The following is a 71,787-nucleotide window of genomic DNA, read 5'->3' on the forward strand; positions in this document are numbered from 1 at the left end:
TTGCACTTAAAAGTCTTACTGGCACAGCTTCCTAGAGCCTGAGCTCTTGCTGATGGCCTTTGTGAATGCCAAGGTGCTCTGATGTCTACTATATACATGCACAAGAGAAAAAGGAAGGACCCAGAAGTGGTTTTTTAATGATGCAGGTGTCACTGCCCACATAAGTGTTATAGTTCAGCAGTACTTTGGCATAGTTTACTCCTAAGACCGCAGGCAGCTAGCTTTCCCAGGGGCATACAAACAAACAGATGCCTAGGGAAACTCATCCAGAAAACACCCCTATTCTCCTCTGACTGACATTTGCTCTGAAATAAAGACTTGCCTAGCTCTTTTTCTTTTTTCTATCAAGACAACTGACTCTGTAGCTACATTAGAAGGACCAGTTAAGGAATTCCCATCCAGAATGTCAGCTAGACCATGGCTACACATCTCTGCATAGCCATCTCTACTAACTGTAGGTATCTTCAGAGTGGAAGAAAGTAGATGCTCCCTTTAAGATTATAGGCATCAATTTTTATAGACTTCATGCTCCCGAATCTCTATTGCTTTGTCTCTCATAGTATTGTGCTAACATCTAGAGTCTAGGTTTTAAGCTTCACCCAGAAGAGGAAAAATCACTGACACACAGCAGGAATTCAAGAGGGAGGTGTGTATAATAACAATTTAAAATCCAAGTATGGGAATGTGGGGTGAGAGGAAAGATGTTCAATGGAAAGTAGAAAATTACACAAAGTCCTTGGTGACATTTTGTGAGGAACTGAAAAAGTTCTGGTGGATTATTTCATAGAAGGCTTGGTAGGTTCCCATTATACACCCAAGAATGCCCAGGATACTGATAAAGAGATCCTTAATAATGATGAAGGAGCTTAAGCCATCTGAGTAATAGGTACAGATCTCCAGGAGTGGTGGGATGATCAGAGCCAGAACACTACAACTCGCAGAACCCAGCAGCACAGTAATCTGCTCCATTTGGGGGATCAACATGGCAAATACATCTGTAAGAGGAAGATTGCAGAGGTTCAGGATTGTGCCAGTACCAAAGAAAACTGCTTCCTAAAGCCTACAGTCATCAGCGGAGTGCTGGCATTGAAAAGGATGATAAGAATTGGCTGTTGCAGTCTTCCTCGCACATGTTTCTTGCCATTGCAAGGTAACCCCAGCAAGACAGTCAGACTCATTCAACAGAAGGAAAATTGTGCCGTTTTCCAGGAAGAGAGGCTGTAGAGTTCCTTTTCACAAACAAGGCCCACATAACCAGATTAGACCCCTTAGAGGAAAGACTCCTTCAACAATGGAACAGAGATAAATTATAACCATATGGTTCACTGCAGAACTATACCTAGGGCAGAACAATCAGTGCTTTGGTCCAGGGTATCAATTTAGAGGCCATAAAAATGACAATTTTTTTTATTTTTTTAGTGAGGCAGTTGGGGGTAAGTGACTTGCCCAGAGTCACACAGCTAGTGAATGTCTGAGGCTGGATTTGAACTCAGGTCCTACCTGACTCCAGGGCCGGTACTCTATCCACTGTGCCACCTAGCTGCCCCTAGGCCACAGAAATTAAACACATGCACTTACTTGCTCATCAGAAACAATTGAGCTTTAAGAGAAACAGCCAGTTAACAAGAAGAGCTGGTCGATTGATAGCATTGAAAATAACATTGTTCTATGAGCCACTAACAGAACTGATTCTCCTCTTGCTCAACTGAAGTTGTTATGTTCACTTTGTATTATTTTTACATCTTGGTTAAAAGGTTGATTTGACCGTACCTTTTGTGCTACCTGCTGGGGACCAAAATTACGTGGCCCCAAGCTCCATCTGAAGGTGGTAGGACTGTTGTCCTCTTCAACCACCAGAATCTATGTGCTGTCCACTTAGTGCATGGAAATGAGGGGTTAGATAAGATGCTTTCATAGGTCCCTTCTTGTTCTGCTCTTTCAGTCTGTTTTAAGAAGTTCCATCAGCTCTGATGTTTTATGGTTTATGTTCTAAGATCCACTTCCAGTTCTAACGGTCTTCGAACTATGAGCCTCTCTAAAGTTAGTCTCTTCCTTAGTAGGAAGAGAACCTATTTCTGCCGCTTACATTTCATTCCCATTTAATACCTATCAGTCTTTCTTCTAGGAACTACTACTGAGTCTGAAGTGGGTTCATTAACTCTATCTGATTTTTTGAGGAAAAAGGGATCACGTACATCCATTGCACTAATTGTTCTCTACTGATTAAGAACTAGATAGATTGGTCTAATGCCACGCTTTCTACTTGCCCAACTCCAAGGTGAGAGCCAAGTGAAAAGGGAAATAAAGAAAAGACAAGTGCTGGTCCCTGCAACAAACGATGTCTATAATGTGCTGCATGGACCTTCAGATCAATCTGCACAAAGGTCACCACCTCTACTTTCAATCCCTTCCCATCTACTGGTTCCCTTCCTTAGTGTTTATAAACATGCTCAAGTCTTCCTAGCCTTAAAAATAAAAATTTCATTCAACTCTCGTTGACTACTTGTCAAGCTATCATACTTTTTCTCTCCCTTTCACTGCCAAGTTTCTGGAAAGCATCATCTATACTTACTGACTCCATTTCCTTACTCACTTTTCAGCTTCTTGTAATCAACTTGCTGATGTGACCACTCAGCTGAAAAGGATTTCTTTTTATTTTTTTTGGCAAAATTTTTTTTTATTAATTTATTTTAATTTGTCAACAATCACTTCCATAAGCTTTTGAGTGAAACTGATTTCTTAAAGGTTTCTTTGCTGAATTGGATGGCCTTTTTTTAGTCCTCATCTTCTGATCTCTTTGTTGATTTTCACACCAGTGATTGACCCCTCCCGAATACCCTTTTCTTTGTCTCTCATGACAAGACTTTCTATTTTCTCTATACATCTGCGTGTCAGTCTCCTACCCTGGATCTTCATTTGATCTGCCACCATTTAAGTATGATTGCCTGGGCAGCAAGGTAACTGAGTGGATAGTGCCAGGGTCTGGAGTCAGGAGGACTCATCTTCCTGAGTTCAAATCTGGCCTCAGACACTAACTAGGTGACTCTGGGCAAGTCACTTAATCCTGTTTGCCTCAGTTTATTATGTAAAGTGAGCTGGAGAAGGAAATGGCAAACCATTCTCGTACCTTTGGCAAGAAAACCCCAACGGAGTCACAGAGAGTTGAACATGACTGAAAAACAGCTGAACAGCAACAATATGGCCAGGAAGTATGTGTGGCCAAACTTGAACTCAGATCTTCTTGACTCTAAGTTCAGCACTCTATCTATTGTTAACACCTAGCAGCCTGAGTGAGAAAACTCATGTGGGTCTTAAAATATTTTAAAGATTGTTAAAGAAAAAGGGCAGCTAAGTGGCACAGTGGATAGAACACTCACCCTGGATTCAGGAGGACCTGAGTTCAAATCCGGCCTCAGACACATAACACTTACTAGCTGTGTGACCCTGGGCAAGTCACTTAACCCCATTGCCTAACCAAAAAAAAAAATTGTTAAAGAAAAAGGAAAATCCCAAAAGAGGTCATGAAGAGTCAGCCATGACTGAAATGACTGAAGAACCACAAGTATGATTGCCTTCTGAGGCACTGTCCTGAACTCCTTTCTTTTTTCTCTTACTACATTCCTTTATCTTTATGCAGAGACAACTACCAAATCTTTGTGTCCATTCCCACTTTACCTCCTGAATTTCAGCCCTGCCAGACTGACTACTAGATTTCTCTACTTGGACCTCCTATAGACATCTGCAATTCAACAGGTCCTCTTTCTACCTTAAATCCATTTCTTCTCTCCAAGCTATTTCTGTGGAGCTGTCATCCATGGTTCTTCCTTTTCTCTCACCCCCCCCCCCAATTTATTTAACTACCAAATCATGTTGATTTTACCTCTACAAATTTCTTCTGTTTTCTCAAACCTCACCATACCATAGTTCAGGTCCTTGTCCCCCTACTCCCATCGCTCCCAGCCACTTGCACAGATTACTGCAGTAGCTTCCTAAATGGTCACACTACCACTCTCCTCCAATCCAGTCTTCATATGGCTGTCAAAACCATAGAATGTTAGAGCTGAAGGGGACCTTGTCTGGGAGGGACTTTGTAGTGATACTACAATCTAGTCTTCTCATTTTGTAGATGAAGAAATTAATACTCAGCTGATGTGAAATAAGCACCTTAATAAAAAAAAAAGTTCTGCTTTCTACTCACATGTCATACAGACCATGAATGCACAGACAGACAAGTCAACCAACAATTCATTTTGTTCTGGTACCCAGGACATGACAAGGGGGATGATGATCTCTGCAGGAACATAGAACTGCAAGGCGTAGGTGAAAAAAATCCCAATGGAATGGAGAATCTTGACAGACTGATATAACCTGAAGATAGAATCCAGATGGTGAGTTTGTTTCAGAAAATCCTCCCAAGATGTAGTATAAACCCTTTAGCCCTAAAGTGACTGTATAGGCTCATGTGGCAAGGACAGATTGAACTCAGTATTGTGTGGTATCAATGGGATTATTAGTATCATTTATGATCTTGGGAAAATAGAAAGGGCATCTAAGTGGATTAGGAGTCAGGAGACCTGGCTTCTAAGGTTGAATCAATAGAAGTCTAATGTTCCAAGCAAGAGAAAGGCTAGTCCCACTGACCAAACCCTGGTTAGGTCACAGATGGAGCATTGTATCCAGTTCATTTTAAGAAGGACGTCAACTATCTCGAGCGTATTCAGAGGAAGCTATCCATAAAGGGAAGGTGACTAAAAATGAATGTGTCATAAAAAGAGCATATGTAGGAACTAGCATAAGAAGAGAAGACTTAGGCAACAATGATCACACTTATCTAAAAGCTTGTCACGTGTAAGAAGGCGTAGGCTTTTTCTGCTTGGTGGTTTCAGGATGGAGCAGGGCTAGGAAGGAGTCAGATCAACCTCTTTACTCTGCCTCACTTCTAGTTCTAGGTTCTCCCTCTGCCACCATCACTCTATGACTTCTTCCTGGAAGTTAACACAATTAACATTTATCTCTCAATCTAGATCATGGTGGCTATTTTTTCTACTAGCTCCCAGGTCATGTTTCCTCTCTCTTTTTTTTTTTTTAGGAGTTCAGTACCTGAATTACTGTTCTCTTCTCCTCTCCAACTTCTGACATTATTGGAGGACTTCAACATACATGTCAGTAGTCCTTCAAACAGCTTAACTTCTTGATTCATCAATTTCCCATCCTGTAACTTAGCTCCTACTCCACATCATGCACCCTCCACCACGGGTGATCACACCCTAGATCTTGCCACAAGTGTTTCATATTCATGATTTAAAAAACAACAACAACAACAAACCTCTGTCATTTTTCTATCTGGGCATAAGCTCCTGTCATTCCATCTCTTGTGTCTTACCCCTTCTCAAACTGATTTCTTATCCTTATTTTAACTTCCAATCCCTTCATACCTCCATACTTTCTCAGTTTGTGACTCTGCTTTGACTTCACTTTCTTTACCAATCTAAACCCTGCAATTAGCCATTTCAATTACACGTTGTCCTCTCCTTCCCTTACCTCTTTGTCCTATCACTACTCATTCTTGGATTATTTCTACCAATCTCCTTAATTCCTATTCATATGTTATTGAATAGAACTAGAGGAAGTCACACAATTTAGATCACCCTGTTTTATTACAAATTTACATTATTAGATCTCAAGTAGAGCCTCAGTGCTGCAAAGCAATCCTTCTCCCTAATCATTTATCCCACTCCCCACAGGCACTGCTCCAAACCTTTCTTTCCTTCCTCAAACCATCCTATGGTTTGGCAAGAACAGATTGAACTCAATATGGTGTGGTATCAATAGGATTATTAGTATAATTTATGATGCCATGTCAACCGCCTTCCTTGTGCCCATCTCATCACCTCTCAACTAAGGGATTTGCCTCATATTCTACTGAGAAAATAAAACCATTCACAGTGAGTTCCCTCTTCTCTTCTTTTCATCTTAAAAACTCTTGACATCCTTCTCACCCCTCTGTCTCTATCTTTACTTCAGTGTCTTATAATAAGATGGTCCTTTGTCTTTCCAAGGTCAAACCTCTCTACATGCCCTTGATCCCATCCCTTTCTCTCTTCTCTAACAGATTGGCCCCTCAATTATTCCCCCTCTCTCTAATCTTCACTCTCTCCCTATTTATCATTTGTTCCACCTTTTGTCTACGAACATGTTTAAGTCTCCAATATCTTTAAAAAAACTTTTACTAGATCCTGCCATCCCCTTAAAACTATCATTCTATGCCTTTCCTCCATTTCTAGCCAAACTCCTAGAAAAATCTGTCTCCACTGGTTACTTGTGCTCACTTCTTAGGCTTTTGCAATCTGGCTTCCAACCTCATCACTCAACTGAAATTGCTTTCTTCAAAGTTACCAGTGATCTCTTGGTTGCCAAATCTGATCATCTTTACCCCAGTCCTCACCTTTCTTTTTCTTTTCTCTTTCTTTCTTTCTTTTGTGAGGCAATTGGGGTTAAGTGACTTGCCCAGAGTCACACAGCTAGTAAATGTTATGTGTCTGAGGCCACATTTGAACTCAGGTCCTCCTGACTCCATGGCCAGTGCTCTATCCACTGTGCCACCTAGCTGCCCCAGTCCTCACCTTTCTTAATCTCTACAGCGCATGACACTGTTGACCACACTATCCTTCTGGGGACTCACTCTTCCTTGGGTTTTTATGACACTACTCTGTGACCACTCCTCAGTCTTGTTTGCTGGCTCCTCATCAATATCATGTCTCTTATCTTTGGGTTACCTCAAAGTTTCGTCCTAGGCTCTCTTCTTTCTGCATTCACTTAGTAACCTCATCAACTCCCATGGGTTTCATTATCATATGTATTCAGATCATTCCTGGATCTATATATCCAACCCCAGTCTTTTTCCTGAGCTCCACTCCTACATCACCATTTTGACATTTGAAACTTCATGTCCCATACACATATCAAACTCAACTTATTTAAAACAATCTTTCTCTTCAAACTCACCCATACTAAATTTCTCTAATTCTATGGAGGGTACCAACCATCTTTCTAAGCTCTCAGATTGAATTTCATGTTGTCCTTGACTCCTCACTCTCTCTAATCCCACATGTTTATTCAGTTTCCAAATCTTACCATTTCTACCACAACATCCTATACATTCTCTCTCACTACTCACACACCTCTGCCTTAGTTCAGACCCTTACCAGCTCTCACCTGGACTATTATAATGGCCTCTTAATCGGTCTTCCTTTCCTGTCTCTACTGCAATCCATCTTTCACAAGCTGCCAAGTGGAGACCTGTCGAGATCTAGATTGGGATCCCAATTCTTTTGTGCAATTTTTAGCTAATCTTCCCAATTTTGTGCCATCTAAAATTTGACAAGCATTTCATCTCTGTCTTTATCCAAGTATTTATAAAATATTGACTAGAAGTGGGCCCTGTGTACTCTACTATAGATCTCCTTTTAGGCTGACATCAGTCTATTCATAAGGAACCTTAAAGATCATCTGGTCCAACTCTCTCATTTTACAAATGAGGAAACTGAGGCCCAGACAGGTGAAGTGACCTGAACAGAGTTCTGTGTTAATCTCTAGTTGATTAATAGATTGCTCTCTTTTTCAATGAGAAAAACCCAACTGTAACACAGAACGCATTGCTTGGCTCCATTCTCACAGTCTTCCCCCCTTCCTATCTTAGGACATACCAACAGTTGGGCAGGTTGAGGATTATGCTGGCCTGAATGTCTTCTCCAAATTTCATGTAGCCCAGGATTCCCAGGCTGACATAGAGAATAATGATGATGGGCATCACCATGTACAGGATCACAACATAATGATTAGGATACTTCATTTGGTTTTCAAGAGGGAGAATCTGCATAAAAGTAGACAGAAAAGGTAAAAGAAATATAAGGTCACTTGAATCATACAATCAGAGTTTTAGAGCTGGAAAAGACCTTGGAAGAAAGAATGCAGATATATAACCCTTATGATAGAGAGGGCCCAGGTACAATTTGGACATTATCTTACTTTCTTGAGTCATATATAGTCCCCAACCAAGAAACCTGGGAACATATATACACAGACACACATACATGCACATGTAGATACGTAGTATGTATACATATATATGTGTGTATATTTGTGTATATATGTATATATAGTATCTCAGACTCTACTGACATGGATTCCTGGTTTGTGAGCATGCAGTTCCAATATTAGATAATAAAGCTTTATTAAAAGGAAGAAAATTAATTATTGAATGAATAACTAGTTTTAAAGGGATTGGCTAAGGAAGGACTAAACCTATGATTTTACCAGTATAGGGAACTGCCAGGTGAGGAAATTCCCTCTGCCAGTGCAGGTCAGCACATTCTCTTCAATCTAAGAGTCTTAGAGAGTTGCCTAAGGTTAACTCACTAGCTCAAGGTCACATAGCCAGTATATGTCAGAGTTGGGACTTCAACCCAGGTTTTCTTGGCTTCAAGGCCAGCTCTATCCACTATTCCATGCAGCTTTTCACAACCACTCCTAAAAGATGTATAGAAATCACTACTGAAGACTTTTGGCAGAGGCTCCTTCCCCTACAAGTCTTGTCTCTGCATGGTGTTCCTTGCCTCATGCCTGTGGCTGGAAGGGAGTTGAAGAAGTATGTTCTTTTTCTATCTTTCTCTAATTTCCTGCTACTAATTATGACTCTGTAGCCTGGCCACCCAGTCTATTTCAGACTAGACTGGGTTTCTAGAGACTCCAGGTATTTTTGGTGCCATCATCAGAGTAAGAACTGGAAAGACACGGCTAGAGCACTTAATTGTCTCAGCCCTTCAACCCTTTGCTCTCCTTTGCTTTCCCATGACCAGCCTTACCTATCACCAAGCCTAGCTCTTGAGATGAATGTTCTTTATTTCCCCCACTTACCCAAAAAGAAGAGAATAACGGAAATATTCCAGCATTTGATGGAATTTACAGCAGTCAGAAAATTTACATTCCCTATAGATTATTCCAGATACTGTGTGTAACATTTATACAAATATATTCTCATGAGTAGAGAATATAACAGTATATGGTGTAAATTGGAATACAATAAACTTTATTTTTTGCTTAGACCTATGATTGATCAACTCCATTTACCAATAAAGATTGTCCACTTATAACTTTTACTGAGTTGTATATACTATAATTCATTTATGGTCTTCTCCTATATATACTATGGTTCCTGTAGGTACTTACATACTATATGGGTTATATATCATCATTCATTACCCCTGTATGTCATTAGTTAACTTAGCCACTGGCTAGATGGTCTAGAGACACTTCTGTTGTTGAAGTGCTATCTCTCTTTGGGATGGGACTCTTGACTGGAGTTTTGCATAGCAAATCTCAATATTGCAACATCTTTGGTTATTCTTCAGGTCCTATACTGAAGCCATAGTTAGAGGGGTAGGGCTCTTTCAGGCATTATCTCATTTGGGCTTGGATCCAATTAGTATTTTTCTTTGAGACCTTTTTATAGCTGTTTTCACATTGTTGTCTTCTGAGTTTATGTCTTAAGTCTTCCCTGCCACCATAGTAGCTTTGTTTGGTTAAATTACTTTTTTGGAGATCATTCCATAATTGACTCACATTCATGCCCTCTGTCGATGTAAACTCCTTTTAACTGCCCTAATAATGATAGAGTTGCATGTATAATCTTCCCATATAGCAATATAAACAGTTTAACTTTATTTAGTCCCTTGTGATTACTCTTTCTTCACGTTTACCTTTCTATGCTTCTCTTGAGTCTTCTGATTGACTGGTCAGCATCAGGAATGCTTGAAAGTCCTTTATTTCATTAAATATCAATTTTTTTCCCAGAAGGATTATGCTCAGTTTATGTTGTGTAGGTGATTCTTGGTTGTAATCCTAGCCCCTTTGCCTTCTGAAATATCATATTCCAAGTACTCTGCTTCTTTAACGTGGAAGCCATTAAATCTTGTATGATCCTGACTGGGGTTCCATGGTATTTGAGAAAGAGGGAGGCACTGGGAGAAGGGGGAAGGGAGAGGCAGGATGGGAAAAATTTTCTCACATAAAAGAGGCACACACGAAAGAACTTTTACAATGGAGGGGAAAATGGAGGGGGTGTGTGTGGCAGGCAATGCTTGAACCTCATTCTCATTGAATTAGTTCAAAGAAGGAAGAATATATACACACACTCAACTGTGTATAGAAATTTAAGTTACCAAGAGGGAAATAAAAGGGGATGGGGATAAGAGAAAGGGAGGAGGGTGTTAAAAAGGAGGGTGGATTAACAAAGGCAGTGGTTAGAAAAAATAGACTTTTGAAAAGGGACAGGATAAAGGGGAGTTGGGGAAGAACAGAAGAAGACAATGGGATGAAGGGAAATACAGTTAGTAATCATAACTGTGAATAGGAATGGGATGAGCTCACCCATAAAAATGGAAGCAGATAGCAGAAGGGATTAGAAACCAGAATCCAACAATATGTTACTTTTAAGAGACACACTTGAAAGAGAAAAACGCACAGTAAAAATGAAGGGCTGGAGCAGAATAAGCATCAGCTGAAGTAAAAAAGGCAGAGGTGGTAATCATGACCTCAGATAAATCAAAAGCAAAAATAGACCTAACTAAAAGAGGTAATCAGGGAAACTGGTTGTTGTTAAGCCATTTTTCAGTCGAGTCTGACCTTTAGTTAAAAGGTACCATAGGCAATGAAGTAATTTCAAAAATTTTTAGAGAAAGTTTCTCTGATGAAAAACCTCATTTCTGAGATATTATACTGAGTATGGAACTGAGTCAAATTTACAAAAATAAGATCCATTCCCCAATTGACAAATGGTCAAACGATGTGAACAAGTAGTTTTCAGAAGAAGAAATCAAACCTATCTATAGTCATGAAAAAATGCTCTAAATCGCTATTGATTAGACAAATGCAAATTAAAACAACTCTGAGGTACCACCTCACACCTCTCAGAAATGACAAATACTGGAGGGGATGAGGGAAAAATAGGAACACTACTGGATTGTTGGTGGAGTTTTGAATTGTTTCAACCGTTCTGGAAAAGAATCTGGAACTTTGCCCAAAGAGCTATAAAATTGTGCATACTCTTTGAATCACCAATAGTACTGCTAGGTCTGTATCCCAAAGAGATCAAAGAAAAATGAAAAGAATCTACATGTACAAAAATAACAGGTTTTTTTTTGTGATGGTAAAGAATTGGACATTGGGGGCATGCTCATCAGCTGAGGAATGGCTGAACAAATTTTGGTATATGATTGTGGTGGAGTACTATTGTGCTATAAGAAATGATGAGAAGGGTTGTTTTAGGTCAGTGGGCACACCCTAAGCCCCACAAATACATTGAATATTTTGTCTAGACAAAAAACTGCTTCCTCAATGATATTTCCATTTTGGAGGTACCAGATAACCACCCTGAAATGAAACATCTCAGGATCCACAACAACGCAGATAATTCAGGGAACAACCTTGAAATATATGATTATAGAGACTTTATGTTTCTTGCCAGCATTTACTTTCTATTTTTATAAGCTTCAAGACGGATGATTGGGATTTTGAGGTACTCAATTTCTGGGCTTCCCACTTATTATACTCAACAAGCACTTGGAAAAGACTTGAATTTTTTTCCCCAATAAAAGCAGAAACTCTAAAGAATGTCACTTGGGTCTGGGCCCACCAAGGTAGTCGTGTCTACCTATTCATTAGCACCAACAGTCTTCCTTGGGAATTCCATATGTGTCATGACATAGTTCCTTTCTCTAAGTTCACAAAAGCCGAGCTCTCTCAGAAACTATAAAGGTACATGACTTAAGTTTTCCTTACAGGATGACCCAAATACAATGACCACCAAGCACCCAATGTCAAACGCAGCTGAACATTCTACCTCTTCCTGTTCAGTCATTTTCAGTTGCGTTTGATTCTTTGTGACCCCATTTGGAGTTTTCTTGGCAAAGATACTAGTGTGGCTTACCATTTCCTTCTCTAGCTCATTTTACAGATGAGGAAACTGAGGTAAACATGGTTAAGTAACTTGCCCAGGGTCATACGACTAGTAAATGTCTGAGACCAGATTTTAACTCAAGAAGATGAGTCTTTCTGACTTCAGGTCAGGCGCTCTATCTACTTCACCACCTAGCTGCTTTTTCTACCTCTTCAGTCATTAAAAATAAAAGGATTAGGAATAATATTGAATATCAATATAATCAATTAAACTTACTTTGCAATTGTCTAGAGTTAAAAAGTGAAATCCATCCCATGTATTGTCAAAGCATACAATAAGCACTTAATAAATGCTTGTTGATTTACTCCAAGTCTCCATCAGGATTCTTTGTCCATTCATTTTCCTCATATGGTCAAATGTGTAGTCCCTTCTTCTGCTTCTATTTCCCCTACCCCTCCAATTCTACTTATTTCATAAAGGTCTTTCCGTATTTCCTTGTGTAAGTGGTTGTTCAGGGCAGCTGCCTGATCAACTTGGTGATCGTACAGAATAGCGAACTGTATCTTCTTGTGGAGGGTGTAGATATTACTATATCAATCAATAAACATTTGTTAAGCACCTACTGTATGCTGGGGACTATGCTAAGCACTGGGAATACAAAAAGAGGCAAAAGACAACCCCTGCCCTCAAGGAGCTTATAATCTAATGGGGAGACAACATGGAAACAAATATATATCAAGCTATATGCAGAATAAATAGGAAATAAGAAAAAGAGGGGAAACACTGGAGTTAAGAAGGTTTAGGGAAGGCTTCCTATAAAAGATGAGATTTTAGTTGGGACTAAAGGAAGCCAGGGGAGCAAGTAGTAGGCGTGAAGGAGGGATAGCATTATAGGCATGGGGTGCAGACAAAGAGAATACCCAGAGCCTAGAGTTCATGAAACAGCCAGGAGGCCAGGGTCACTGAATCAAAGAGCAGGTGTTGAAGAGGAAGGTATAAGAACACTGGAAAGGCAGGAGGGACTAGTTCATGAAGAGCTTTGAATGCCAAACAGAGGATTCTGTATTTTCTCTTGGAGGCAATAGAAAGCCACTGTAGTCTGGTTGGTGGTTGTCCTTCATTCAGGAAGAGGACCAAAATGGCATCACTGTGCTAGAGTCAAGTTACAGTGTGTCTGACTGTGGCTGCTCAAACCAATACGAGCTTGGAATGCTCTACCATAGGTCAGGCAGAAAGTCTGTGTGAACATTTGGGGTGGATTCTCTAAATGTGCTCATCCTGCATTTCCTTTGAGATGTTTCAATTCTGCTTTGCTCATAGAACACAGCACCTTCTCTGATGAGGGTGCGCCATGGTGAGTGGTCCTGTGCCAGTATATCCCATGTCACATGATAATAAGCTCCAAAGTTCTTAAGAGAGAACTTGAGAGTGTCCTTGTATCGCTTCTTCTGACCACCATGTGAATGCTTGCTCTGTGTGAGTTCTCTGTAAAATAGTGTTTTTGGCAAGCATACGTTTTGCATTTGAGCAATGTGGCTAGCCCATTGGAGTTGTGCTCCCTGAAGCAGAGTTTAAATGCTTGGCAGTTTAGTTCAAGAAAGGAACTCAGTGTCTGGTATCTTATCCTGCCAGGTGATCTTTAGAATCTTTCTAAGACAATTCAAATGGAAGCAGTTCAGTTTCCTGGCGTGGCACTGGCATACCGTCCAGGTTTCACAGTTCTACAACAATGAGATCAGCCCAGCGGCTCTGTAGATCTTCAGTTTGGTAATCAGTCTAATATCTTTTCTCTCCTATACTTTCCTTTGGAGCCTCCCAAACACTGAGCCAGCTCTGGCATTGCATGCATCAACCTCATTATCAATATGTACATCTCTGGAAAGTACACTGCTGAGGGAAGTGAACTTATCCACAGCACTCAAAACTTGTCAATTTGCCGTAACTGATGGTTCCATGTATGGATGGTGTGGTGATGGCTGATGGAACACTTGTGTTTTCTTGGTGTTGATTGTTAGGTGAAAATTAGTACAAGCAGCAGAGAATTGATCCACATTTGTTGCATCTTAGCATCAGAGGCTGCACTGAGTGCACAATCATCAGCAAACAGAAAATCATGCACCAATAATCCTTCCACTTTGGTTTTGGCTTGTAGCCTTTTTTAAGTTGAAGAATTTACCATCAGTGTGGTTGCTGACCTTGATGCCATGTTCATCCTCATTGAAAGCACTTGACAACATGGCTGAAAACATCATGCTAAAAAGCATGGGAAGGGACAGCTAGGTGGTGCAGTGGATAGAACACTGGCCCTGAATTCAGGAGGACCTGAGTTCAGATCTGGCCTCAGACACATGATACTCCACTAGCTGTGTGATCCTGGGCAAGTCACTTAACCCTGATCGCCTCATAAAATAAATAAGTAAATAAATAAAGTGAATTTAAAAAAAAGCATGGGAGCTACTCAGTGACAATGAAACCACATTGATTAGTGTTAAGGATATGATCGTAGAAAGATGGGCTGAATACTTCCATAGTGTTTTCAACAGACCATCATCAGTCAGTGCTGAGGCCATTGACCATTCACCTCAGGTTGAAGTCAATCCCTTCCTACCCAAAGTTCCAAGTGAAGAGGAGGTTTTGAATGCCATTAGGTTCCTTTCATGTGGCAAAGCACCTGGTGCTGTTTCTATTCCACCTGAGATTTACAAGGTAGGGGGTCCATTGCTCATACAGAAGCTGACTGAAATTTTCCAGGTAATATGGCAAGAGGAGATTATCCCCCAGCAGTTCAAGAATGCCTCTATTGTCCACTTCTATAAAGGTAAAGGGAATTGATTGTCCTGTGACAGTCACAGCAGGGGTCTCTCTCTTTGTCATTGCTGGCAAGATTCTTGCCAGAGTCCTCCATAGTAGGCTGATCCTTCACTTGGAAGATGGTCATCTACCTGAGAGCCAGTGTGGCTTCAGAAAGGGCCAAGAAACAGTCAATATGGTGTTTGCTGCCTGACAACTGGAGGGGAAATGCCAAGAGCACAACATTTGTAGATCTGACCAAGGCCTTCGATACCGTCAATTGAGGGTTTATGGAAAATTATGTCAAAATTTGGTTGCCCGGAGAAGTTCATCAACATTGCGCGTCAATTTCATGAGGGCACGCTTGCCCGGGTTCTGGATAATGGACATTACTCTTATGCTTTCGCTGTCACCAATGGAGTGAAACAAGGCCATGTGCTTGCATGGGAGTCTATTGGGTAAAGGGATTGTCATAATCAGACTTGTATTTTAGGAAACTCACTTTAGTGGCTGAATAGAGAATGAATTAAGTGGGGAGAGATTTGAAGTAGGAAGAGCCACCAGCAGGTCATCGTGGTAATCCAAGTATGAAGTGGTGGGGCCTGTACTAGAGTGGTGGCAGTGTCCGAGGATCTTATTGGAGAGATGTTGCAAAGGTGAAGTCTGCAAAGGTAAAATCAACAGGTTTGGGCAACAACTTGGATGGGGGTTGGGGAAAGAGAGTGAAGAGTTCAGGATGACTCCTAGGTTTCAAGCCTGAGTGACTAAGAGAACAGTGTTGTCCTCTACAGTAATAGAGTACATAATGGGGTAGGGTGTGGGGAGGTTAGGAGGAAAGATAACGAATTCTGTTTTGGACATGTTGAATTTAAGGTTTCTACTGGACATCTAGTTTGAGATGTCTGAAAGGTCGTTGGAGATGCAAGATTGGAGTCAGCAGAAAGATTGGGTCAGGAAAGGTAGATTTGAGAATGGTAATTAAATCCATGGGAGCATCACCAAGTGAAATAGTATATATAGAGAAGAGTAGGGCATCTGGAGGAGATTCTAGCAAAGGAGACAGAAGGAGTGGTCAGATAGGAAGGAGGAAAATCAGGAGAGAGTAGCCGTGGAAGATGCGATTGGGAGGATGGGGCCATTTACTGGAGCCTGTCTCTTAGAGAATTAGCATCTCCTGAAGTCATTATTTAGGCATTGATTGATAAGCTGAAGGTTCTGTATGTCAAAGCCACCCCTTTGTACTAGTCCTATTAAAGGAAGTCAGTTGCTGAGTTTCCTATGGTCCCTTTCCCTCTTTCAGAGAGACCTTGAGAGAGTGGAGCACAGACCTGAGACAAAGAGAGCTAAGAGCTGCCTTGGGACCAGGGAGCATGTGCCCAGCCTTTCCTAGGCACTTAAACTACAGAGGATAAAGCCTTGGGCTAGAGTCGGAAAGTGCAGATCAAATGAAGTAGGATGATTACTAGCTATGTAACCCTGAGCAAGTCACTTAACCTCTGGTTGCCTCAGTTTCCTTGCTGTAAAATAGGGATAATTATGGCTGTGTGACCCTGGGCAAGTAATTTTTTAAAAATGAATTTGTTTTGATTTATCAACAAACACTTCCATCTGCTTTTGAGTTTAAAACTTTTCTCCCCCTTCCTCCCCACCACCTTCCCTTAGTGCACAATCTGATATAGGCTATACATATACATTCCTATTAAAAATATTTTCACATTAGTGATGTTGTAAGTAAGAATTAGAACCAATAGGAGAAACCACCAGAAAGATGAAACAAAACTCAACAGAAGAAAAAAAATAGCAAATAGTATGCTTCGATCTGCATTCAAACTCCATAGTTCTTTCTTTGGATGTGTATAGCATTTTCCATCACGAGGCCTTTGGAGATGTCTTAGATCCTTGTATTGTTGGGAAGGGTTAAGTTCATCAATATTAGTCATCACACAATGTGGCTGTTATTGAACGTTCTCCTGGTTCTGCTCACTTCACTCAGCATCAGTCCATATAAGTCTTTCCAGGTTTTACTGAAGTCAGCCTGCTCATCATTTCTTATAGCACAATAGTATTCCATTACATTCATATACCACAACTTGCTCAGCCATTCCCCAATGGATGGGCATCCTCTCAATTTCCAATTCTTTGCCACCACAAAAAAAGCTGCTATGAATATTTTTGTACATGTGGGTCCTTTTCCCATTTGTATGATCTCTTTGGGATATAGCCCTAGAACTGCTATTGCTGGGTCAAAGGGTATGCACATTTTTATAGCCCTTTGGGCATAGTTCCACACTGCTCTCCAAAATGGTTGGATCAGTTCACAACTCCACCAACAATGCATTACTGTTCCAATTATCTCACATCTTCTCCAACATTTATCATTTTCCTGTTTTGTCATGTTGGCCAATCTGATAGGTGTGATGTGGTACCTCAGAGTTGTTTTGATTTGCATTTCTCTAATCAATAACTATTTAGAGCATTTTTTCATATGACTATAGATGGCTTTAACTTCTTCATCTGAGAACTGTGTCGTCTTGACCAATCTGATCCTGGGCAAGTCATTTAACCCACTTTCCAGCCTCAGCTTCCTCAGTTGTAAAATGGGGATAATAACAACACTTATCTCACAGGGAGGATCAAATGAGATAATATTTATAAAGTATTTAACTGAGTGCCTGGCACGTAACTGTTCTTCATATCCAACTGAACTGTTGTTCAGCAATGTCCAACTCTTTGTAACCTCATTTAGGGTTTTCTTGGCAAAGATACTGGTAGGTGCTTAATAAATACTTTCTTCCCTTATCGCCTTCCCTCTGGGACCCACAAAAACTGCATTAGGACAAGGACCCATTACAATCCCACAGGCTCTCATCTCTTTAGTCCAACAGGTGGCAGCATAAGGCAGTGGTAGAACCGTACAACCCCAAGGCAGTTCAGAGAACTTTATTCTATGGCCACAGCCTAGGCGTAACTTCTCAGCCCAAGGGATACAGCAGCCAATGGTGGGAGAGCCATGGGGCTGGGCACTGAGAGCCCCTGAGCCACTCTACCTATCCCTAGATAGAGGAGGGATTTCCTAGACAATACTGATTTCTTAGTGAGCTCCAGGCTCCAGCCTTCTAGAGACACTAAGGGAGATGTTAGACAGTGCCAGACTCTTGCGGGGGGGGGGGGGGGGGGGGGGGGGAAGGGGGGGAAGGATTAAGCACGTGGTGTTGGAGCTGGAATTGCAGTTAGGGCCTAAGCCAAGATGTCCAGGTAGCAAAAGCTCGGACTTTGTCCTTTGCTATTACCCTGAGTTATTTTGACTGGGCAGGTCCCATGGGGAGGGGGTTTTCTCTCTAGTCACAAGTACATTTTCCTTCTCTGGGGAGTCCAGATCTCGGAGCGGGCACTTTGAATTTGTTGCTGTTGCTGCTGTTCAGTTGTTTCAGCCGTGTCTGACTTTGTGACCCTGTTTGGGGTTTTCTTGACAAAGATGCTGGAGTGGTTTGCCATTTCTTTCTCCAGCTCTTTTTTTTTGGCAACTGGGGTTAAGTGACTTGCCCAGGGTCACACAGCTAGTGCGTATCATGTGTCTGAGGCTGGATTTGAACTCAGGTCCACCTGACTCCAGGGCTGGTGCTGTATCCATTGTGCCATCTAGCTGCCCCTCCAGCTCATCATACAGACGAGAAGACTGAGGCAAACAGGGTTAAGTGACTTGCCCAGGGTGTGTATGATGCCAGCTTTGAACTCAGGAAGATGAGTCTTTCTGACTTCAGGCCCTGAACTCTCTATATTATACCGCCTAATTAGTCATACTTTGAATTTAGGGCTTTGTATAGAAAGCCCTTGGGGGAAAGTGGGACTCACTTAAGGAATATTATATCAGTCACCTATTGGCTACTGCAAGCGTTTACCCATTTTCTGTGAGTTGTTGCATGGAACTTGGAAATGGTTCTACCCAAATCTGTGAAGCATTAGACACGATATATGAGGTATATTCTGAGATTTATTTTGATATTTCCCAAGAGAAACTTTGGGAGCAAAACAAGCCAGAAAGATATAATTTAGCGGACCAAGATTGAACCCAATTTATATAAACCCAAAATTTGGGTTGCTGAGCCCTGGGTTGCACTTACATTCCTCATATTTTAAAAAAATTATTAGAGTGTTCTATTTAATTAAAATGCCACAACTTATTGGATGATTCTCTTATTACTGGACATTTGAGTTGCTTTTTTTTTTTGCAATAAAAAATAATTCCCTCAATCTTCTCAATTTCTTTAGCCCGTGGAAAAATGAGTCCAAGGGAGAAGGACTGGCCGAACTAGTTTCTACTCCCAATTCCTTTGTCCTTTACCCATTTCTGATAGCTATAGGAGGGAAACAAGCATTTAAGTGCTTATTATGTGCCAGGCACTGTGCTAAGAACCGGGTTACAACTGATACAAGCAAAAAGAAATGCAGTCCCAGCTCTCGTGAAGCTTCCATTCTAAAGGAGGAAGAGAACAAAAGGAATCGAGTGTGGGGGGTGATGGGGAGGTGAAGAGAAGATAAGGGTACTCACTCAGGGGCATAAGTTTAAAGTCTAGAATGCCAAGAACAGGACTGGGAGGGGAATGAAAACAGGTCATCCTGGGACCCCCCACATAGTGGAGACTCCAGGAGAAAATCACCATTGGAGAAGTGGGGAGGGCTTTGTGGAGGGATTTTCCAGGGTGAGGAGGCCATGGAACATAGTAGGATGTTCCAGGGGCAGGAGGCCCCAGGAACTGAGGCAAGTTCCAGGATAAGATGCATAGTTTTGAAGTCTAGAAAGTCAGAAACAGGGCTGAGAAGCAAATGAAGGCTGGGCTAACTCCAAACAGTGTGATGGAGCTTGCTCTAATCAGCCCTTGAGAACCTATTGTTAAATTTTAAGTGTGAGCATTTATACCTTGGAAAGGTGAATACACAAATTGGGCAGGATTTTTTTTTGTTCATTGTCTAGATTTAATGAAATTATGGATAAAACATTAATAATGCAATTTAAACTTAAAAGTGTATCATGTGCACATCCCCCCCCCCCGGCCCCCAGACAGCTGGTTGTTAAACCAGCAAGGACCCCTCCCATGAGCCTCAACATAGAGGCTCCAGGAAGAGCCATATAGTTTCTGGAAGGTCAACCTTTGGTTTCCTTCTTGAGTGCACTCAAAACTCAGATGTCCATTCTGCTCATGTTGATTATTTTTCCTTTTTAAAAGGGGCTAGCCAAACCCTCCAGGTCAGAGTCCTAGAGTTGATCTCCTTGGCATCTCAGCTTGATCTTCCCCAATTCCAGCAGAAGTGAGAGTTCCTGGAGCATCCTGGACTGCAGCTTTTGTGGCTTGGACATCTCTGATGGATTTGTGCCCACTCATCTCCAGTATCTGAGCTGTTAGCGCGTGGATCCATATGGCTAACTTTTATTTGTTCCAGCAACCCTCTTTACAGGCTGATCTTTCAATATTCCAATGGGTTCTCTCTGTTGTGAGTAACTTAGAAGCTGCTCCTGCCTTTTAGCCTGTTATAGCTGTCACAATCAGAATTCATCATTTAAAGCACCTCCCACCATTCCTTCCTTAAAAAAAATTCTAAACTTAACAAGCATCAAATAAAATGATCATTTCTTTATATACTGCAGAACAGAAGGAAAAAATTCAACACAACTGTGAATCTCTATTATGTATAGCTCTTTTAAAGCCTATAATAAATTCAACATGTAACTTAACATGTAAAGATGTCCTGCTTGTTCATGATTCCTTCTGGCCTTCTTTCTGATCTTTTCACTAAAACAAACAAACAACAAACAAAAACCTAAACCCCTCCTTCCTCCCCTACTGACCTAATCAAAAACAAAAGCAAAACCCTTGTAATAAATATGCATACTCAAGCAAAACAATTCCCACATTGGTCATGTCTAAAAAAATGTTCGTTTCGTTCTTTCTCTTCAATCTATCACTTCTCTGTCAGGAGATGGGCAGTAATACTTCATCACCGATACTCTGGAATGACGGGTGATCATTACATGGATCAAAATTTTTAAGTCTTTCAAAGTTGTTTTTCTTTACATTATTGTTACTGTGTATACTGTTCTGGTTCTGCTCATTCCACTCTGCATCAGCTCATATAAATCTTCTCAGGATTCTCTGAAGCTGTCCCTTTCATCATTTCTTATGGAGACCCCGTTCATTTCAAGCACTTAAGCAAGCAGATTCTGAAGGGGACTTAATGACCATTGACTCTAACCTCCTCATTTTACAAATGAAGAAACTGTGGCACTGAGTAACTAGATCTAAGTAAGCTAGTATCACACAGCTAGAAAGCATGAGGCAGGATTTGAAACTAGGTCTTCAACTCCCAGCAGCCTTGAATCATTCTTTTTACAACTACCATGCCATATAATCACATCACAATTACTCTACCTTCCAGAAGTGCCTTTTCTAATTATTATTAGGAGCTGGAAACTTTTCCATCTTCCTCTTGGGTTAAAGTTTAAAAGTTGAGGTGGAAGTCCTCAGAACACTTTGTACTCCTTCCCCTAATGTGTTTACTCAATGTCTAGTTGGAGTTTTCCATTTTGAACATATATATCACTAAATGCGACTCTCTGAGTCTTTCTCTTCACTTTTCTGTGACTGCTATCTGCCACTCTCAGAGCATCTCAGTAGCATCTGTCACCAAATATGTGCCTTCTGGGGCGGCAGTATCTCCTGAGAATAATGACAAACCCCTAGAAGTGTACCATTTGGGGTACAGTTATAATTTTTGTCTCCAAACCTGGCCAAAGATTCATCTTCTGGTGACATGACTGTGGCTGTAACTGAAGGGGGGACTCTTTCTTCTTTTTGTTCTTTTTTTTTTAAATATAAATTTATTTCTTTTTAGTTTTCAATATTTACTTCCACAAGATTTTGAGTTCCAAATTTTCACCCCATCTCACCCCTCCCCCCACCCCAAGATGGCATGTATTCTGAATATCCCTTCCCCTAGTCTGTCCTCTCTTCTATCTCTTCTCCCCTTCTCTTCTCCCCTTCCCCTTCTATTTTCCTGTAGGGAAGGATAGACTTCTGTACTCCATTTCCTGTATTTCTTATTTTCCAGTAGCATGTGAAAACATTTTTTTAAACATATGTTTTTAAAACTTTAGGTTTCAAATTTTCTCCCTTCCTCCTTCCCCACCCACCCTCATTGAAAAGGCAAGCGACTCAATATAGGTTATACATGTGCAGTTATGCAAAACACTTCCATAGTAGACATATTGTGAAAAACTAACTCTATTTCCCTTAATCCTATCCTGCCCGCCCCATTTATTCTGTTCTTTCTTTTGACCCTGTCCCTCCTCAGAAGTATTTGCTTCTGATTACTCCCTTTCCCAAACTGCCCTCCTCTCTATCATCCCCCTGCTCTCTTGTCCCCTTCTCCCCCTATTTTCCTGTAGACAGATTTCCATACCCAATTGAATGTATAAGTTATTCCCTCCTTAAGCCAAATCCTATGAGAATAAGATTCACTCATTCCCTCTCACCTTCCCCCATTTTCCCTCCACTGTAAGAGCCTTTTCTTTTCTGTTTTTTTTTTTTGTGGGGGAGATAATTTACCCCATTCTACCTTTCCCTTTCTTCTTCTCCTAGTATAATCCTCTCTCATCCCTTAATTTTATTCTCCAGATATGACCCTGAAGGGGGACTCTTTCACTAAAATAGTTTCACCACAGCTGACCTAGTTCTCCCTTCTTTCTCTAGGAAGGAGGTCAGTTTTTCAAGAACTCAAATGTCAGGGCAGCTAGGTGACGCAGTGGATAGAGCACTGGCCCTGAAGTCAGGAGGACCTGAGTTCAAATCCGGCCTCAGACCAAACACTTGTGACCCTGGGCAAGTCACTTAACCCCAATTGCCTAAAAAAAAAAAAAGGAAAAAAAAAGAACTCAAGTGCCTAATGATCACCTTACATGCACCCTCTGCCTGGGTATCTCTCTAGGGAACCTGGAAGCTCTTCTGATGAGGAAATGCAAAGGACAACATAGGCATTGTCCTCCCTCCTGAACATCTTTACCTAGTAAAGATGGCACTTATCCAGAGATGACAAAGAAATCTAGAGAGTATTTTTAACTGGGCCTTAGTCACAGTTCAGGGGTGCTACCAAAACCACTATCACCTTGAGTGGGTCTGACATCATCCCAGTGCACCAGTCCTCTAACATGAGAAGCCATCTCTGTATTTCACTCTCACACCACAGTCATGTGTTAGTTCCTATGTCTCCTCATATTCATCATTTGTTACTTCACAATAACATGCTGTTACATCTGTATACCACAGTTTGTTCCGCCGTTCTCTGATCAATAAGTACCCACTTTGCTTTATGTGTATGTAATCATCTATATTATATGATGTATAATTGTATACAATTATATGTAACAATTATAACAACCCAACAACTGTATTTCACTACCCACCAGGCTCATAGACGACCTTAGTACTTGCAAGGGATTTTATAGAGGCTCAGCTATGGAAAATGCACTTGGATACTCGTAGACACCTCCCTGAAAGGTAACAGCCCTTTATGTCAGAGATCTCCAAGAAGTAACTAGTTTGGGGAGTTTTTGTCACCATCTTATTTCATAGCCCCAGTCAGGAAACCAGGAAACATACGTACATGATCTGCTGGGTTGAAAATCATGTAATATGTTTAAGGGATGGTAAACAGTCCCGTCTGGAAGCTAAAAAAGAGCAAGCAATGTCCTTATCCAGCTAATTAGTAGAGCTGATATTAGAAACCAATTCTTTTGACTCCTTGTCCAATGCTTTCTCTACCACACTATGGGGGTGGGTAATATCTGACAAATATGTTACTTTTATTTTATTTTTAAAAATAAGATTTATAGGAGCAGCTAGGTGGCACAGTAGATAGAGCACTGGCCCTGGATTCAGGAGGACCTGAGTTCAAATCCAGCCTCAGACATATAACACTTACTAGCTGTGTGACCCTGGGCAAGTCACTTAACCCCATTGCCTAGCCAAAAAAACCAAAACAACCAAAACTAAGATTTATAAATGCCTTGGTTTCGTTTTTGTTTGTTTTTATTGCAGTTTTTAATATCAGTCATTTGGGTATACTGCCTTCCCGAGTCTTACTGAAATCAAATTCTTCCCCGTAACAAAGAAAAACAATTAAGCAATTAAAAACAATATGAAAGGGGCAGCTAGGTGGCGAAGTGGATTGAGCTCTGATCTTGGAGTCAGGAGGACTTGAGTTCAAATGCAGCCTCAGACATATAACACTTACTAGCTGGGTGACCCTGGGCAAGTCACTTAACCCTGATTGCCTCACCAAAAAGCAAAAAAAAAAAAAACCCAAAAAACAATACATAGAGTGTGTCCATATCTGATGTTGCTATATAACAACCTTATGCTTCTCTAGTAAATCTTAAGCCTCTGTTGCTGGAAGGAGGGAGGCAGGTTTCATTATCTATTCTTTATGATCAAAACTAGTTATTATAATCACTTTAATTTACATATTAATAGTTCACATATAGGGCTTTAAGGTTTGCAAAGTGCTTTCCATAATATTATCTCATTTGATCTTCACAATAACCTTGTGTGGCAACAATGACAATAACTAACATCTATAGAATGCTTACTCTGTGCCAGGCATGGTGCTGAGCACTTTATAATTATTATCTCATTTGATCCTCACGGCAATTCTGGGAAGTAGATGCTATGATTATCCCCATTTCACAGATGAGGAGACTGAGGCAAACAGAGGATAAGTGACTTGTCCTGGGGTGACGCAGCTACTAAGTGTCTGAGGCCAGATTTGAACTCAGGTCTTCCTGATTCCAGGAAGGTGCTGTTATGATCCCCATTTCATAGATAAGGAAATTGAGCCTCAAAGACGTTAAATAGCTTGCTCTGGTTCCCACAGCAACTTAGCATCTAAGGTAGGACTTGTACCCAGGTCTTTCTGACTGAAGGTATAACACTCTTTACTACCACGTTGCCTCTCAATGTTTTGTTATGGCTCTGCTTACTTCACTGTGCATTAGTTCATTCACATGCTAGTTCCCAAGTCTCTGGAATTCCTTGTTTTCATCACTGTCACTTCTCAATAATATTCTATTACATATATTACATGTGTATATACATATACATACATATATATTATATATGCCTCAGTTTGCTTAGCCATTCCCTAATTAATGGGCACCCATTTTGCTTTCACTTCTTTGCTACCAAATTTATAAAAATATATACATATATGTATATAAAGATATTATATAATATACAATTATACCAACTACATAATTACATCTTTATATTGTATATAAATTTATATCACATGCAGATATATTTATAATATACAGGTATAATTATATATATATATATATATATATATATATATGATATATATTTTACATATATATTTAGCATTTCCTATAATAGACCTAGCTAGGCCTCTGAAACATTGAATTCCTCAAGAGGAGGATATAAATATGCAGTAAATATTCAGTTCCAGTTCCAGTTCAAACCTTACCACGCTAATGCCTTCAAGTGAAAACACGGCTGTACCAAAGAACAGGGCGTATGTCTGCCAATTTGCTGACCAGGGCAGGTTCTTAGGATTCGGTATGTCCTGCAAAAAAAGAACAGTAATGACAAGTTACCCTATTATATCAGAATATAAGCTCAAGGTTTTTTTTTTTTATGACAAGGAAGATATCCCAAAATATAAGTCAAACTTTGACTTAATATCATGTAAGTGTTCAATTGGGCAAGTCATTCATCAATCAATAAGCATATATTAAGTGCCTACTGTGTGCTAGGAACTATGGATACAAAGTCAAAAGTGAGACTGACTCTACCTTTGAGGAGCTTACAATCTAATTGGAATGTCATGTACATATACAGATAGATAGATAGACAGATAGATGAGTGGATATATGGATGGACAGACAGACAGAGACAGACAGACAGACAGATATAGCTATAATAGATACACGATAATTGGGCATTGGGGACCAGCAGCTGGGAGGATTCATGTAAAAGGTGGCTCTTGAGTTGAACCTTGAAGGGGGGGGTAAGGATTCTAAGAGGTAGAAATGAGGAGAACGTACATTCTAGGCATGGAGGACAGCTAGTGCAAAGGCTTGGAGGTGGGAGATGGAGCACTGTCTATGAGAAACAGTAAAAGGGCAAGTTTGGCTGAACTTCAGTGTGTATGATGGGCAATCGTGTAATAAGTCTGGCAAGGATGGATGAAGTCATGTTTAGGACTTTAATGGCCAAGCAGGTGTTTATGTGTGATCTTAAGAGTATAGCGAGCTACTAGAATTTATTGAGTAGAGAGGATTGACAAGGTCAGACATGCACTTTAGGAAAACCACTTTGGAAGTTGTTTGGAGGATAGATTAAAATGGAGAAAGACTTGAGGCAGATAGATGAGGTAAAAGGCTACCAAATGTATTGCAATATTGCTTAACCTCTCTGGGCCTCAGTTTCCACAATTGAAGAGTGAGGGGACTTTTCTATCTTTTCTGTCTCTAGCTCTGTGATCTTAGGACCAAAACATGGAATTTTAGAGCTGAGCATGACTTAGGGAATACCTAATCCAATCTCCTTCCTCTACAATGGAAAGAATTTCTGTGATAGGGGTTCTTGATACGGATAGAGACCATGAGCTTGTTCACAAGATAGTTTGATAATAGCATTTCAATGTAATTGCTTTCCTTTTAATATAAATTGTTTTATTTTAAGCGTTTGGAAAGATTATTCTGGCAAGGGATCTATGGGCTTCATCAGACTACCAAAGAGCTTTAGGACATACAAAAAAGATGAAAGCCCCATTTTATGAAGGCGGCACCAAAATCTGTGTGTTTTCTACATATAAATACATATACATGTATGTAATGTATACATACGCGCATGTATATATTATATATCGCCTCTATTCTAAAGTGACTTGTAGCTGTAAGGTTCTATAATTCTCTGATTTCCCCACACTGCTCATGAGAATGTTGCTACATATCCTAATTCTTTCCAAAAAATCCTTATTAATATTTTCTGTTTTTTTCTACATTTCTACACTTTCTTCCCCTCTTATTCCTCTCCCTTCCCATTCCAAGAGCCATACCATATAAGGGAGAATGCTGATTCGTGACTTTTAACCCACGTGACTTGTTCTTTCCCCAAAGAACCCATTTGTGGCCTTATGAGAGTACCTGTATAATATAACTGAAGATCAAGGCCATACTCCCCAGGATGGCAGTATTGCCTGCAGTGGAGAAGATGGCTAGCATCAGGAGGTCATGGAAAAGCACCAGAAGGATCACAAAAGGTAGGAAGGTGAGCATGTAGAGGTGCAAATGAAGGTAAGGCAGCGTCTCCACTGTCGTCTTATTTTGCTGGCATTTGTTGCTGATGGAAACGGTTTCTGTCACCTAAAGCAGGGGAGAAGGAGGAGTAGGAGAAAAACGCGCCTTATGGGAGAATGTGTGTAAGTGAGAACAAAAAGGTTTAGAGTAGATGAGAAAAGCAAAAATCCTGGCTTTTAGTCTAGAAAAGATGTTACTAAAGAAAAGCATGGAATTTCCTTGAGGGATCATTATGAGAGGCAGGTGGTGGATCTGTGGAAGGTTCCATGCCATCTCATCTAGAGGTAGGGCAATGTTCTGGTAGCCCAAGGGTGCTATCCTCTGGGCATCTTTGTTATGGCCCTAAGATGGTGATAGGCCACAGGATGGGGTGAAAGGTATACTGTACATGCTCAATTCTGGGTCCTGTCACTCGCTAGAGCTGGGGCAGTGTTTGAGCATTCTTCACCTATGTATAATTGTCCCCTGAAGGCTTTGAGCTTTCACTTTAATACATGCAAGTCAACTTAGCCTCGCCTTAGCCTTAGGCTTTAGAGTCTTCTGGCACTAGAAAGATATGTATTTGTAGAAAGTCAGCTATGTTGCCTTCATCTGTGCTTTACAGCCTGAGCAAGTGACCTCTCTGGTCCTAATCCCAGCTCTGCCTATCTTCACCTTTGCTCCATTTGAAAGAAGACATGCAAAAGAGAAGGTCCCTTTGTATCCCACTACCCTCCCTTTATCCTCCGTCACAGCTTTACCTGTTTAAAGTTGTCGGCCAGAAACAAAAAATACACACTGCAGAAACCCAGCTGAGTAATGATAAGCAAGGACCTCACGAGGTACCTGGGGAGGACAGGAACAGAGAAAGAATGATCTTTTTTTTTTCTCCTTGTTTTGAAGAGGGAATTTAAGAGACTTTATCAGTTTAGAGCCTTCTTATCTGCACAATTCTTTTTTCCATGTGTTTATGATTTCCAACTAAGTTTCCTCTGTTCATCCTCACACCTTCACATCCACGTCCATTAGAAGCAACTTGGTATAGCCAAGTTAGCAATGGGCTGAGAGACAAAAGTAACTTGGACTCAAGTTCAAGATCTGCCACTAATTTGCAAATGAATTTCTCTCCCTTTGCCTCAGTTTTCTTACCTGTAAAACTGGTCTAGAATAATGTCTGCCCCTCTCAAGGTTGTGGTGAAGAGCACAGTAAGGTAGAAAGTTCTGTACCTGCGGGAGTTCTTAACTTGGGGTTCATGATCATGTCTTTAAATATGTTGATAATTGTATTTCAATGTAACTAGTTTCTTTTGTAATCCCATGTATTTTATTTTCTGCATTTGAAAACATCGTTCTGAAAAGTAGTCCATAGGCTTTGTCAGGTTGCCAAAGGAGTTTATGGCATTTAAAAAAAAGTTAAGAAGCCACGTTTGAGGGGCAGCTAGGTGGCACAGTGGATAGAGCACTGGCCCTGGAGTCAGGAGGACCTGAGTTCAAATTCAGCCTCAGACGCGTGGGCAAGTAAATTAATCCTTATTGCCTCGCCTCGCCCCCTCCCCCCCATAGCAAAACAAACAAACAAAAAACCCTGTTTGGCAGAAATGTGGGTTATTATTATTACTCCTATCTCTGCTATTAACACATAGTGTGACTCTAGGCAAGTCACTTAGTCCCTATTGCCTCACCCCCCCCCCAATAGCTAAAAACAAAAAACAAAACCAAAACCCTATTATTCGGCAGAAGTGTGGATTATTATTATTAATTCTATCTCTGTTATTAGCACATAGTTAACTTGGGGCAAGTCGTTCTCTGTGCCTCAGTTTCCTTCTTGAAAATTGAGTTTTGTGTAGATGGTCCATTAAAACTCGTCCTGCTTCTCAGGTCCTCTTCTAGCTGCTGTCAGTGAGCAAGATGAAGCAAGGATGGAAGACCTGACTGGGCCTTCCACTATTGGTGTCTCTTGTGGTCAGGAGACACCTGACTTAACCAGAAGGGCTATATCATCTGTCTCACAGTGATGCCCAAACGGAGCTCCCAGCTCCTCCTACCTCACAGCAAGCTGGCTCCATCAGATCAAAGCCTCCTTTGGACACTCCTGACTCAGTTCAGGTCTGAACTGAGCTCTCTGACATACATTTCAACTGGACTCTCTGTGATTCTTTCTAGGTTGCTTCTCTCCACTCTTCTCTGCCTCATAGCCAAAGAGAGCATTTCTAGGGGTGAGAATGGGGAGGAAAAGCATTCATTAAGTGCCTACCATGCCTCAGGAGATGTGCTAAGGGTTTGACAAGTATTATCTCATTTGATAATAGGGGCCCTTTCTTCTTGAGGACTGGACCACATGAATGAGGTCCTAGAGTCACTCCCAAACCCAAGGCTCAAGGGAGACATCATGTTCACAAGTTCCATGGAAGTTATCATAAGTCCTACAACGGAGGAAGGGGGCTGTGAGTAACATCCGAGGTCAAAAGCTGTGTTCTGATTAGGAAAGAGTAAGTCCAGGGAGCAGCCCGGTTATCTTGCCATATAAACTGAAAGGTCAAACTTAAATGCCGGAAGTGGGTGTGGGGGACCTTAGAGGTTCTTCCAGTATTAGAAAAGGGGGAGAAAAAAGTTATCCTTAAAATTATATGTTTTTGTTTTAATGTCTATCCTTCTGCAGATTATAATTTAATATACTTGGTATAATATATACTCATATAATACTTATGAACCATATATAATAAATATATATTTATATTAATATAATTAATAGACTATAGAAATAATAGTAAAACTCACATTTATTAATTTGGGGGGGTCTGAATTTGTGATTTTCACTGTGTGAGAACTGCTTGGATAATTTCTCTATCAATCAATTAATCTCTAACTTACGAGTTAAAGCATCACAGATTTAGAACTGGAAGGGACCTTGGAGGTCCCTCATTTTACGTATGAGGGAGCTGAAGCCCAGAGAAGAAGTGGATTTGCCCAAGGTCATATAGGTAGTAAACGGCATAGGCAGGATCCAATCCCATGTCCTCTGATCCCAAATCTAGCACTTGTCACCCTCATCATCCTGTTTACTACTCAAGTTATCCTGACAATGCTTTCATTGAACCTGTAGAAAATGAACTTATCTGCTAGGACTTTCAGTTCCTAAAAAAAAAATCACTTGTGCAATGGTCCACAGAACACTAAATGTCAAATAATAATAGCAGGATAACAATTTGTCCTAGGATAATTTCTATCTGAATTTCATCAAAAGAAATCATCATCATCATCATCATCAATAATGATAATAATAAAAACTTTGGACTTTCAGGTTTACAAAAAGATGTTCCTCATAGTAACCCTTGAAGATAGTTAATGAACACATTAAATAAGTAATATTGCCATTTTATAGATAAGGAAACTGATCCAGCCTTAGGGAATTGCTTGGGTACTAAGAGGTTTGTGTAATTTATCCATGGTCGTAGATATATGTCATAGGACTTGAGCCCAAGTCTCCTGGACTCAAATTCCAAAAACTCCTTTATCCAAAGCCTCTTGCTGCCTGCCTCTTAATTCACATTTATATAGTGTTTTGAAGTTTACAAAGGAAATGGAATTTGAAAGAAACATTTCATTAACGCTACCATTACTGTGTTTTTCCATGGTGCCTACCCTGGTACAGAAGCCAACTTTGGCACATGCTCTCACAGTGTGCTCAGTGTCAGGGACTGTCATGGGGCTGCTGATGAGATGAAGCAACTGGAAGGAGGGAATAGAGATGGAGAAGACCTGCTCTGCCCACGTGGAACGCTTATCCAAGCCAGCCCAGTACACAGCACCGCCCCCCAGGGGATCTACAGGGGCCATGGGACCATCACAGCTTTGAGTCCTTCCCTTTAAACTGGCCGATGCTATAGTGTGCTGACTTCTGTCCACTTCTGAGATACTAAGCCAGGAAAACTCTAAAGGAAAAGAAATACTCCTAATCTGGGGGGAGTCCATTTGGCAGCGGAGAAACAACAATGTAGTTAGTGTTAAGAGACCTGGGTTCAAGTTCTGGACAGTGGCAAAAGCTTTGAGTTTGGAGTCCGAAGAGCTGGGTTTGCATTGTAGCAGAATCAGGGCAAGTGCTCGAGTCAGAGATGGGTGCCTGAACTCAAAGCCAAGTTGTAATACATACTAGCCTTGTGACTTTGGGCAGGCTGGTACCGCTGTCTGAACCTTAGTTTCCTCATCTATAAAATGGCAAGAATACTTATTTAATATTTGTATTAACTATCTTCCAGGGCTACTGTGAGGAGCATCCTTTTATAAACCTGAAAGTCCAAAGTTTTTATTGTTATTATTGATGATTTCTTTTAATGGATTCAGATAGAAATTATCCTAGGACAAGTTGTTATCCTGCTATTATTTTTTTTCATTTAATGTTTTGTGGGCTATTGCACAAGTGCATAGAAATAACTTTTTTTTTTAAGAACTAAAAGTCCTAGCAGGTAAGCTCATCTTCTGCAGGTTCGCTGAAAGCATTGTCAGGATAACTTGAATAGCAGACAGGATCAAGACCGACGTACCCCAGCCTATTCCCAGATGGTTTTGATTTCTTTCAGTAACTCTATATTTTGAAGGTTTTTTTGGAATTAGGAGTATTCATTGAAGACAATAGCTTTACATTTTATTGATCAATGGTATGTCTGGACAATTATGGGCAATGGTTTCGCTGACCATAATGCTCCATATTCACTACAGTTTATTGGTTAAATTCTCCAGCATATTTTGGGGTAGACATTTATAATATGAGGATTTGTTCTCTGTTAGCAAGCTTCTGTTGTATAATTCAGGTCACTTAATTATGTCTTCTAGGACTTTGAGTAGATGCTAAACTTTTGCAGCCTGCAGTGATCTGTGGCACAGTTTCTTCTGTGCATAATATGCTAAGGTATAATATGTCTCCAATGATTAGTCCAGCTTCCTTAAAGATAATTTTTTCTATAGTTGCTAGTGGCCAAGACCTCTTCCGGAATCACTACCCTAAACCTCTCTGCAAGCAAATATATATCACTCAGCCATTTGTTACATGTTGTTAGTTGATTTAATGTGGATGCCTCCCATGAAGAGTGGGAAATTCTTCCCCTGGATCTTAACCATTTCATAGGTTCCCTATAGGAGTAAATGACTTTCAGTTAAATCCAACAAACCTAATAGTGTGCGGGATTGGCACGCGTGTGTGTGGCTCAGTGGATAGAATGCCAGGCTTGGAGTCAGGAAGACTCATCTTCCTCTTTCAAATGTGGCCTCAGACACTTACCAGCTGTGTGACCTTGGGCAAGTCACTTAATCCTGTTTGCCTCAGTTTCCTCCTCTGTCAAATGAGCTGGGGAAGGAAATGGCAAACAACTCCAGTATCTGGAGAGAAAACCCCAAATGGGGTCACGAAGAGTTGAACATGACCGAAATGACCGAACAACAATGACAAAAATAGTGTTTCACTGTTTTTTTTTAGTTTTACTATTATTCTGTGAAGTTACATCTATTCATTCCCTAAGTGTTTCTTTAAATTTTTCACGTTTATCTTGAGTTCTGAGAACGTCTATCAGTTACTTTATCTCCTTTTTCACAAAGAAGTGTTCATCTTTCTACGGTTGCCTTGGAGTGATGGCCTTGTTTTTTATTAATATTGTACAAGGTTTTATCTGGATGCTTTCTAAATTTGTTGTTCATTTATTATTACTGCAAGATCACAAAATTTAGAAAAGGAAAAGACTTAAAGAATCATTTAGTCTAATCCTTTCATTTTTAGGGATGAGGAAATTGAGGCCCACAAGAGGCAAGTCTAAGGTCACACAGATTACTTTGAGTAACAGAGCCAAGAGGCAAACCCAGATTTCTGAAACCAAATGCAGTGCTTTTTCCAGTATTACATGCTGCCCTGACTTATTAATATTAATAATAACTGATATTATTACTAATAATTGTTATTGTCAAAGCCTCAAAGAAGGATTTTGGTATAATGAACAACTGGTATTAATACTATCATCAATATTATTGTTAATAATAGTTATTATTTGTTTTTTGAAAATCCTTCTTTGAGGTTTTCATTTGCTCAGTTCATACATGGGAAAACAAGTAACCCCTTGGTGGTATGATAACAAAAGGACAACAGTCCCTCCCAGAAAACTAAAGGGCTTCCCAGGACAAAGAGTCCAGATTAGTATCTCATTTTCTAGGTAGTAGACACCAATGATGTTCATGCTTTTCTCCTACCTAAGACCATGAAGCTAAACAGTCTGTCAGTGGGGCCTTAATGTATGTTCCCCACTTACAGGTGAGGAGGCAGGGTATTACCTTGCCCACAAGGAATGGGTACGAAGCCAGAGGAAGGGACTGGCTTCCAGCCCATACATCACAGTATCTCCATAGTCCACAAAGGGCTTTTGCATCCTGGAGGGAGACATAAATAGACATTAGCTGTCAGCTAGTTTAGCCAGAGCCTGTATGGCAGAGGTGAAAGAGCGTAGATCCATAGAAGCCTAGAACCCTGGACTCTTAGGACCATGGACTCTTGGAGCTGGGGAGGTCCTCAAGAGTTCATACAGCCCAACTCTGACTCCAGCAGGAATCCTTTCTACAGTATTCCTGGTAATTATTATCGTTGTTTCAGCCCTCCTAGTCTGATGTCATCTGCAGCTCAGTAAGTATGACATTTATGCCTTTGTCCAAGTCACCGCTAAAACTGTTAACAGGACAGGGCTGAGGGTAGAACAGGGCCCTCTCTGAATGAACAAAGACAAGAAGGGAGAGGTACAATATGTAGATAATGTGTTCTTGCTGTTGGACAGACAGAAGAAGGCATCTATGGGAAGAACAGAAGGACCAGAATTGAAGAGACAAAGGTCAGCGTTGGCCTGTTCTTTCTCCTTTAGCGATGGCAGCAAGTGTCTTATTTTTCTAGAGTAATTATTTTCCCATTCTTCTGGGCCAAATAGTTGACTTACTGGATAAAGGGACTAGATGAAATTAATAAAAAGAGAAATGCAAGTCCTCCTGCAGAGTTCTTGACCAAATGTAGGATAAAGTAGATCACGTTAATGACAAGAAATTGAAAGGCTTTTTCAGGAACAAAATCACCATACGTAAGATAAAAAGGGAAGTTGTTGATTGTGGAAAAAATTTACATGAAATTAGAGGTCTGATAGCTAAGGTATGTATTTAGAGGTCTGATAGCTAAGATATATGGGGAATTAATACATATGTATAGTACCAAGAGCCATCCTTCAATGCATGAGTGACCAAAGGTTGTGAATAAATAGTTCTCAAAGGAAATGTAAACTATGAAGGATGATATGAAAGATTGCTGCAGATTACTAATGAGAGAAATACAAATCAAAACAACTCTGGAGTTTTACCCCACATCCAGCAAATGAGCAAAGATGACAAAAAGTGGGCCTAATCAGTGCTGGAGGGGCAGTGGAAAGCAGGACACACTAACTTACTGTTGGTGAAGATGGGAATCAGTACAGCCATTCCAGAAAGACATTTGGAATTTGGTTTAAAATGACTAAAATGCCCATACCCTTTGACTCAGACCCTTTACTAAGCATATACCCTAGGGAGGTTGAAGGCAGAAAGGTCCTACATATGCATCAAACTATTCATACTAGCACTTTTTTGTGTGGTTATAAAGAATCAAAACCAAAACAGTTCCCTTTAGATTGAGGAGTGTAAAACATGAAGGTAATAGAATATTAACACACTAAAAGCAGAATTTATTGAAACACGGGCAACCTTTGAGGGAACAGCTTCATGGAGGTGGTGGGGCTAGACGCCAGAATGCAAAGGTCTGAGAAGTGAGTGGGTGGTAGAAGTAGAGCCAGAAAGTGTAGATAACTCTTCCTAGAATTTGATAGTAGAAGGGAGTAGATACACATGATGATAGCTTGAGGGGTTGGCAGGTTCAAATAAAGTACTAAGAGGTGCTTATTAGGTATTTGTTTTCTGAGTAAAGGAAGAAATGAAGTCTTCTCTGGTGAAAGAGTTTTATGAGCAGTACTCAAGACTCAGAGAGAGGAGATGGTCTGAATAAGCACTGAAGTGATCATGATAGAAACTCAACCATGGAAGAATAAATGTGCATCACTTTGTTTTATCTCACAAGTTTACTTATCATGTGCTATTGTTTATCATAATTATCTGTGTTTATGTCCTATCCTCCTACTATAAATTCCAGAAGAGCAGGGATATTTACATCTAAATTGTGTACCTCCTCTATCACGGTGATTTACATGCAATCAACCAATTCATAGTCACTCTTCTGGGTGCCAGAGGGAGAAAAACAAAAAAAAAAGAAAGAGGACCTGCCCTACAGGAGCTTACGTTCTATCAGGGGGGTATAACACGCACATAAACAAGTGAATACAAAATCAATAAAGTCAAAATGATTTGGAGGGGAGGACGCTAGAAGCTGGGGGGGAGAGTCAGGAAAGACTTCCTACAGAAGATGTCATGTCAGCAGAGTTATGAAGGAAGCAAGGAATTTCGAGAGGGGGAAATGAGGTAGGACTATACAAATGTTTCTTAAATTAATGAATGAAGGTGTTAGGGCACGAAAGATTCCAGAGATTGTACCAGTTTTTAAGTGAGGGCTTTTCTAGCTTGAGAGCTACCAGCTTGGATAGAGCAAAAATTAGAATTCTAGATCCTATGTGTGAATACCAAGGTCATAAGAAGCAGTGTATTGCAAGGAGAAAGAAATGAACAGAAAGTCAGAAAATTTGGACTGGATTCCCAGTTCTGCCTCTCACAAGCCAGGTCAACTGTGGGAAAATCCCTCCAACCTTTCCCAAGCCTCTATTTCTTCATCTCTAAAATGGGGATAATAATACTTGCATTGCCTATTTTACAAGGTTGTTGTGAGAAGAGCACTTTGCAAACTGTAAGATGCTGTAAAGCTGTCAGCTTATGCTAATATTATGATTATTTTGCTCTTTCCTTCCTACTCTATCCCTTTAAAAAATAGGCCAAGTAGTTCACAGGAAGGAAGCCAGTTGTCCAACAGAAGGAACACCAAGTCAATGTGACTGCCCTGAAAAGTAGCTAAAGTGGCAGCAGCATTATTCATGATAGTAAAAATAGTTCTAGTAAGCATCAAGGAATGGTTCTGTTGTCTAATGATAATGTAGCAACATAACAAATTGGGTAATGAAGGAGATACAAGAGGATAAAATTATTCTGTTCTGGGCAGGAGTATGCCCACATCCTTGGTTAACACCAGTTTTGAAAGCCATAAGAGAATAATGAGTAAAATACAAGTGAGATCAGGAACTGATAGATAAATTAGAGATGGATAGATAGATTAGATAGATAGATAAATAGATAGAATTGTTTAATTTACTTTTCATGAAAGTATTCCCGAGAATGTTGCATCAATTGGTAAGCAATTTTTTTTTTGTTGGGCTCTTATCACCTTTACCTATACTAATGCCACTAAAAGATCCTATTTTTTGACTAGTGAACCTCAGGGAGGTCAAGTGAATCACTCTGGTCATATGTTAGTAAGTACAAGTAGTAAAATTCAGAACCTTTCTTATTTCAAGTCCGCAGTGTACTCACTGCACCAGGCTGCTTCTCTAGAAGGGAGTATGTGACTCGATGGATAGTGTCCTGACCTTGGAATCAGGAATATCTAAATTCAAATCTCATCTCAGACACTTATTAATTGTGTGACTCTGGGAAAATCCCCACCCTCTCTTTGCCTCGGTTTCCTTAAGTGTGAAAATGGAGATAATAATCCAGGGTTGTGAAGCTCAAATAAGATAATATATCTGGGAGGCAGCTAGATGGTGCCCTGGAGTCAGGAGAACCTGAATTCAAATCCAGCCTCAGACACTTGACACTAACGAGCTGTGTGACCCTGGGCAAGTGATATAACTTGGATTGCCTCACCAGAAAAGAAAAAAAAAAAAGTATATATATAGATATATATGAAATATATCTATCTATATAATATATATATATATAAAATATATCTATCTATATAATATAGATAATATACAAAATATATCTATCTATCTATATAATATATATCTATATATATCTGAAAAAGGCTTAACACAGTGAATGGCACATAATCCTTCTTTCTTTCCTTTCTTCTTCCTTCTCTAAAGGAAACTCATTTTTGCCACTGAAACAGGTGGCGCAATGGAGAGAGCGCTGGGCCTGGAGTCAGGACGGTGGTTAGTCATTTCAGTTGTGTTTGATTCTTTGTGACCCCATTGTGGGTTTTCTTGGCAAAGATACTGGCGTGGTTTACCATTTCCTTCTCCAGCTCATTTTACAGATGAGGAAACTGAGGCAAACAAGGTTAAGTGACTTGACAAGAGTCACATAGCTACTAAGTGTCTGAGGCCAGATTTGACCCCAGGTAGATGAGCCTTCCTGATTCCAGACCAGGCACCATACCCGCTGTGCCACCTAACTGCCCAGAGTCAGGAAGACCTGAGTTCAAATGTGCCTGAAGACTAAATAAACAACGATAACAAAATTTCCAGCCTCCCCCCCCTCCAATGAAATAAATGCATTTATATGTTTCCCACATTCACCATCAACTAAACAAAAAAACTGACTCCATATTGTCGGTCTATCTGATCTGAAGTAAACATATATTAGGCAGAGCAGGTGACTTTCTGTGCTGTGTGGTGTGCTTCAAAGGTCCTCCTTTGGCACAATTTTGTGAAAAAGGTAGTGGATAAATTATTTCATCCATTTTATAGATGGGCATTTACTACATTTCCAATTATTTGCTACTACGAAAAGTGCTGCTCTACCTATTTTGATTTGTATGAAACCCTTCTTTTTATCACTGACTCTCTTAGGTTACATATCTCAGTATCTCTGTGTCAAAGGTTATGGACAGTTTAGCCCCCCCACCTTTTTTTAACCAGCTCTACCATGCTTTGCACCTGTGATTCTATATGCTTTCTTTCATGTAAGAACAGGGATAACCAAGGCTTACCTGTGGCAGAAGTGGTGAGCACACCTCACTAGGATGTCCATACAGTGTATAATCATGACACCTACCACCAGCAGACTGATAGGACCCGCCTGGGGGAAAGGAATGGGTAGAGGAAGGAGAGATTTCATTTGCAAATTATCAAAATCCAGCTTTGGCTGCCAAGGAACAGACTCTTAGAATATAGCCCTGGGGAAGTGACATGGCAATGGAGGGGCAGGAAAAATAGAAAATGCTCTGAATTAATTATCTCATTTATCTTTCCCCTCAGACCCTCCTTCTTCCTAACTTCTCTGTTGCTGCAGACGGTATCACCGTCCTCCCTCACCCAGGCTCACGATGTAGGTGTCATCATTAACTCCTCACTCCCTTTCGCTCTCCATCCCTATATCCAATCAGTGGTCAAGTTTTGTCGTTTCTACCTTTGTAACATTTCTTAGATATGCCTCCTCTCTTCTGAAACCACCACCACCCTGGTGCCAGGCCCTCATCACCTTACGCCTGGATTTTTGTAATAGCCTGCTGATTGGTCTCTCTACCTCAATTTTTTCTCTACTTCAGTCCATCCTTCACTCACCAATCAAATTAATCTTCCTAAAACACAAGTCTGACCATATCACTCCCTCTTCAATAAACTCCAGTGGCTCCCAGTTACCTCCAGGATTTAATATAGCATCCTCTATTTGGCATTTAAAGCCAAAACGTGGCTCCCTCCTACCTCCCCAGTTTCCTTATACCTTATTCCCTCCACTGCTTTGTGATCTAATGGCACTAGCCTCCTTCCTTTTGTTCCTCAAACCCAACATGCCTTCTCCCAGCTCCGTCTTTTCTCTGGCTGTCTTCCATGCCTGGAATTCTCTCCCTCCTCATCTTCACTGGCTTCTCTGGCTTCCTCAAAGTCTCAGCTAAGTTTCACCTTCTGGAAATAAGTACTCCTTAATCTTAGTGTCTTCTCTCTGAGACTACCTCCAATTTAACATGTGTGTGTATGTGTATGTGTTTGTGTATGTATATGTGTATGTATGTACACATATTGTGTGTATACGTATATATGTATGTATATATATTATAAACACATACATAGGATAAATTGGAGGATATATGTGTGTGTATATATACATACATACATACATATACATATACATATACATATATATACATACATATATACATATATATATAGTTTATTTGTACATAGTTGTTTGAATTTTTTTTCCCTGCCCCATTAGTCTGTGAGATCTTTGAGAGTAGGAACTGTTTTTTGCCTTTCTTTGTATCTCTAGCATTTGGCACAGGGCCAGGAACACAGTAGTTGCTTAATAAATACTAGCTGACTGAGTTTTCCTAAATTCTTATTCATATCTCATGCCCTAAAAGATGAAGACAAATCTAGTAACCAAGGAAGTCTGTTTCAAACAAGAGAAAAGGAGATTGACCTGTCCTAAGGATTGCCATCCTTGTCAGAGTCAGTGGTATAGGCTGCCTATGAGGCTGTGCAGACTCCTTTGGCCATTGGGATTCTGCATGTTTGAAACAGATCAATGTATGGGAGTGCAAAACTACTAGAGGCAGCTCAATGCGGTGAAAAGAACATTTGGATTGAGGTGAAAAATCCTGGCTTCCGTCCTTCCGGCCCCAGTACTAATTGGATACATAAGTTTGTTGAGTCACCTGAGTGTTTCCCAAACCAAAACCATACCACACACACGCACACCGTTTGATTTCATTGGCATATCGAACCTCCTAAGTAAGTAAACTTCCTCTGCTAACGCAGGTCAGCACCTGTACTCATACTTAAGAGTCTTATGTGGTTACCTAGAGCACTGAGAAATTAAGTGACTTAAATTAAGAAATTAAGTAAGTGTCTAGGGGGTCACAAAGCAGTAAATCATACTTCAGAAAATCTGTGATTTTATCAGTTTAAATGCTTCCAACAACTATAACCTTTCCACGGCTCAGTAGATAGTTCCTTAAGAATTTCTGTGCTCAAAAATAGTCATCGCCCAGTGAACAGATGTGTTTATTATAGGGGCAGTGTGGCGTAGTGAATACCAGCCACAGAGTCAGGAAGACCTGAATTAAAATCCTGCATCTGATTCATACTGGCTGCATGACTCTGGGCAAGTCATTTAAACTCTCAGAGTGCCAAGCAATTCTTCAGGGATATAACTGGTACTTGCAAAGGAGGCACCAATCTACATTGGTAGGAGTTTTTTCACTGGAAATTCCCTATACTGATGGGACTAATTAAAAAAAAACCTTCAATAAATAGTGAGAGAAATTAAAATTTATTTCTTTGTCATGGAGATAAAAGACATAATTAAAACATATATTTAGAGATCAATACATCTTATGTGTCCCCCCTAAAACCCTGCTCTGGTGCCTTATCATGGCTTTGAGCTAACATTAGGTTCTCAAAGGCCAGTTTACTGGAATGCAAGCTCTAGAGGATTGCCCCAAAGCTTTGAATATGGACCGAGGGATGGACTATGTTGTCCAGAGAGTAGTCTATATGTCTGTGGTCCAAAAACAAGACTAGTTGAATGTAAAGCAGCTCATTTTTCTAAGGCTGGCCACCAAATTTTTGATCATTACTATTATTATTATTTTGGCTATAGTAACAAATAAAGACCAATTTGTGAACAGATGGAGGAACTTCCTTCTCTATATGTAGAATGTAAACTTTTTGAAGTCAGAGACCCCATACTTTTGAGTCCTACCTAGTTCTTAGTATCATACTTAGCATATAATATTGGGTTTTCTAGGCAAAGATACTGGAATGGTTTGCCATTTCCTTCTCCAGCTCAGTTTACAGATGAGGAACTGAGACAAATGGGGTTAAGTGACTTGCCCATGGTCACACAGGTAGTAAGTGTTTGAGGCTGAATTTGAACCTAGGTCTTCCTGACTTGAGGCCCAGGCTCATTGTGGTAGCTGCCCTTTAGCACATAATAGACACTTAAAAATTAATAGACACAACAAAAAATTGTTGAATTGACTTGAATAGGCATACATCAATGAAATCATGCATCCTTGAAGTATTTGGGTATACTTCAGACCCATTTTAAATTTTAAAAAATGAATCAATTTTCTCCAAAATGGGGGGAATGGCCCTTTGTCCCCATGTATTTCATGGAATTATGGTGAAAGTACTTTTGAATTCTACAGTGCTGTAGAAAGATGTGCTCTTAATGCTATGTGCAAAGGAGCTGGGAGGGGGGAACCTGAGAGTTCTCAAAACTATTTCTCACTTGCAGGCAGAGTGACAGAATGGGAAAAAACCCTGGCGTTCGAGTTCTGGCTTTGATCCTACCTCACTCTGTAATACTCGGCGAGTCCCTTCCACTCTCTAAGCCTCAGCTCCCTTTGTGAAATGGTAATAATAGTACTGATACCACCACCCTCACAAAGCTTTTCTGAAGACAAAAGTGCTTTGTAAAAGTGATATTTGTTTGAAAATGTGAATCTGTGATTTCATCACAGTGTGTCCCTTTAGGAAGGAAGATCATAACCCTTTCATCTCTTAGTATCTTGAAGAGTTGCTATAGCAGGGAGCAGCTAGGTGGCACAGTGGATAAAGCTCCGACCTTGGAGTCAGGAGGACCTGAGTTCAAATTTGACATCAGACACTTGACACTCACTATCTGTATGACCCTGGGCAAATCACGTAACCCCAATTGCCTCACCAAAAAAAAAAAAGTTGCTGTGGCAGCCAACCAGAATGATGAACTTCTCCAACTTAACTAAGCTGATCTTCCTCCAACTGACAAAGGCTCATTACCCTGCCTGAATTCAAAGTGCTTCTTCCAGGCTGTAGAATATGCTAGGGTTTATGCTCCACTTGAGCTCTGAGAGCTCAGGATTACTTCCACCCTATAATGTGGAATTGGAAGATGACATTGCTGGGGAGCTATAAGTATTTCTCTTGATTACTGATTCTAATAAACAAAGTTGATCTAGTGAAACATACACCAAACAGCCTTTCAATTTCTAAGTAACTTAAGAGTCTTTGAAAACCCTCTCATCTCCTGCCAAATTGGTGATGCTAGGTCCAGTTTTCACAGACCCCCACTTACAATGATGCCTGCATTCTTCATGGCCAGAGGCAGCCCCAGAAGACCTGTGCCAATGTTTGCTTTGAAGAGATGGGTCAAGGCCTGAAGTCCTCTGAGGATTGAGGGAGAGAAACACAAAGGAGCATTAGTGCGGAGATTTGTTTTGATCACTTACATAAAGCATTTGTAAAACATAAAAAGAGGTACCTGTTCGTCAGCTCTGACACCAAGGGGACAAAGTAAAAGAACTCTTTTGGTGGCACTGGTGGGGTCTTTCAGCTCCAACACCCTCCCTTGGAAAATCTGGGGTCTGTGGTAATGACTGAGTTAAAAGTCTTAGAGATTTTTTTCTCATAGCTGCAGCACAGGCAGCCCCAAACTGGACTGGGGTGGGGAGACAGGGAGGGCAGTACAGAAATAAGAAAAGAACGGAAAAGAACCAAGAATGAGTTTCTCCCTTCAGCCTCCACTGGTCAAAATTCTATATATGAACTAATAAACATTTTTCCTCTTGAAATTTCAAAGGGGAAGCATAGACTACAGAATTATGAAGGACCTTAAAGGTTGTTTAGTTTTAACACCTTCATTTTACAGATAAGAAAACTGAGGCTCAGAGAGAAGTGACTTGCTTAAAGGCCACATACTAAGTGGCAGAGCTTGGATTCAAATCCAGGTGCTCTCATATAGCTTATATCAAATTGCTCACCATCTTAGGGAAGAGGGAAGGAAGGGAAAAAAATTTAGAACTCAAAATTTTATGAAAAACAAATGTCAAAAGTTGTCTCTACATGTAATTGGGAAAAATATTATTAAAAATAAATATAAAAAGGCTAAGGCAACAGCAAAAACAAATCTAGGTGCTCTAACTCCAAGTCTAAGTGCTCCATTATACCACACTAATGAAATAAATGAAATAATTTGTTAAGTGAATTTTCACGTTCTAAATGCTGGGATTACAAATACAAATATAAGAATGTCTCGGCCCTCAAGAGACTTAATAGAAGAGGGAGACACACACACTGGTCAGTCAACAAGCATTTTTAAACACCCATTATGTGCTAGGCACCCTGCTAAGCAGCGGGGATGCAAAGAAAGCCAAAAGACAGTCCCTGCTCTCAAGGAGCTCACATGTAAGGGAGTATTTTATTTCCAGGGAAGTGTGGTTTCGTTTATGAAATCACAGGGAGAGTAAAGAGGCCAGAGGGTAATCAGTTGACACACCATTTCCCAGAAGCAATGGTAGTATTGATTTAATTACTTAGAATAGATGGACGTTGGGAGCAGGGGAGTGAGGAGTGTGTGCACATGGTGGCACATCAGGAAGATGTCTGGAAAGCATTGTGGTCAAAGGTCTGGAATTGGAAAAATATAATAAGCTCACACAAGTTAGGGCCACATCACCCTATGGCTGGGGTTCCAAAGCTCTGTAGGTTAAACATCAGGAAGCCCAGCGGTGCAGAAGCAGCATTGGCAGGGCACGTGACAAGGGGAGGCCTGGAGTGGACGTCTAGATGGGCTATGGAGCATGCCCTGGGGGCTAGGGTTGGGTAGGTACAGCCATGATCCCGTGCCAATGTTTACTTTGACTAGGTAGTTCCAAAATTGAATGGATGAAATCACCCAAGGCATGATTTCAGGAGGTCCACTGATTCAGGCAAAAGTGAAGCAGAGCAGATGTCAGATAGATGGCCAGGCTAGACAGTCAAATGGGATGCAAAGCATGATCTGGTATCTAGGGCTGACTTGATATGGTGGACGTATCAATTTAGCATCATTAGGGATGTGAGAAAATGAAGCTCTTAGCGTGATAGAAAACATGATCCATCTTGCCTGGGACTTTCCTCACTCTTGTTTTGCTCCGATATCCTTCAGCAACTGGCTGGTCCCCACACCATGAAGTAATGTTCTTTTTCTGTGCAACCTGTTGCTATTAGACCACTTTTGCTTCAGCAAACAACCTGTTTCTCCCTTAGTTTCATATGGGCATAAGAGGTTGTATTTTTCCAAGGCATTAATTGATTTTAATTCAAAGAGTGGTAACTTATAATGAGCAGGATACCTTACTCTAAGATTTCTCTCTGTTCTTCATTTAGATTGATCAATACAAGCTTATATCTTATTTTAATCACTTATTTTTGTAGGTCACCATGGCCAAAGAATGCATCAGCTACTTACCAGCCTCCTAGTGCCTCTCTATACTTAACTGGACTGATCCTCAGGCAGAAGATCCTGTTGATTTCTTAGAGGTTAGCTTAGTTAAATCTCACAGAATTTGTGTAGTGTCTTTGTGAGCCCAGCATATTTCCACAATGAAGTGTAGGAGTGGGATTTTACGGAGATCATAGTGTATGAAACTGGAAAGGATGTTAAAAATCATCTAGTATGACCCTTTCATTTTACAGCCAAGGAAACTGAGGCCCAGAGAAATTAAGTGACTTGCCTAAGGTATATAGAAGAGTCAGGTTTTGAATCAATGCCCTCTGACTACAAATGTGCTAAAAATTGTGACAATGCCCTATACCAGGGGTTGACAAACTAGCTTCTGAGGCCAAATCCCACGGGCCTCCTATTTTTGCAGGGCCCACAAGCTAAGAATGGGTTTTTTTTGTTTGTTTTTTAGATAAAATTTTATTGCGTTTAAAAATATAACAAAAACATTTTTTAGCTTTTAGGGTTGTATAAAAATATACAGAAGGTCTAATTTAGTTCTTGGGCTATAGTTAACTGACCTGTAAACTGTACCATGTAGCCTTCTATCTCAAAATTTACCTACGGAATGGCCTACCCAAGGCTCTAACCCAGATTTCCTGACTTCTAATCTAGTGTTTTTGCCATTCACTGTGCAAGGCAGTAAAGCTTTGCCCTGTTTCCATTTCTTGGAGTATATGTGACAGAGTGACCTTTTTTGTTAGAAAGTCACACCATAGGAGGCCACCTCCTCTCCCTGGCCCAAGCCCAAATGACTCTTATTTCCAGAAGTCCCTTTTTTTCAGGCTTGGTCATTGTTTCATTGTATATATCTCTCTATCAGATCCCATGGATGATTCATAAACCAGCCAGTGGCCATGACTCTGCCCCATTAATTTGTTCCACCCACATGGTTGCCCAATAAGCAAGATTATTTCACCTTAACAATATATCACCATTCAGCCAACTCCTTCCAAAATTCTCAGGAGGGATTGCTTCTTTACAAATACATTAAATTGGGAAGGATGACTGATGGAAGGGATGATAGTCAGACAGCAACTATTTAGTAAGGCACTTACTATGTTCCAGGCATTGTGCTAAAGTCCTGGGAATACAGAGAAAGGCAAACCACTCCAGTATCTTTGTCGAGAAAACAATGCCAAATGCAGTTATGCACAGTCAGACACAACTAAAACAAATGAACAATAATAACAACAACTGATGGACGAGTAGAGGATCCTTTGTCTCCAGGAGTGAGAAGAGTGGTGACTTCTTTACTCAACTATTCTGAAATGTTGATCCAAAGTATGTTTTTCATATATCATGATCTTTTCCTTGTTTCGAATATCCCTAAATGTTATCTGAAATCATCTTGGTGTAGAGCAATGGTGTTAAATTCAAATAGAAACAAGGCCACTAAACCAACTCTGAAGGCTGTATAGTGACTTAATTTTAAAATGTAGCATTATCTATGTTTTACTGTATTTTAAAAAATTTTGTTAAATATTTTCCCAGTTGCATTTTAATTTGGTTTCAACCACACTCAGGACTTTAGTGGGCTGCATATGGCCCGTGTCTGACACTTTGAGTGTAGAGAGCCACCTTAGAGAGCATAGGACCATGCCATCTTGGAGATTTCTTTCTCCAAGCTATAATTGCCTTGGATATAGATAAATGCTCAATTAAATTATTTCTGATAGATGAACCAAAATTGCAGAACAGAGTATTAGCATTAATGCTGTAATAGAGGCAGCTAGGTGGTGCAGTGGATAGAGTATTGAGCCTAGAATCAAGAAGACCTGAGTTCAAATGCAGCCTCAGACACTTACTAGCTTTGTGTGACTGTGAGCAAGTCACTTAACCTCTGTTTGCCTCACTTTCCTCAATTGTAAAATGAGAATAACAATACCACTTACCTTGAAGGGTTGCTGTGAGGATCAAATGAGATAATATCTATAAAGCACTTAGCATAGTGCCTGGCATTTATTAGGTGTGATACAAATCCTTATTCTCTTCCCATTTCCTTAATATTTTTCTTCGACAATACTCAATTTTGCAAATCATGGCCCAAGTCCTAACCAATACAGATCTCCTTATTTACAGATGGTGCAAACCACCAACCCAGTAGCAAAAAACTTTTAAGATGTAAAAATAAAGTTTTTATTTAAAAACTTAAATAAAAGAGGGAGTAACAAGAAAGAATATTCTCATTCTATGACCTCCTTTGCGAATGGGTTCACCTCAAAGAGGCTTCAGGGAGAATATAATCTAATATCTATTTAATCCTCCAGGCATACCAGGGGAGTAAGCTATTTGCCTTCTGGCTTCAACCATAGCCTATAATTGGTACCTATCCATTTCTGCTCATTCTGTTGTTGCTTCTGAAAGTCCCACTTCTTTTTTAAACTTCTATAATTAATCCAAGCTGTTCACCTTTCTCTTTTCTTCTTTTTCCCAAATGTGTCCCACTTGATGCCATTCCCAGGTGAAAGGCCAAGCATCATGGGATTTTAGCTACGAGAATGTTCCCCAGTAAATGTCAGCTTCCTTGACTTGGCCCCAATAAGTACCTGAAGCACTGGAGAGTTCCATTAAGGGTGCTGACAAATCTCTGTTGCAGTGATATGAATGAAAGCATGGTATTCTGATTGAGGGAAGAAATAGTCCCAATGTCCTCTCCCCTCATTAGTCCATGCCCTGGATTGTTTTGTCCAATTCTAGACAATACATCTGAGGAGGGAATAACAAGCCAGGGTATACATCCAGAGGAGAGTAGACAGGGTAGTGGAGACTTGAAACTATGGTATATGAGGATATGTTGAAGGAACTGGGAATGTTTAAAGTGGAGATTATTTTCATTGTTTCAGAGGCTATCATGGGAAAGAGAGAAGACTTGTTTTTCTCAAGTTTGGGCTCAGAGGGCAGAACAAAGTAAAAAATAATAGAGAGGCAGAGCAGTTTAATAGAAGGCAAAATTCCCTACAATTAGTGTTTTTTCACTACTTGAATGAACTACTTTAGAAGGTAGTGAGTTTCCCATTAATGATAGTCCCATTTCTGCATGACTGCTTTCAGAGATGTTATAGGGAGACTCCCTGCTCAAGGACAGGTTGGCTAGATGCCTTCAGGGTTCTCTTCTAATCCTAATTTTGAGTTTCTATTTAGGCTTTTTAGAGTGAGGGGTTAGTCCACGTAAAGCTCCCTCCTTTCCTTTCCCTTCCAATGTGGGTGGGGGGGAAGAGAGAGACAGAGAAAGTGAGACAGAAAGAAAGAGACAGAGAAAAAGACAGAAAGAGAGAATCATTGTATATTCAAGAGGTCAATGAATATATTTTCCCACCAAAACTGAGGGTGGTCATTCTTGCCTAATTCTCAGTTGGGGGTGGGAGAAAGAACAGAAAAGTTTTTCAAATTCAAGATCCTCTGGACAGTTAGTTTTTCTTAGTGTTGGACCCACACAGTGCATACTATCAAATCCCCAGTGCAGAGGAAGGTCATCAAAAGATGATCTTCATCTGTCCAGTGGGATCTTATCAATTTAAGTGGAATGTCCTCACAGGCGTTTCTGTTACATACACTCATTTTTCATGGAAAAACTAATTAGCGAGATAAAGACATGCAAGTGCTAGAAGATAATTGCCCTGGATTTGGAAAAATGAAAGCATGAGGAAAGGTTGTTGATAGTATCAGGAACCGTCATTTTAGGAATTCTTGTTGGACTTGTGTCAAATTAGCATTTTCTCCTCGAGGTTTTGCATTGTTGTCTTCTTCTGGGTTTGTGTCTTGATTTTTTCCTTGCCACTGTAGTAGCTGTTTATGGTCAAGTTCTTTTTTTGTTGTTATTCACACATTTTTCCAGCCTATTTCTTGACTTTGAACTTTATGTTAAAGTTGGTCTCTGTTCACCTGGAAGTGAGCTGTCAATCAACAAGTACCATTTCTTTAAAGCCTCTATTAAGTGTGTGGGTCACATAATATCTCAGCAAGGAAGTGAATAATGCTCCTAAGATTCTAAGATGTGATCCTAAGAAGACAGAAGCATCCTTCACCTGGTAAGGTCCAAAGAATTATCTAGAGTTAAAGATATAGAGAGGCAGAGCCAAGATGGTGCATTAGAGGTAGCAACTCAGCTGAACTCTCTCAACACAACTTTAAAATAACATGTCAAATAAAATTTTGGAGTGGCAGAGCCAACAAAAGGTCGAGGCAAGACATTTTTCAAGCCTAAGAAAGCTTAGGAGATCAGCAGGAGAGCTCCGTGACACCAGGGTGGAGGCCTGTCCAGAGCACAGCACACACCATGCCAGGATGGGTCTTAGAGGTGACTGCAACAGCAAAGGCAGCAGTAGCTTCAGGAATTTTCAGGGCAGAGATGGTAAGGAAGTCAGAAAACTGGTCAGAAGCAGATTATGGAGAACCTTTTGCTAACACTGGGTGTAGCTGGCACTGATTGGCAACTCTATTACCCATAGCAGTTCTGGGTCACAGTTCCAGGGTGGAGAGGAGTACCTGTGGTCAGTCACAAAGGAACAGGGACCCTGGTCTCAGTTCCAAGGCAAAGAGGAGCACTAATACTTACGACTACAAAAGAGCAGGGGCCCTTCCTGGGTAAAGATCACACAGCAGGCCAAGAGAACAGCGACCACACCACTCCCAGAATAACATCACCTTGGAAGCACCAAAACTGGCAGACTCACAAAAGTAGCTCTGAAAACAGCAGCACAAAAAAAGTCTAAAGCTTGGGATATGGCTTCCCCATCCCTAGGTGAAGAGAACCCAACTTTAATATAAAGTTTAAAGTCGAGAAATAGAATGGAAAAATGAGATAAAACAAACAAACAAAAAGAACTTGACCATAAAAAGCTACTGTGGTGGCAGGGAAGACCAAGACACAAGCCTGAAGAAGACCACAGTGTGAAAACAGCTACAAGCAAAGCCTTAAAGAAAAATGCTAATTTGACACAAACCCAACAAGAATTCCTAAAAGAGTTAAAGAGATGAGTGGCAGAGGAAGAATGGGAAAAGAAATGAGAGGGAGGCAAGAGAATTAGAAAAGAGAATTAACAGCTTGGTAAAAGGGGTGCTAAAAATAGTGAAGAAAATATCACTTTAAGAAAAGGGATTGGCCTAAAGGTAAATAAGACATAATGAAAAGAACTCTTTAAAAACAGGATTGGCCAAATGGAAAAAGAGGTATAGAAATCTCATTGAAGAAAATAGTTCCTAAAAAATTAGAATTGGGTGAGTGGAAGCCGATGACTCCATGAAATATCAAAAAACGATAAAACAAAATCAAAGAATGAAAAAAATAGAAAAATGTGAAATATCTCATCAGAAAATGAGTTGACCTGGAAAACACATTGAGGAGAGATAATTTAAGCATTTTTGGACTTCTTAAAAACCATGATAAAAAAATCTAGACATCCTATTTCAAGAAATTATACAGGGAAACTGCTCTGATATCTTAGATCCAGAGGATATGATAGAAATTTAAATAATCCAATGATCCACCTGAAAAAAATCCCAAAATGAAAATTCCTGGTAATATTTAGTCAAATTCCAGAGCTCCCTTCTCAAGGAGAAAATACTACAGGCAGCCAGAAAGAAACAATTCAAGTATTGTGGAGCCACAGTCAAGATCACACAAGATTTAGGGGCTTTCACATTAAAGGAGCAAAAGGTTTGAAATGTGATATTCTAGAAGCCAGACAAACTAGAATTAAAACCAAGAATAACCTATCCAGAAAAACTGAGTATAATCCTCCAGGGAAGAAATAAATATTTAATGAAATAATGAAATAGAGGACTTTCAAGCTTTCCTGGTGAAAGACCAGAGTTTAATAGAAAATTTGACATTCAAACACAAGACTCAAGAAAACAAGAAGGTAAACGCAAAGGAGTAATCATAAGGGACTCAATAAAATTAAACTATTTACATTCCTATATGAGAAGATGATACATGTAACTCCTAAGAACTTTATCATTTTTATGGCAGTTAAGAGTCTACACAGATGGAGGGCATGGATATGAGTCATTCATGTTGGGATGATGTAAAAAAAATGAAGGGGTGAGAAGAAGGGATGTCCTGGGAGAAAGAGGAAGAGAGGGGCAGAATGGGGAAATTTTTCTCACACAAAAAAGGTGCACAAGTAGGGAAATAGGAGAGGAAAGAGAGAAGAGAAAGGAGGGAAATGATAAAAGAGAAGTTGGATCAAGGGAGACAATGGTTAGAATCAAAACAGACTTGAGGAAGGACAAGATAAAAAGAGAGAGAGAGAAGAATAAACAGAAGAAAATGAGATGGAGGGAAATACACAGTTAGTAATCATAACTGTGAATGTGAATAGGATAAACTCACCTATAAAACATAAGCAAATAGCAGAATATGGTGAATAATATAGTGTTTATAAGAGACAAACTTGAAATAGAAGGACACACACAGAGTTAAAATAAAGGACTGTAATAGAATGTATTTGTTTCAGGGGAGTAAAAAAGGCAGGGTTAGCATTTATGATCCCAGACAAAGCAAAAGCAAAAATAGACCTAATTGAAAGAGATAATCAGGGAAACTACATTTTACTAAAAAGTACCATAGACAATGAAGCAATATTAAAAAATTTTATACAAGTTTCTCTAATAAAGGCCACATTTCTTAAATATAAAGGAAACAGAATAACATTTATAAAAATAAGAACCATTCCCCAATTTATAAATGGTCGAAGGATATGAATAGGCAGTTTTCAGAAGAAGAAATAAAAGCTATCTATAGTCATATAAAAATGCTCTAAATCACTATTGATTAAAGGCAAATGAAAACATTTATCAGAAATGACAAATGCTAGGAGGGATGAGGGAAAATAGGTACATCAATGAGCTGTTGGTGCAGTAATGAACGGGTCCAATTATTCTGGAGAATGGTCTGGAACTATGTCCTATAAAACTGTCCATATCCTTTGAACTAGCAATACCGCTATTAGTTCTATACCCCAAGAGATCCAAGGAAAAGGAAAAGGACTTATACGTACAAAAATATTTATAGCAGCTCTTTTTGTGGCGGCAAAGAATTGGAAATTGAGGGGATGCCCATCAATTGGGGAATGGCTGAACAAGTTGTGGCATGTGAACGTGTTGGAGTATTACTGTGCTACAAGAAATGATGGGGGTGGGGTGGATTTAGAAAAAAACTTGGCAAGACCTGTATGAACTGAGGCAAAGTGAAGTGAAAAGAACTGAGAGATCATTGTGCACAGAAACAGTAATGTTGTAATGATGATCAATTGTGAAAGACTCAGCTACTCTGATCAATACAATGATCTAAGACAACGCTAAAGAACTCCTGATAAAAAACTGCTATCCACCTGCAGAGAGAGAAATGAGGAACTCTGAGTGCAAACTGAATTATAAGTCTCTCTCTGTCTGTCTCTGTCTGTCTCTGTCTGTCTCTTTGTCTCTCTCTATGTCTGTCTGTCTCTGTCTCTGTCATGATATGGCTAATATAGAAATGTATTTTTGCATGATTTCACATGTATAGTTGGTATCATGTTGTTTGCCTTCTCAGTGGATAGGGGAGAGGTGGGAAGAAGGGAGAGAATTTGGAACTCTAAATTTAAAAAGAAAAGAATGTTTAAAATAAATAAATACTGAATTTGTTTTTAAAAAATAGAGTTAAAGATATTGCGGTTAAAGATAGTGACTACCATCTCAAATTGATAGGAACTATGTCATTATCACAAAGCTCTTTAAGGACCTGACCCTTAGGGCACACAGAAGAGAAGGAGCAAAAGCAGAAGGGAAAACAAGGAACAATCTGACCTGATCCCTCTGGTACTGTTGGAGATTGTTGAGATGAGAAATGTTAGTAAGCCCTTAAGGATCTGGTCGGTCTCCTCATACACCAGCGTCAGCTTGTACAGGTCAAAGCAACATCTTTGTGCACCTCACAGACACAGTTTTATACCAGAAGCACAAAGGCTACCATAAGCTCCTTTCATTTTCAGGTAGAGGATTCACTGATAGTGAGAAACTCTGTCCCGGTTGGCTATTTGGATATCGTAATTGGAGGTCTTGGCTTTGAAAGGGACTATCACGAGAGGCACAAAGAAAACATACCAGACATCCACCAGCTGCAGATGGACAGTTGGCTCCAGGTGACAGGCTAAACTGGGAGAATTTTAGTTAAGCTCTAAACGAAAAGGCTGACATATTTTGGTGCCCTTTAGTGATGGGGAAGTCTGCAAAGACTGTACCAAGGCTGAGGGGGGCCTCTGTCTAGGTATCAGAGGGAAAGGAGAGAGATTGAATATGGTGGGACTTACCATTTTCCTGCCTGATAGTTTAACTGTGGGAGTATTAATGGAACAGAGAGAATGCAGAGAGCCTAACTCATTAGGGAGATGAGATAGCACAGTTCAGCCTAGGCTGTTGGCGAACTCAGAAATAAAGTTGTAGGCCAGCATGCCTGAGGATACTAATCTACCCATATGGAGTACAAAAGTGACAGTGGCTCACCGTTCAAGTTCCCAGACTATCTAACTAGAGATCAGACTGACATAGTATCCTCACCAATCAAAGCAAAGGGGTCCTACGTGTGGGGCCAGACAGTGTCCAACGGAGCATAGGCAATGTGTACTTTATATGAAACCTCAACATTTGACACTATGTATTTATAATCTGTCTTCTATAATTTGTGATTATGCTACATTTGTTCCCCATTGCCTCCAAAATCAAATACAAAAAGCTCCGTTTGACATTCAAAGCCCTTCATAACCTAGTCCCCCCCCCCCCACCTTTCCAGTCTCCTCACATCTTCCTGACAAATACTCTGATCCAGTGGTACTGGTCTCCTGGCTATTCCATGAACAAGACACACCATCTCTTGGCTCTGGGCGTTTTCTCTGGCTTTCCCCTATGCCTGGAATGCTCTCCCTCTTCCATTCTGCCTACTAATCTCTTTGGCTTCCTTTAAGTTCCAACTAAAATTCCATCTTTTACTGGAAGCTTTCTCCAACCCCTCCTAATTCTAGTGCCTTTTCTCTGTTAATTATTTCCTATTTATCCTCCACATAGTTCACTCTGTGTATATTTGTTTGCATATTGCCTCCCCCATTAGATTGCAAGCTCCTTGAGGGCAGGAGCTGTCTGTTGCCCTTTTATGTATTCTCAGAGCTTAGTACATAATAGATGCTTAATAAATATTTATTGACTGACTGCCACGGGTAATAAATTGAACTTGGAGTTAAGAAGACTCTTTTTGATATAGTGGAATCCTATTGTGCTGTAAGAAATGACAAAAGGAATGATTTCAGAGAAACCTTGGAAAATTTGAATGAACTGATATGGAGTGAAGTGAGCAGAACTTAATGTTTATTGATTGATCAACTGTATGTAAATTAACAGATGTACATAGGCAGTAGGTATACATTACACACATAAACCTGATACAATTTGTGGGGACTGGAAATTTTTTTTAATTGGAGAAAGAATTTAGTAGCCCCTTGGGCCATAGGTCTAGACCAAGAGGAGGAAGAGGTGCTTGATGCGCCTGTGTGAGAAGTAAGTAAGTTTTCCTGCAATGAGGTAGCCATATGGTCAGCCTTTTCATTCAGAGCTTAACTAAAATTCTCCCAGTTTAGCCTGTCGCCTGGAGCCAACTGTTCATCTGCAGCTGCTGGATGGCTGGTATGTTTTCTTTGTGCCTCTCGTGATAGTCTCTTTCAAAGCCAAGACCTCCAATTACGATATCCAAATAGCCAACCTGGACAGAGTTTCTCACTATCAGTGAATCCTCTACCTGAAAATGAAAGGAGCTTATGGTAGCCTTTGTGCTTCTGGTATAAAACTGCCTCTAAACCCTTCTGGCTGATGTCTGTGAGGTGCACAAAGATGTTGCTTTGACTTGTAAAGGCTGACACTGGTATGTGAGGAGACTAACCAGATCCTTAAGCTGTTCTTGCTTTCCTCTCAATGAAATGGCCAAAGGGAAGAGTTGTGTGTGTATTTTCTTTTCGGTTGCTGCTAAGAAGATGGAGATGGCATAACTCATTGTTTGTTGTCCTTTGTTCATGAAGAGGACCAAACAGTGTCTCTGACTGTGGCTGATCAGACCAATACAAGCTCAGGAGGCTCTACCACAGGTCTGGCACAAATAGTCCATTTGAACATTTGGGGTGGAGATATCTCTAAATGCGTACATCTCATGTTTCTTTTGAGCTACTGCAATTCTGCTTCACTCATAGAACACAGCACCTTCTTTGATGTGGGCACACCATGCTGGGTGGTCCTGTGCAAGTGTCTCTCATGTCAAAAAGTCAAATCCGAACTTCTTCCGTGAGATCTTGAGAGTATCCTCGTGTCGCTTCTTCTGACCATCATGTGAACTCTTTCCTTGTCCGAGTTCTCTGTAAAATACCCTTGCATTCAAACAATATGGACAGCCCACCTGAGTTGTGCTCTTTGCAGTAGAGTTTGAATGCTCGGCAGTTTAAGCTTGAGAAGACTTCTTGTCCAATACCTTATCACACCAGGTGATCTTCAAAATCTTCCTACGACAATTCAAAAGGAAGCAATTCAGTTTCCTGGCATGGTGCTGGTATACTGTCCAGGTTTCACAGGCATGCAACAGCGAAGTCAGCACCATGAGTGAAACAAGGCTCCCAAATGCAGGCTGAAGTTGGAATTGGATACACATTTTTCTGGAATGGCCATAGTGCATGGGAGCACTGTGAAATCAAAACTAATCCAGTCAACAAACTTGTATGCCTATCAAAAGGAGTGAATGACAGGCTCATTCATGACAATGCGATTGCCACTTTCAGGAAAGTGCCATTCCACTATCTTCAGTGTGTATGCTCCCACCTATAATGAGCTCTGATGAAGCCAAAGAAAAACTTCATAAAGACCTGGAGACCTTGTTTATTAATGTGCCAAAAGAGGACAAGCTTATAATTTTGGATGATGTTAATGCTAGAGGGAGTTAATCCTTGGGAGGAATGGAGTCAGAAACAGCAATAGCAATGGTCACTACTGAAGACTTGTGCATCTCATGACCTTCTCACCACCAGCACTGTCTTCCATTTACCTAAATGCAATAAAACTTTAAGGATGTCCCCTCATAGCAAACATTGGCATTTAATAGACCATGTCATTGTAAGGAGAAGAGACAGACAAGATGTGAGATGACGAAGACAATATGTAAGTACAGAGTGCTGGACTGCTCATAGACTTATTCTCTTCAGGCATAACTATGATAAACTGGTTGAGGGACAAGTATTGTAACCCAATCCAGAACCTGAGTGGAAATGGTGCCACATGAAAAGAGACAAAATTGATGCATGGACAGTAGGAGAGGCTAATCTAGGCACAGACTCAGTTCTTTACTGAAATCTTCAGCCTTGGGGCAATCCAGGAGTACCCTCTGGCTACACAGATTGAATCTGTGAGTCACCAAGGAGTCATGAATTTGGAAGAGTCTCAAATTACTCTGGGGAAAAAGTAGAAGATGTTGTGATGGTATGGGGATGTGACTGATATTTTCTTTGAATATTAATTTATATCCTAATTAAATGTTTATTTTTTCATTGTTTGGCTCTGTCAATGTAGTAACCAATGGAATACATGTCTTGATAAGTAGAAGTTCCTAGGTTTCAAACTGGGTAAGGGCAAGTGAGCCAAGATGCCAAGATCTGATCTAGCATGGAAGACATCTAGCTAATTATACATGATTATATAGAAAAGGGTCATGTACTTACAAGGACCATATCTCCCCTCCCCTCCCCTAGGAGGAATTTTCCACTCAGCTTGACCATTTTTCTGATTATGAGTAATCTTAATTGATGAGTGAGTGAATGTAAATTCATCTAAACCTCGATCTAGCAAGATCTAGACCATACTTTAGCTACCATCCAGCCATTTATCCTGGGTGCTATATCATCTGTACTGCCATTGCAAAACTCAACTGGTCAGTCAGTCAATGCACATTTATTCAGGGCTTACTATGTGCCAAGCACTGTGCTAAGCACCGGGGATACAAAAAAGACTCAAAAGACAGTTCCAGCCCCAAAGGAGCTTACAATTTAATGGAACAGACAACAAGTAAATAAATATGTATAAACAAGCGATATACAGGATAAACAGGACGTGATTAAAATAGGGAAGGCACTAGGATGAAGAGGGAGTGGGAAAAGGCTTCCTTTAGTAGATGGGATTTTAGTTGGGACTTAAAGGAAGCCAGGGAAGCCAGGAGGTAAAGATGAAGGAGGAAAGCATTTCAGGCATGGGGCACAGCCAAAGAAAATGTTCAGAGCCACAGATAAAGTGTCTTATTCATGGAACAGCAAGGAAGGAAACATCACCAGATCAAAGAGTGTACATGTCAAAGAGTGGGTATAAGAAGACTAGCACAGTGTGCCCAGAATTCTGACACTTTTCTTCTTGCTCTCTAGGAAGTCATCAAATCAGTACTACTGCTGTTTTCAGAAAAAGTGGGACACTGATCTCTTAGAGCTCTTCTCGCCATTCTTGTGACTCTCTAGACCAAAATTCTCTTTCCTGGTGACCAGCTTCATATATTTGCTTTCTGTCCATTAGAATATAAGCTCCTTGAGAAGGAGGACCATCTCACTCATCTATTTGTATCCTCAGTGCCTATCACATATATTGAGGATCTGAAGCACGCATTGAGAGTCTGGGATGATGTCTCTGTGTGTGGAGAACCTGGGGTGCCTGCTACCAGGAGAATCATGACGAAGGAGGAGGGAGGAGAAATTGTGGAGTGTGTCTAGACATTCTGTAAAGGAATTTTTATTAATACATGGTAAACATGTATCGAAGGGGAGGCTGTTGGCTGAGGAGGCATTCAAAAACTACAGCCTATTTATGCCTCATTCTGTCTCGGGATTTCTTTGGTGAGTCCTTGGTTCATGGCATCTGATGCCAACCTTGGGAATTTCACAAGGTCCAGAGAGCAGCCCAGGGGCATCTGGGAGTCAGAATCCAGACAGGTTTCTTGACTCACAGAACATCAGTGTCATAAGGAGCAAGGGATAGTGGGAGTGACAATCAAGACTCCAGCTCTGCGTGGCTGAGATGCTCTTTCAGCTTTGAGGAGCCAAGTCTTGAAACTGCTCCCCCAAAGATGCAGGTGGTGTAGGGGAGAGTATGCACTGGAGGTATTGGGGAAAATGTTTGTACGTTTAATCTTACTGCATCTTTGAAATAAAAAAAAATTTTTTTACCAGATATTAAGTGGTTGAATGGATGCTAAATGGTTAATTTTTTTTCATTCATTCATTTATTGTCGGAGTGTCCACACCTTTTAACCAAGGGACATGACACAAAGAGGGAGAGACTCTTATGAGTAGCACTGCTGTGATTATGTTCCAAGGTTTAGACACTCCTGCCCCCTTGGCATCCACATGATCTTTAAGATTTAGCACATCCAGATAAACCAAGTCCAGGCACGGAACAGTTACTTCAGGGAAAGGAATTCTAATCTTGGCTTTGCCACTACCACCACATGCCCCCCTCTCAATTTTCCCATATAGAAAAAGAACTTAACTAGTTACTCATCTCACAGTGCTGTGCCAAAGGAAGAGGAAGAAACAGTAGTAGTTCACATTTTTTGGAGTACTTTACAATTTAAAAAGCAGTTTTCTCACAACAACCCAAAGGTTTCAACCCAAGGAGTGCAAGCTTTATTGTCCTTATTTTTCAGTGGGGCAAACTGAAGCTCAGAGAGGTGAAGGGACTTGAAGGTCACAGAGATATGTGACTGAGCTGGAACTCAGATCCAGATCTTTTAATAGTCCAGGGGTTATTGTTTTTCACTTATTTGTTTTGCTAGTTCAATTCAATCCACAAGTAGCAAGATATTCAATAGCAGTGGATAGAGCACTGCATAGAGCCAACTTCAAAGATGGCCTTAGACACTTATTAGTTGTGTAACCCTGGGTAAGTCATTTAACCACTGTCTGCCTCAGTTTCCTCATTTGTAAAATTGGGATCGTAATAGCACCTTACCTCCGCATCTTGTTGTGGGTATAACATGAGTTAATATTTGCAAAGCTCTCTGCTATGTAAATGATAGCTATGATGATAATGATGAAAAGCCCCATAGAAGTAAAAATAAAATGAAAAACGATGCCTGTCCTCAAGAAGCTTGTGTGGTACCCGACTGGCATCAAACTGCACCCAAAGATCCAAGCACATCCCCTTCAAGTAGCACAGAGAACACAGAACTGACTCACGTTAAGTCTTGTCCTCCCTGGTCCAGTGGAAGGAATCAGAATTTTTGAAGTCAGGCAGACCAGAAGAGATCTTCTTTGGGTTTAGCTCACTTGCAGAGTCAAGGTCATCAGAGTTGGGCCCTTCACTAAGCAGCTTCCTAGAAGACATGATGGCTGTGGAAACAGGATTATAATATACATTTCTGTAGTGGCTTATGGGATAAAATGTGCTTTCCTTCACAATGAACTTTGGAGGTGTCGTTGTTCAGTCATTTCTGTCATGTGCGACTCTTTGTGACTCCCTTTGGAATTTTCTTGGCAAAGATACTGGAGTGGTTTGCCATTTCCTTCTCCAGTTTTTTTACATATGAGGAAACTGAGGCAAACGGGGTTATGTGACTTGCCCAGGATCACACAGCTGGTATCTGAGGCTGGATTTGATCAATTCTTTCTGACTCCAGGCCTAGCACTCAATGTTCTGGGTCTCTATATTCTCATCTGCTTGCTACAGGCAATCTTAGTGAAGGAAAAAATTTGTTGCCCTCCTCAAGGCTATTTGTAAGCAGGGGCTATCTTCTTTACCCACAGCTCATCTGCTCTGCCTCCCTGTCTGTGATAATAAATTCCTTTGAACTATTTTTTTTTAATTCCAGGGAGGTATGGCTACGGTTCCTGGAAATGATTATTTATAGGGGGGATAATGAAAGTGGGTGACTACCCTTGTAGACAGTATCATGAAGCCTTGGTGGATAGACTGAACCTATGCAGATTGTGCTCATGGCGACTCTTCAAAGGTTTAACAAGATTCAGCTTACCTCTTGTAGGCACATTCCCCCTCTCAGATTTCTGGCTACTCCTAGCACTTTCCAGGAACTCAGCCCTGATTGGACTTGGGAGTCCTGATGCCTGGGCTCTTGCCCCAGACTCAGTGGTCTGGAGTGAATCCCATTTGTCTGCCTCACAGTAGCCTTCCATCTCTAGGGAGAGAAGAACTCCGAGCCACCTCACAATAGCCACTGCCATAGCCAATAGGGCTGTGAGAGCCTGGGATGAGAGAAAAAGCCCAACAGGAGAAGAGGAACTTACTGCGTAGTGACCAAAGCCTTTCACCTTCATCATTTGCCATTCTCCCTCCTTCAGCTTTATGGCAACATGGGCTTTAAAGGTGAAAGGGACCTTTGGTTCAGTTGGTTTTTCGGTTGTGTCTGACTCTTCATGATCCCATTTGGAGTTTTCTTGGTGGAGACATGGGAGGGGTTTGCCATTTCCTTCTCCAGTTTATTTTACTGATGAGGAAACTGAGGCAAGCAAATACAACAAAGTGACTTGCCCCGGGGTCACATAGCTAGTGAATGTCTGAGGCCAGATTTGAACTCAGGAAGATGAGTATTCTTAACTTCTTAACTCCAGGCCCAGCACTCTATCCACTGTGCCACCTGGCTGCCCAAAATGACCTTAGAGATCAACTAACTAGAACCCCAAATCTTGTACAAACCCCTATGCTTGTGAATCATCTGCAGATACAAAGATAGATACTATACAGCCCTGCTGCCGAGATGCTAAAGGCAGTGGCACAGAAATAACTGTGATGTAAAAGAGAGGAAATGCACAGAAGGCATCCAATTTAATGCAACAAGAGTTTTGAAAAGCTTAAGGAGAAATTTAAGGAATGATCGCTTTTGCCTGAGAGGCCAAGTAAGGCTTCAAGCACTCAAGCTGGGCCTTGAAGGAAAAGCATGCCAATAGGCAGAGATGGAGACAGGAGTACATTTGAGGTTATCAAGGACAGTGTGAGCAAAGGCACACAGATGGGAGAGGGCAGACTAGAATAGGGGCACTCCCTATCCTGTCCAGGATCAAAGAAAAATCCTCTGCTTGGCATTCAAAGCCCTTCCTAACCTATTCATCTTACCCTCCCCAACACATATTCTTTGATCTAGTGAAACTGGTCTCTTGGCTGTTCCCAAAACAACGCTCTCCATCACTGGACGCTGGGCATTTTCTCTAGCTGTCCATTCCATACCTGGAGTGCTTTCCCTTCTCATCTCTGCCTCCTGGCTTCCCTTAAAATCCACCTAAAATCGCAACTTCTACAGGAAGTCTTTTCCAACCCCTCCCAATGTTTAGTACCTTCCTTCTTTTAATTCCCTATTTGTTCCATCTAGAGCTTGTTGGTATGTAGCTGTTCACTTGTCTCTCTCTTTAGATTGTGAGCTCCTTGAGGCCAGGGACTGTCTTTAATAAATGCTTATTGACTGACTGACTGGGAATAGTCTAGTTTAATTAAAATTGAGCATGCACAAAGGGGAAATATTATGAATGAAGGCTGGAAGGATAGGGCAGAGCCAGGTATAGAGGGCCTTCAATGTCTGGGTCAGGGTTGTTAGGAATGCACTTTGTAAGTGATAAACCACCATAAAAAGTAATATATTGTCTTTATTAAGATCTATGCTCCCTCTACCCCATGTTTAACAAACTGTAGGTGTTGATTCCCTGAGTAGACCTGAGAGTTGGGGTCCCAACGCTTCAGGAAGCAAGGCCTCTTCTCTTTCTTGGTGCTTTAATGCTTATAACTCGACATGAGACTCACCAGTCGTCAAGCATGGAATCCCATGTCTTCCTCTTTTTCAAAGTCAGGACTCTCATCTGTCTTGTTCTCATGCTCTGTCATTCTCCACTATTCTTCTGCAGCGTCCTCCAACTGAACGTGGAGATGCTGTGGACCAGCAAAGACAGGGGATAAAATAATTTTATCACCTCTGCCTCTCATCAATGAGGGTCCGAGTGGCATTGATGTGATTGGAGCTGTTGCTAAAATTACTTCAGATTTCCTATCACTATAGTACTATGAAGCAATAGGTACAGTGGTGTGCTGGCAAATATTTAACAACCAGGTTAAGCAGAAGAACATTGTACCCAGTAACAGCAACATTGTGTGATGACCAGTTTTGATAGACTTAGCTCTTCTCAGCAATACAATGATCTAAGACAATTCCAAAAGACTCACAATGGAAAATGCTATCCACATCCAGAGAAAGAACTATGGAATTTGAATGCAGATAGAGGCTACTCTTTTCTCTTTTTTTTTTCTCATGGTTTTTCCATTTTGTTCTGATTCTTCTTTCACAACATGACTAATGTGAAAATATGTTTAATATGATTACAAATGTATATCCTATATCAGATTGGGGAGGGGGGAAATTTAGAACTCAAAATCTTATAGAAGTGAATGTTGAAAACTAAAAAGAAATAAATTTAATTAAAAAATAACAACCGGGTTAAGTTTAATTTGCATTATTAACATTTTCTCTATCACTGTCTTAAATGTAATAGTCAATGAAATAATCAACTGAGCTCTGATTTGTAGCTTTGCCAGTTTCTGAGGTAAATGTTCACACTAAAAATGTAACAGATGGCTCACAAGCTGGTTTGAGTTGGCTCCAGTCAGTCAGTTAATAAACATTTATTAAGTGTCTGCTATATGCCAGGCATCCTGCCAAGCACTGGCTCCAATACACCACTATGTAGCGCACATGAGAGTTGAAATCTAGTTCTCCTATGAGCCCTGGAGAAAATGAATGCATGAATGAAGCATTTCTTTTTTGAGTGCTTACTATGTACCAGGCACTGAAGTAACAGTTTTTACCTAGGAAGAGAAAACACAAATATGGAAAGGGTAACCAGAGAAAGAAATTTCCAGTCATGGGAATGGTGGGTTGATCTGTAGCGCAGTCAGTTGACATGCCTTTTCTATAGGAACAAAGATAATGTGGTAGTATTGATTTGATGATTGAGCCCAGAACATAGTGGAAAGCTTAGGGAGTGAGGGTGGGTGAGTAAGGGGACAAGGTGGGGAAGAATAAGGGGAAAGAGGGAAAGGCAGAGAAAGAGCAGAGTAGATAGCAAGATTGATGAAATGAACAGCTGGATGGTTTGGTGGAAAAAGCACTGGATTGGAACCCAGAAAGTCTGGGTTTGACTCCTGAACCCAGCATTTATTAGTTATGTGACCTTGGACAAGTTACTGTCTGAGTTTCAATTTCCTTGACTGTAAAATGGACCACAAGCTAATCAATTTAGAGCAAGAAGAGATTCAGAGGCCATCTATGGAGCACTCCTCATTTTACAGATGAGGAAACTGAGGTCCAGGGAGGTTAGTTAACTGGTCACGTAAGAGGTGAGATTTGAGCCCAGGTTCTCTGACTTGGGGGTTAGTACTTTCTATTATGTCATACTTTACCTGAACGGCTTATCCTCATAGAATTTTTGAGAGTAGTGGATGAAAAAGTGTTGTTTAAGCACTTGGCAAAGCTAAAAATGGCATAAATAGAAATTATATCTCTTTTAGCCTTCGTAACACTTTGCTTTGATTTTTAGTTATGTTTATTTATCCGTGTCTTCTTTTTCCTTCAAACTTTAAAAGAACTGTGATTTCAATCAAAGTGGGCACTTCCCTCCACTAAGTCAAATTAAAACTCCTTTGTGCCTTAGTAGAGAATTCCTCATGTGTTTCTGTAGCCAAAGAACTCTCTTCTCTTAGGTAGATCAGTCTTTGGACAGCAGACACTCAGGACACCACTGGGCCCTTAACTCAAAGTCTTTGTGGTTAGTAAAAAAATTGATCAAATTTGTACCCACCTGTCATGGCCTTTGAGAACCCAAGGCATGATAAGTACATGGTAAGGTGATAGTGTCCAAGCTTCTTCGCTCCTAAAAATAGCTTATGCTTCCATAATGACTGAAGAGCTTTCCCCACCACCACCCTAGGAGGTAGGTAGTGCAAATATAGTTATTCCTATTTTACAGATCAGAAAACTGAGGCTCAAAGTGGTTGTGCAATCCATTCAAATTACATCAGTGGAAAGGTGCTAGGCCTGCACTTAGCACTCCAGTTTCATTAGCAAATTCTTCTCTAAGCAGGGAAGAGACAAATGGGGCTCAGTTAAATCAGTTTGACTTATTAGTTTATCTTTGGTTGAAGAAACTAAAGCTGTTTAAACCACTTCACCAGCTTGGGACTCAGTTTCCTAATCTGTAAAATGAAGAGGTTGAGCCTGGCATAGTGGTACGCGTCGATAATATCTGCTACTAAGGAGGCTGAGGCTGGTGGATTGATTGAGCTTCTGGGCTGTAGAGGGCTAAAACCATTCCCCTGCACCAGTATGTAGAGCCAGGGTTGGGAGACGGGGGGGCCAGGCTGCCTAAGGAGGGACAAAAAAGCTCAAGTCAGAAATGGATCAGTGGTGATCAGTGGTGGGGTTGGGGCCACGAATGGCCACTGCATTCCCAGTCTGGGCAAGATAGGGTCTTAAAAAAACAAACAAATGAATGAATGAAATGAAGAGGATGGTTTAGATCAGTGATGTCAAACAGGAGGCCTATGAGCAGCCTGCAGCCTGCAGCATTCCCAGTGTGGCCTGAATCACATTAAAACAGTTGGAAAAAAGGTAAACAGGAAAGGGAAATCAGAGGTTAAATTCTTACTTGGGAAGATGATACTTGTGACTCGAAAAAAACTTTCTCATTATTAAGGCAGTTAGAAGGAGTATATATAGACAGAGGGCACAGGTTTGAGTTGAATATGAAGGGATGATATCTAAAAAAAATAAAATTAAGTGGTGAGAGATGAATGTACTAGGAGAGAGGGAAAGGGAGAGGTAGAATGGGGGTGCATCGGGGTGGGGAAACTGTGGCCTCGAGGCTACACGTGGCCTTCCAGGTCCTTGAGTGAGGCATTTTGATTGAGTCCAAGTTTTACAGAACAAATCCTTTTATTAAGGGGAGTGAAGTTTGGATCCAGTCAAAGGGCCACCCTTGAGGACCTAGAGGGCCATATGTGGCCTCGAGGCCTCAGGTTCCCTACCTCTGGGGTAAATTATCTCACATAAAGAAGCAAGAAAAAGCTTTTACAGTGGAGGGGAAGGGGGAGAGGTGAGGGGGAGTGAATCTTACTCTCATCAGAATTGGCTCAAAGACGGAATAACACACACACTCAAGTGGGTATAGAAATCTATCTTATGCTACAGGAAAGTCGGAGGGGAAGCAGATAAGAGAAGAGGTGGGGATGGTGACAGAAGGGAGGGCAAATTCTGAGGAGGGACAGAGTGAAAGGAGAGAGAGAATAGAATAAAAGGGAAGGGGAATAAAATGGAGGGAAATATAGTTAGCAATCATTAAATGTGGAAAAAAAATTGAAACAAATTTCTCTGCTAAAGTCCTCATTTCTCAAATACATAGAGAACTGAGTTAAATTTATGAAAATAAGAGCCATTCCTTAATTGACAAATGATGAAAAGATATGAACAGTTTTCAGATGAAGTAATTAAGGCTATCTATAGCCATAGGAAAAATGCTCTAACTCACTGTTGATTGGAGAAATGAAAATTAAAACAGTTCTGAGGTATTACCTCATGCCTATCAGGTTGGCTAATAGGACAGAAAAGGAAAATGACAAATGTTGGAGGGGATATGGAAAAAATGAGACATTAATGCACTGTTGGTGAAGTTGTGAACTGATTCAACCATTCTACAGAACAATTTGGAACTATGCCCAAAGGGCTATAAAACCATGCATACCCTTTGACATAGCAATACCACTACCCAAAAGAGATAAAAAACAAAAAGGCAAAGGACCTACATGTACAAAAATATTTATAGTAACTCTTTTCTGGTAGCAAAAAATTGGAAATTGAGGGAATGCCCATCAATTGGGGAATGGCTGAACAAACTGATACATGTGATTATGATGAAATACTATTGTGCTATAAGAAATGATGAGCAGGATGCTCTCCGAAAAAGCTGGAAAGACTTGCATGAGCTGATGCAAAGTGAAATGTGCTATATACAAAGTAACAGCAATATAATATTGTCAAACAATCAGTGGTGAATGACAGCTATTCTCAGCAATACAATGATCCAAGACAACTGTGAAGGACTTATGATGAAAAATGCTGTCCATCCCCAGACAAAGAACTGATGGTGTCTGAATACAGATTGAAGCATACTTTTTTTTTTTTACTTTCTTTATTTTTCTTGAAGTTTTTTTGGAGGAGAGGTCTATGCTTTCTTTTACGACATGACTGTTATGGAAATGATTTACATGACTACACACGTATAACTATATCTAATTGCTTGCCTTCTCAATGGGGGAGGGGGAGGGGAGGGAGGAAAGGAGAGAATTTGGAACTCAAAGTTTTAAAAACTAATGTTAAAATTGTTTTTACATGTAACTGGGGAAAACAAACTAAATAAAAACATAATTGGGAAATATTTAACAAAATACATGAAAAATGCAATGGAATACAGATAATGTTAATATGTGGTTTTATAAGAAGTCACTCTGCAGCTGCAGGGATCCTTGAGCTTCTTTTCTAATTGAGTTTGACACCATTGGTCTGGATGACCTCTGAGGTATCTTCCGGCTCTAGCTCTATGATCCTAAGTATGAGGCACTCTCCCGTTAAAAGAGATTTGTCTGGCTAAGCTCCACAGGGCAGAACTAGGAAGTTGTAAAGGGGCAAATTTAGGCTTCATTTGAAGAAAAAGTTCCTAGAGCTTTCCTAGAGCTCCAGAGCTTTCCAAAAGTGGGATGAGTTGGCTTAGGGCACAAGATGATCTTGCTCACTAGAGGCTGCCGAGCAAAAGTTGGAGGTCCACTTGTTGAGTATTTTCACTTTACTATATTCCTCCATATATTGCACCAGATGACCTCGGACACTCCTTTGAACTCTAGAATTTTGTGAACCAGATCTCCTGAACTCAAGTTGACTGTCCTGTCTACTACACTGTGTGGCCTCCTTACTAGGAACTCAAGGGTAGAGACCATGCTTTATTCTTCGTTGACTTGCACATATTCAATAAATATCTATTGAATGAATAGTTCTATAAATACTTTGCCCAGGCATCCTTTCTCCATGGCATTCATCCACCTGTTCCTCATTACCCACTATCCTCTTTCCTTCTATTGTGGATCCCCTAGTCATATCCCCATCTCTCACATCTGTCCATTTCTCTCCCCTCCTCTTCCCTCCAACCTAATCCTGGTGCTTACCACTTGGATTCCTGCAACAGCTAATTAAATAGTTTCCTAACCCCTAGGTCATCTCTCCAAGCCATTACACACCCTCATTTTATCATATCACTTTCCTGGTCAAATCTGTGCAAATAATGTTTCATTGATTGTGGGATAAAGTTCAAGTTTTTCATCTTGGCAGTCAGATACCCTAAGGAAATCACTTACTTTTTGTCCACTCTCCCCACTCATTCATTCCAGTGTTTACTGAACACTTTATAGAATCATAGAGATGGAAAATACCTTAGAAATAATGAATGAATAATGAGAGATCAGGTTCTGAATTTATTAAGCACTCAATTATATTCCAGGCATTGTGATAAGAGCTGAGTATTCAAAGGTAAAAAAAGATAGTCTTTGTTCTCAAAGAGCTTTCTTTTATTCTTTTTTTTTTTGGTGAGGCAATGGGGGTTAAGTGACTTGCCCAGAGTCACACAGCTAGTGTCAAGTGTCTGAGACCAAATTTGAACTCAGGTCCTCCTGACTCCAAGGCTGGAGCTCTATCTACTGCGCCACCTAGCTGTCCCCAAGTTTTCATTCTTAAAAAGAGAGATAACACACAGGAGATTATCGGCCAGTGAAAGGCAAATGAGAGCATAAAACATCTTAATTATTTTTTAGGAGAGGAAAGAGTGAAGGAAAGTGACTTACCCAGGATCACTTTGTCATGTATTAACAACAGAGTTGGACCTAAAACTCAGGTCTCCTCACTCTAAAGTCCAGACCATGCTGCCTCTCACCCACCATTCCTCAACATGAACTCTCAATTGCAGCTGGGCTGACCTTAGCAAGTTTGAACATAGCATGCTAAGCCTCTACTCCCAGCTTTTGCTTCTGTTGTCTTTGTGCCTGGAATGATCTTTGCCTAAACTTTGTGCCAATTCAAATACCACTCATCCTCTGGGACTCAGCTTCCACCTCCCCTCCTCAATGAAGCATTCTTTGACCACTCCCATCCTTAACCATTTTCTCTGTCTTTGAAATCTTATAGTTAGTACCTGCCATCTATACCACCTTTTGGAATTTAGCTTATTCTTCCTTGTTGGGCATAGGGGAAGGCAAAAAGAAGGAAAGAGAAGTAATTCTCTGGATGTTTAAGTTCATCAACATGGGGAAAATCTCAGAATGAAACCTTGGTGTCACAGATCTTGTCCCTAAAATATCAGCTTCTAGAGTTGCCCCAAGCTGTTATCTCATACTCACTGCTAGTAAATGTCAGAGGCAGAGCTCATGTGTTACTGACTCCAAGGCCAGCCCTCTATTTCCCATACTACATGGACTCTCAATCTCTAATTACACATATATTCTATTTCCACCACCACCACCATCACCAAATTGAACTATAAACTCCTGGAGGGTACAGACTATGTCCTGAACTTCTCTGCCTCCCTTTGATTAGGTTACGAGGTTGGTGGATAAAAGAAAGTTAGGGACATAACATATTTTGTTTCCAGTAAAGCCTGGGATGAAGTCTCCACATCTATTTTTCTCTTCTTTGGAAATTGGATTGACTTCCTATCTCATCTGCTCAGTGGTTTCTTCCTTTACTTTAAATTAAATACCTAGTCACTATCCCCACCCATTTCCAGATATCATGAATTCTGCTGACATCCCTTAAAATCCATCTCAAATGGCCCCTCTTCAATGAAGCATCTCTTCCCTCTTGGTTCCACGTCTGGTCTCATAACACTTTATACTTCTCTTGGGCACTTCAATTCTTGTTTCTATAATCATAGAACCTCAGAGCTATCAGGTACCTTAGTGGGCATCTACACCACACCCAACCTGAGCTTGGTATAGTGGATCAAGTTCTGGAGTTGGAGTTGGGACACTTAAATTGCACCTATTACTTGCGTGACTGTGCTCAAATAACAATCTTTCAGAACCTCATTTCCAAACTAAAGAGAATAGTACTAGTATAATGGAGGCTGAATTGGAGTACAGCTCATGGAATATGCATGGGGATGGGCCCGCAGGACAAGTAACTTCCAGTGACATCTATGATTCAACGCTGAAGCGCTTGTCACTTTGGAAAGATAAAACAAACCAGGAGCTGTCCCTTGATCCCTGTCCCATGATGGCTGAAGTGGGGGAGGCTATGTCAAAGCTCCATCAGAGCGGCCACTCAGTGGATCTTTTTTTTTTTTCAGACAAATTTATTTCATTTTAAATTTATGGAACCAAACATGCATTTCCATAACATTGTATAATTAAAAAAAGATTGCACATGAAATGCAAATCTAGTATGTACATATTAAAAGGAGTAACTGCTCTCTGCTCGCTCTCTCTCCCCTCTCCTCCCTTTTCCCCCTTCCTCCTTTCTCCTTTCTGTCTCCCCTACCCTTTTATCTCTTCCCTCCTTCTCTCTCTTGCCCTCTTCCTCCCCCTACTCCCCCCTTCTTACTCTCTGGCTTCTCTCTGTCTATCACTATTTCTCTCTCCTTCCTCTCCTCCCCTCCCTTTCCCTTTTCCCTTCCCTTCCCCCTCCCTTCTTCCTTCTCTCTCCCCTATCCTTTTCTCTCTTCCCTCGTCCTCTCTCTCTCTTCCCCTCTCCCTCTTCCCACTCCCCTTTCTTTCTCCCCCCACTCTTCTCTCTGGTCTTTCTTTCTCTTTCCTTTCCCTCTCCCCTTCTGCCCTCTTCCCTCTATCTGGGGGATAGAGACAGGACTCTATCTCCCACCCTAGCCCCATGACAGCTGCAAAGTACATGGCAGAAGGCTCATGACCTGCCTAGGTGAACCTTAGCCTGGTCTTAGGCTATTTCTTGTTTTTTTCCTGAATATAGGTGACTGAGCATGATTCTAAGGTGAATGTTTTCAAGCTCGAAGGCAGACTTTTGAGTTTGAAAGGTTGAGAGTGCCAGGATTCTCAGTCAGTGCCAGCTGCACTTCAGATAACAATCCCGGGCCAACACTTTAGTATTTCTTGGACATGATCTCCAATAAAAGGATGAACCCAAACCTGGCTGGGCTTGCCAGAAGACATGGACCTTGACGGTGTTGCTTAGATATGCAGATACAAGGTAGTATGTGAAATGTTGATTTAGCAGTCCCACAATCTGCTCCATGTTTTGACATTTGAAGTCTCAGCATCCTGGGACAGTATTAATAGTAGTTAATTATTACTGCTTTCTTAAGTCTTTGTTGATGAGCACAGGTAAGTCTCTTATGTTAATCAGTTCTTTCTTGTGAAGAAAATGAATAGCTGTACTTTAACCTGATTTTCTTTGTATGCCAAGTGCCTTTCCACTCTGCTGTTCGGGGAAAGGCCCTAGACACACAGGAGCCAAAACTAAGTTTTAGGTGATTCTTCCCAGGGTCCTGAGGTGGATGTGTAAAGAGCCAAAGAGTTTCAGAACCTGATCTCTCTCTTCAGACACCCCCAGGACTCAATTTGGTCAGCAAGTGTGAATCCAGAGCAGAGCCAGGGGCCTCCAGTTGGGAGAAGGCCAGACAGCACCTCTGCCCCACCCCCCAAAGATAACCTTATCTCTCCATTGTCACATTTGCTCTTCCTACATTGCAGGGAAAAGGCTTTCAGCCTTAAAGTGCTTTGTATTTGGAAGTTATTATTAATTCTCCTCTGCAGTATGTATCCCTCACAAATGCCCGTCCAATCTCTCCTTAAGGATCTCTCATGAGGCAGTCTATTCCTCTTTTTCAATTGCTTCAGCTGTATGGAAGTTTTTCCCTCCTATTGTGGCTAAATTTTCCTTCTTTTTTTTTCCTCTGGGTCCAACCAGAACCAACATAATCCCTTTCAGAAATGAGTCCTTCAGATAACTGGACAATAATGTGTCCCCCTCTCCCAACTACCAGTTTTATCAGTGTATATTTATCATTTTCTACTATTAGAAACTAAAACCAGGGTGCGAGCTAAGAAAACATCTGCTGTGGGGAAGAGCTGCCATAAGGGAGCTCCCCCAAGGGCCAGCTCCCTGTTCTAGGGATCCTTAACCTAGACTCCATGAACTTGCTGCTGTTGGTTTTTTAATATTTTGATGATTATATTTCACTGTATTTCCTCTGTAATCCTATGTATTGTATTTTATGCATTTAAAAATTACTGTTAGAAGGGGACCATGGATTTCCCCTGATTGCTAGAGGAGTCTGTAACACAAAAAACATCAAGAATTCCTCTTCTGGTCCATGGTAAGGGATGAACAAGAGAATTTAATTTCCATCCAACTTGGCACAAATGCACAGAACAGGGAAGCTTGTCCAGGTCTGTGTGAAAAGGCCCAAGAAGTTTTGGTGACTGCAGGCTGCCTCTAAATCAGCAGTGTGACTTGGCAGCCGGGGAAAAGAAAAAAAAAGAAGCTAACAAGTTCTTAGAAGTGCTAATAGCAGTGGAGTGTCCAGGGGGAGGGAGCTGATGTTCTGCTTTGCCTTGGTTGACGCTATCTAGAGGTTTATGTCCACTTCTGGGCACCAGCAATGGAGTCTGACCAGAGCCTGACCATAAGGAGGAGACTGGAAACCATGTTATGGGAATCATCCCCATCAAGGGAATGGGTGACTTGGAGAAGAAAAGCTATGTAGGAGACACAGTGGCTCTCTTCCAGTATTGGAAGGGCCAGCCTATGGAGAAGGGATAAGTTTAATGTAAAGTGAAACTCCCCAAAATTAGAGCTCCTCAAAGGTGGGCCACTACCTTGATTGGCAGCGAGCCCCTTTCACTGGGGGTTCTCAGCAGAGACTGGATAACTTCTTTGGGTGGCAGAGAACACTGCAGAAAAGATTCATGTGGGGGCAGCTAGGTGTCGCAGTGGATGGAGGACTGGCCCTGAAGTCAGGAGGACCTGAGACCAAACACTTGACACTTAGAGCTGTGTGACCCTGGGCAAGTCATTTAACCCCAACTGCCTAAAAAGGAAAAAAAAAAAGAAAAGATTCATGTGTTCTTGTGTTCAGGGACCTCTGAGGTCCTTCCTAGCACTGGGATTTTGGGGTTCTGTGATTCTATGGCTACAAGGCCGAGATCTACAGTAGGGAACTAACCCCCAGGACCAATGCAGAGTGGCATTGGGTTCTTTTATAACACACAGAGAGTCCGGATGGTGCGCAGGTTCTTCTGATCCCACTGCAGAAGTGTGTCCCTCTAGCTCCCACCTCCTAACTTCAGTCTTCTCTCCCTGTTTCACGCACAGAAGTCACTAAGTTTCCTAGCTGGTGCACCTATA

At 40.7% G+C, this 71,787-nt stretch overlaps 1 protein-coding gene across 1 annotated transcript; it reads right to left on the bottom strand.

Moving 5' to 3' along the window:
• Positions 1-654: 654 nt before the first annotated feature.
• On the bottom strand, positions 655-58,336 carry LOC110192900 (proton-coupled amino acid transporter 1-like). Its single transcript, XM_078149196.1, has 10 exons — positions 58,329-58,336; positions 42,147-42,237; positions 38,074-38,162; positions 33,408-33,503; positions 27,857-27,941; positions 26,964-27,182; positions 25,280-25,378; positions 7,707-7,873; positions 4,199-4,368; positions 655-995 (listed from the first exon to the last, which is right to left on the bottom strand). The coding sequence occupies exons 1-10, from the start codon at positions 58,334-58,336 to the stop codon at positions 724-726; spliced, it is 1,296 nt and encodes a 431-aa protein (XP_078005322.1). The 3' UTR covers positions 655-723.
• Between the last annotated feature and the right edge of the window lie 13,451 nt (positions 58,337-71,787).

Source organism: Phascolarctos cinereus, unplaced genomic scaffold, assembly GCF_003287225.1.
Source record: "Phascolarctos cinereus isolate Bilbo 61053 unplaced genomic scaffold, phaCin_HiC Scaffold_2;HRSCAF=192, whole genome shotgun sequence".
NCBI lineage: Eukaryota > Metazoa > Chordata > Mammalia > Diprotodontia > Phascolarctidae > Phascolarctos > Phascolarctos cinereus.

What these genes read in the sequence shown, in the direction of transcription:
- LOC110192900 (XM_078149196.1), bottom strand. An exon ending in GCTCACCACTTCTGCCACAG is followed by an intron (nt 33,504 to 38,073) that starts GTAAGCCTTGGT and finishes GTCTCCCTCCAG; the next exon opens with GATGCAAAAGCCCTTTGTGG. An exon ending in TCTTCAGTTATATTATACAG is followed by an intron (nt 25,379 to 26,963) that starts GTACTCTCATAA and finishes CTTTTTTTGCAG; the next exon opens with GACATACCGAATCCTAAGAA.